This window comes from Melanerpes formicivorus, unplaced genomic scaffold, assembly GCF_026170545.1.
Source record: "Melanerpes formicivorus ecotype bairdi unplaced genomic scaffold, bMelFor1.0.p_v2 SCAF_11, whole genome shotgun sequence".
NCBI lineage: Eukaryota > Metazoa > Chordata > Aves > Piciformes > Picidae > Melanerpes > Melanerpes formicivorus.
Genome location: NW_027142363.1, coordinates 17,788,560 through 17,857,441, shown reverse-complemented (window position 1 = coordinate 17,857,441; position 68,882 = coordinate 17,788,560). Strand labels below are relative to the sequence as shown.

Genomic DNA, 68,882 nt, shown 5'->3' with positions numbered 1-68,882 from the left:
TTGCTTTCCCCTTTCAGCTGTAAAGTGGTAAGTTGTTTTCTGCTAATGAATTGCTTTTATTTCTTGCCCTTTTTTAACCCCCCCCTCCCACCACCCAGCTTCTCTTGCAGATGCCCGGAGCTGTAAAGCTGCTCCTTCAACCGCTCCCGGATGAATAGGTTGGTAAGTGGTTACTTCCTCAGCACTTTACATTCCTGAGGAAGCCAATTATTTTGATTCCAGAAGCTGGGAACCCTAGAAAGCCTCTTTCTTGCCGAGAATGGTAGCTGAAAGCCACAGCGCTCTTAATTAGGAGGGTGATCTAATTGATGAGTTGTGCACCACGAGGGTGCTGGAACACTGCAACAGGTTGCCCAGGGAGGCAGTCGAGGCTGCACAAGGCTCTGAGCAGCCTGCTCTAGTGGAGGATGTCCCTGGAGAGCAGGGGGGATGGGCTGGATGACCTTCAGGGGTCCTTTCCAACCCAAACCAGTCTATGATTCTACAGAGATCTGAGTGCCAAATGTGTCCTGGTTTAGAGCCACAAGCTAGCAGAGGGCAGAAGGATATTCTGCCCCTTTTGGGGGAGCAGAAATAAAAAGGCTGCACAAGTAGAATGGAAGTTTAAATGGCAATGCCATGTACAAATGGACATACAGAAGGCACTCAGGCACACAGCTTAGGCTGAGCCTACCAGGCCAATACCTAATAGAATCACAGAACTGTCAGGGTTGGAAGGGACCTCAAGAAGCAGCCAGTTCCAACCCACCTCCCATGGCCAGGGACACCTGTGGCTCACAGCCACATCCAGCCTGGATGCAAAAACCTCCAGGCAGGAGGCTTCCACCACCTCCCTGGGCAACCTCTGCCAGGCTCTCACCACCCTCATGGGAACAACTTCTTCCTCACATCCAATCTCAGTCTCCCCACTTCTAGTTTTGCTCCGTTTCCCCCAGTCCTATCACTCCCAGACCCCTTCAGAAGTTCCCCCTCAGCTTTCTTGGAGCCCCTTCAGATCCTGGAAGGCCACAAGAAGGTCTCCTGGGAGCCTTCTCTTCTCCAGGATGGACAACCCCAACTCTCTCAGTCTGTGCTCACAGCAGAGCAGCTCCAGTCCATCATCAGTAAATATGCAGATGACAGCAAGCTGGAGGCAGGAGTTGATCTATTAGAGGGTAGGAGAGCTCTGCAGAGAGACCTTGCCAGGCTGGACAGATGGGCAGAGTCCAAGGGCAGGAGACTGAACACATCCAAGTGCCAGGTTCTACACATTGGCCACAACAACCCCAGGCAGTGCTCCAGGCTGGAGTCAGAGTGGCTGAGAGCAGCCAGGCAGAAAGGGACCTGGGGGTAGTGCTTGAGAGTAGGCTGAACATGAGCCAGCAGAGTGCCCAGGGAGGCCAAGAGGGCCAAGGGCATCCTGGCCTGCATCAGGAAGAGTGTGGCCAGCAGGAGCAGGGAAGTCATTCTGCCCTGTGCTCAGCACTGCTGAGGCCACACCTTGAGTCCTGTGTCCAGTTCTGGGCTCCTCAGTTTAGGAAAGATGTTGAGCTGCTGGAAGGTGTCCAGAGAAGGGCAAGAAAGCTGGGGAGGGGTCTGGAGCACAGCCCTGTGAGGAGAGGCTGAGGGAGCTGGGGTTGCTTAGCCTGGAGAAGAGGAGGCTCAGGGGAGACCTTCTTGCTGTCTGCAACTCCCTGAAGGGAGGTTGTAGCCAGGTGGGGGTTGGTCTCTTCTGCCAGGCACCCAGCACCAGAACAAGAGGACAGAGTCTCAAGCTGTGCCAGGGGAGGTTTAGGCTGGATGTTAGGAAGAAGTTCTTCCCAGACAGAGAGATTGGCCATTGGAATGTGCTGCCCAGGGAGGTGGTGGAGTCACCATCCCTGGAGGTGTTTAGGAAGAGCCTGGATGAGGCACTTGGTGCCATGGGTTAGTTGATTAGATGGTGTTGGGTGATAGGTTGGACTTGATGATCTCGAAGGTCTCTTCCAACCTGGTTAATTCTATTCTATTCTATTCTATTCTATTCTATTCTATTCTATTCTATTCTATTCTATTCTATTCTATTCTATTCTATTCTATTCTATTCTATTCCATTCCATTCCATTCCATTCCATTCCATTCCATTCCATTCCATTCTATTTGATCTGATCCAATCCAATTCTATTTATCCTCATGGCCCTTCTCTGGACACCTTCCAGCACCTCCAGATCCTTCCTGGCACAGAGGCTCCAGAACTGGACACACAACTCCACATGTGGTCTCACTGCAGGCTCTGCTGGGGTGTGTGGGGCTGCATGGCTGAGCCAGAGAGCACTGGGACCTGTGTGCTGAACTATGGAGCCCTGAGAGCAGTGGCGGCTGGGCTGCTGCAGGAAGCCTCTGGCAGCAGTGCCTGGGAGCCTGTGCAAATGCTGCTGCAGGGAGCCTCTGGAAGCAGTGCCTGGGAGGCTGTGCAAATGCTGCTGCAGGAAGCCTCTGGCAGCAGTGCCTGGGAGGCTGTGCAAATGCTGCTGCAGGAAGCCTCTGGAAGCAGTGCCTGGGAGCCTGTGCAAATGCTGCTGCAGGAAGCCTCTGGCAGCAGTGCCTGGGAGCCTTTGCCTTCCAGCTCTGTCCATGGAGGATGTAGCCCTGGCCTGGCTCTGCTGGGATGTGCTGTGCAGCCTGGGCACTGTGCATCTCCCCTTGCTTGCCTGAGGCAAGCCTCCCCCCAGCTTTCTTGTAGCCCCCTTCAGATCTTGGGAGGCCACAAGGAGGTCTGCTTGGAGCCTTCTCATCAGGCAGGAGTGTTTCATTTTTACCTTTGCTTCTCAATAAATAGGTTTGGCTTGGTTGGTTTTTTCTTTCATCATGAGTTCCACTGATGCCTTGTGGGTGGCTGTAATTTTATCACCCTAAGCTGAGATACATACATATATATAAATAATTGTTTTTCCCTTTGGTTTACACTGGCTGGACCTTCCAGGCATTTGATCTCCCAGTAAGGTGCTTGCAGAGGCCATCTGACCTAATGGGCTGGCCACTAGATTGGGATGGTGAAAGCCCCAGGTGCTAATCTCTATTCCCTGACCTTGGGCAAACCATTTCATCCTCCTGCTTGCTTCCCCCCCTCCCCAACCTTTTTATCTTTCTTTAAGGCTCTTAATTAAGGCAGAGTGCTCGAGATAATACAGCTAATAAGCAATCCCCTGCCTTTCAGGCATTAGGCATCCTCCCCTTCAAGTGCCACCGAGGCTGGGCTGCGGTGAATGCCTGCAATTACTTCCAGTAAAGGCAGTGGTTGTGGCACACAACGACCCCGGATCCGTGTGAGCATCTGGATTAATTATATCCTGTCTGCAGCAATCCTCCAGAGAATGGAAATAATGAAGGGTAAATACCTTTTATTAATACAATTATGGAGTGTAATGTGAACAGCAAAAAAACCCCACCAAACCAACCCAAGGCAGCAAAGCTGAAGGCATCCACACCGCTTAATGGAACAGGAGGGCACAGCTGGAATGAACACCCTCTGCTCAGGCACAGCCCTGCCTCCAGGCACCCTCCGCAAAAGCCTCTCTGCAGCCTTCCTGCAGGCATGAGATTGAACACATCCAAGTGTCAGGTTCTACACATTGGCCACAACAACCCCAGGCAGTGCTCCAGGCTGGGGTCAGAGTGGCTGAGAGCAGCCAGGCAGAAAGGGACCTGGGGGTACTGGGTGAGAGTAGGCTGAACATGAGCCAGCAGTGTGCCCAGGCAGCCAAGAGGGCCAATGGCATCCTGGCCTGCATCAGGAAGAGTGTGGCCAGCAGGAGCAGGGAAGACCAGTCTGGCATTCCAGCACCCTGAGCCACCCTCCCGCCCCAGGAAAGTTAATGCAGCCTTCATGCAGAGCCATCAGCGGTCAGGGTTGGCCTTCCCCTAGTGCCAGCACTCAGGCAGACAATGCACAGTGCATGGTTATAGCTTGAGAGCAGCTCTAGCAGCACCTTAAGGAGCCACTCATGTAGGACATTATTGTCCAGGAAAGAATTGAAAACAAGAGGAGTGCCTGGAGAAGAGAAGGCTCAGGGGAGACCTTATTGCTCTCTACAGCCACCTCAGAGGAGGCTGCACCCAGGTGGGGGTTGATCTCTTCTCCCAGGCAACCAGGGACAGAATGAGAGGACAGAGTCTCAAGCTGTGCAGGGGGGAAGTTTATGCTTGATCCTAGAAAGAAGTTCTTCACAGACAGAGAGACTGGCCTTTGGAATGGGCTGCCCAGGGAGGTGGTGGGGTCAGCGTCCCTGGAAGTGTTTAAGAAAGGACTGGATGAGGCACTCAGTGCCATGGTCTGGTTGATTAGATAGGGTTGGGTGATTGGTTGGACTTGATGATCTTGGAGATGTCTTCCAACCTGGTTGATTCTGTGAAAGACTCTGGAGCAGAGAGACAGCTCTGCCTCCTGCCCTGAGTGCGGTGCAGCTCTGCTCATTCCTTCACTGAGTGAGGTCTGCTGCACACAGTTCACTAGGAACACCTACAGTCCACAGCAGTTTAAGGAATGGCTGGAATTCCACCCTCAGAGGAGTCTTTAGGACATAATAAGCTTTTCAGATAACAGAAGGGACTCTGTCTGTCTCCCATCCTTCTGGCAGAAAAGAGAAGAATTAATGTGTTTTGCAAATCGGGGGTGGGGGTGGGTGGGGGTGGGTGGGGGTGTCCCTCTTTCCTCCATCTCAGCTCATGTGGTGCTGGGGCTTCAAGCCCTACCAGGTGAGAAACACACAATTAGGACCTAAAAAGCCCTTGGAACAGGAGGGTTGGGCTAGACAAGCTGCAGAGATGCTGTCACACCTCAGCAACCCCAGGATCTGGGGAAGAAGTGCAGAGTGCTGCTGCCAGATAGGTGCCACAGCTTTGGTGTCCTAATGCCACTGTTCACAGGAGAGTCATAGAAGCACAGAACCAGACAACCATAGAGCCACAGAGTCATAGAATTACAGATTCACAGAATGGTTTGGGTTGGAAGGGAGCTCCAAAGGGCATCCAGTCCAACTCCCTGCACTCAGCAGGGACATCCTCCACCACAGCAGGTTGCTCACAGCCTTCTCCAGCCTCACCTTCAACAGCTCCAGCCATGGAGCCTCAGCTCCCTCCCTGGGCAACCTGTTGCAGTCTTGCAGCAGCCTCCTGGGGCAGAACTTGTTCCTCACAGCCAATCTCCATCTGCTCTGCTCTCCTTTCAAACCCTTGCCCCTGGTGCTGTCCCTGCAAGCCTTTGGGCACAGTCCCTCTGCAGCCTTCTTGTAGACCCTTCAGGTCCTGGAAGGTCATTATTAGGTCTCCCACACCACCAAAGCACATCAGACCCCCTGGCCCAGGAGGAAAATGTGATGCATCACTCCCACAGAAGCTGCTGTACCATTCATTGCTTATTGTTTTTTTGTCTCCCTATTCTATAAGTGACAATTAAGGGAGGTGAGGAGAAAGTTCTCCACAGAGAGAGTTGTTGGCCATTGGGATGTGCTGCCCAGGGAGGTGGTGGAGTCCCCATCCCTGGAGGTGTTCAAGAGGGGATTGGATGTGGCACTTGGAGCCATGGTTTAGCTGTCAGGAGGTGTTAGGTATTAGGTAATAGGCTGGACTTGATGATCTCTGAGGTCTTTTCCAAACTGGTTGTTTCTGTGACTGTGAAAAAGCACATCTCCCCCCTCCACTCCCCCATCTGTGTGTATTTATAAACCCTCCAGGTCCAGGGGAGTTTTTATTTTCTGCTCAATTAAGCAAAAATGTAGTCCCCAGCAAAATATTGAGTGTTGGAACTGGTAACTCCTTAGAGAGGCAACCATAGCCTGCTGAAGAGGGTGAGGGGTGGGGGGAAAGTGCCCATGCTTCCTTCCCCTCCCCTCAGCAGCAGAGAGGGCTGTCTGGTGCTAGTCCTCAGCAGTCTGCTTCCCAGCCCACGTCTAGCCAGCCCTTCCAAGCTATCCCTCCTGGTCTCTGTAGCCCTGCAATGTGGAATTCCAGGGATCTCACTCTCTTAAATGCTTCAGATGGCATGAGATTGAACACATCCAAGTGCCAGGTTCTACACATTGGCCCCAGCAACCCCAGGCAGTGCTCCAGGCTGGGGTCAGAGTGGCTGAGAGCAGCCAGGCAGAAAGGGACCTGGGGGGACTGGTTGAGAGTAGGCTGAACATGAGGCAGCAGTGTGCCCAGGGGGACAAGAAGGCCAAGGGCATCCTGGCCTGCATCAGGAAGAGTGTGGCCAGCAGGAGCAGGGAAGTCATTGTGCCCTGTGCTCAGCACTGCTTAGGCCACACCTTGAGTCCTGTGTCCAGTTCTGGGCTCCTCAGTTTAGGAAAGATGTTGAGTTGCTGGAAGGTGTCCAGAGAAGGGCAAGAAAGCTGGGGAGGGGTCTGGAGCACAGCCCTGTGAGGAGAGGCTGGGGGAGCTGGGCTTGCTTAGCCTGGAGAAGAGGAGGCTCAGGGGAGACCTTCTTGCTGTCTGCAACTCCCTGAAGGGAGGTTGTAGCCAGGTGGGAGTTGGTCTCTTCTGCCAGGCAGCCAGCACCAGAACAAGAGGACACAGTCTCAAGCTGTGCCAGGGGAGGTTCAGGCTGGAGGTGAGGAAGAAATTCTACACAGAGAGAGTGATTGCCCATTGAAATGTGCTGCCCAGGGAGGTGGTGGAGTCACCATCCCTGGAGGTGTTCAAGAGGGGATTGGATGGGGTGCTTGGTGCCATGGTTTAGTTGATTAGATGGTGTTGGGTAATAGGTTGGACTTGATGCTCTCAAAGGTCTCTTCCAACCTGGTTAATTCTATTCTATTCTATCCTATCCTATCCTATCCTATCCTATCCTATCCTATCCTATCCTATCCTATCCTATCCACAAGTCACTCCCCCTCCCCAGGGGCAGGTTCTGCTCATTATTGCTTGATTAGGGCACCCCCAGCTCTGTGAAAGGAGCGCTGATGGTCTGCCTCAAGCCTTCAAAAGCAGATAAAGTGCAGGAGTTAAGGGTTGGGAAGGAGGGAACACTCCTGGAAGCGGCAGCAGCACCACTCAGCCACCTGTGTAAGTAGCTTTGGGTTTTGCAGCCTGAGACTGTTAAGAGCCGTAGCTGCACGCAGAGGTATTTATGTGTAGTTAAGCTCATCCGGAGAGGTTTCTGCAAGCCACAAGGACCTGCGTGCAGTCGCTTTTAGTCCCAGATCGTGGTCGATGCCGTTGGGATCGCTGCCAAGCAGCCTTCCCGCGGGAATCAGTGGCATGGGGTTGGGGGGATGGACGGGGAGTGCTCCACGGGGTGTGTGCCAGGAGCACCTCCTTCACTAGGACGAGCTGGCGGGGGGGGGGGGTTGGGTACTCTTTTTTTTCTGATCTGAAATAGGGTTTGGGTTTTTGTATATATATATATATATATATATATCTCATAGGAGCTATTTTATTCATCTAATCAGAATTAAGAACTGAAATCTTAACAGAGGGCTCCTGAAATCCATAGCAGAAGGGCTTAGGTTGGAAGGGGCCTTAAAAGATCATCAGCACAAAGAGTCGTGAGGTAGGAAAGACCTCACAGTTTCATATTCTCCCCCCCCTGCCCCTCCCACCGACCCTTCTCTTCAACCCCCTCCATCCCCCCTTCTGGTCCCCTCCTCCCCCAGCCCCCTCCCTCGACCCCCCTCCAGTCCCCTCCTCCCCCTGCCCCCCATCCTTCCCCCTCCGGTCCCTTCTCGACCCTCCTCCAGTCCCATCCCCTCGACCCGCTCCAGTCCCCCATTCCCCTTTCCACTCAACCCCCTCGGGTCTGACCCTTGCTGTCACACTGCCCCCTGCCCCCACCTTCCTTTTGCCCCATTCTGGTCGCAGACCCCCACCCACCCCGACCATTCCTCTTGCACCCCCCACCCCCAACCCTCCCTCTCCCGACCCTCCCTCTCGACCCCCTCCAGGCCCCCACAACCTACCGACTGTAGTCAATATCCATTGCCCCAGCTCTAAAGGCAGAGCTCTAGATGGCAAACTCCACTGTCAGCCCCCTGCCCACCCTCAGTTTGGATATCCCATCATAACCTCGGGCACAGCTCTCAGCCCATCAATAAAGTTCGCAGCAGATCAGTGGTAAATGATGAACCACTTTATAAGCCAGAAGGGAAAAAAAAAATCACAGGAGGTGAGGGGTTGGGAGGGACCTCTGGAGAGCTTCCAGTCCAACCCCCTGCCAGAGCAGGAGCATAGAATCCAGCACAGGTCACACAGCAACACATCCAGACAGGGATGGAAAGGCTCCAGGGAAGGAGACTCCACAACCTCTCTGGGCAGCCTGCTCCAGGGCTCTGGCAGCCTCACAGGGAAGAAGTTCCTCCTCATGTTGAGCTGGAACCTCCTGTGCTGGAGTTTATCTCCATTGCCCCTTGGCCTATCCCAGGGTGCAGCTGAGCAGAGCCTGTCCCTGTCCCCTCCCTCCTGCCCCCCAGCCCTCAGCTATTGATAGACATTGATCAGATCCCCTCTCAGCCTTCTCCTCCCCAGACTAACCACCCCCAGGGCTCTCAGCCTCTCCTCAGCAGGCAGTCTCCAGTCCCTTCAGCATCCTTGCAGCCCTCCCTTGGACTCTCTCCAGCAGATCCCTGTCCCTCCTGAACTGGGGAGCCCAGACCTGGATGAAGTATTCCAGGTGAGGTCTCAGAGGGGGAGGAGAACCTCAGTGTCCCCTCCCCAGGTCTCAAGGCAGAGCTCTCTGGATGCAAACTTTGCTGCCTGAGTGCTTCCAGGGCTGTGTTTGTGAATATCTACAGCTTCTTCTTTATGGACCAAGCGATCCAAGTGCTAAGCCCAAGTACTCTGCTTCAAAGTGCAGGGCTTGCAATGTGTGTCTGACTGCAGGAGACATTCCCAGACCTGCTCTTGTAAGGCCTCTGTCTGGGTAGAGATTCAAACACATGATTTTGCTTAAGACACTTTGTTCCAGATGCCAGAGAAAGAGTGTTTTGGGGTGGTTTTTTATTGTAGTTCAGCTATTTGTTAGTCTGGATGGACAGCAGAAGCAGTCCAGCAGCGAGCAGGAACGTGGCCCTTTAGAGTCTGACAGAAAAGCAGTGCTCAAACACAACCCAGATTGCTGTCTTGCAATGCATGCATCCAAGCTTTCCCTCCCCAGGATTAGCAGAGAGCTCCAGGTTGAGCCACACTGCACAGGTTCATAGAATGGTTTAGGTTGGAAGGGTCCTTGAAGATAATCACAGAATGCTTGGAAGCATTTGTCTTCAAAACACCACTTGACCACCCAGCCCCTCCTCCCAGGCTCCCACCTGGTTTGCTCAGGACTCCTCCTGCTTTGGTTCCCTCTTTAATGCTTGCACTGAGTTTGCTTTCCCCACATTCCTGACCATGTGTAGACAGAATCACAGAAGTGTCAGGGCTGGAAGGGACCCCAAGGAGCAACCAGTTCCAACCCCCCTGCCATGGCCAGGGACACCTCACACTACAGCAGGTTGCTCACAGCCACAGCCAGCCTGGATGCAAACACCTCCAGGCAGGAGGCTTCCACCACCTCCCTGTGCAACCTCTGCCAGGCTCTCACCACCCTCATGGCCAACAATTTCTCCCTCACATCCAAGCTCAATCTCCCCACTTTTACTTTTACTCCATCCCCCCCAGTCCTATCACTCCCTGACCCCCCTCAAAAGTCCCTCCCCAGCTTTCTTGGAGCCCCCTTCAGATCCAGGAAGACCACAAGAAGGTCTCCTGGGAGCCTTCTCCTCTCCAGACTGCACAACCCCAACTCTCTCAGCCTGTCCTCCCAGCAGAGCAGCTCCAGCCCTCTGCTCATCCTCGTGGCCCTTCTCTGGACACCTTCCAGCACCTCCAGACCCTTCCTGGTACAGAGGCTCCAGACCTGGACACAGAGCTGTGGTCTCACTGCAGTCTCTGTTGGGGTGTTGTGTGGGGCTGCATGGCTGAGCCAGAGGGCTGGATTCTTTGATTCTTCTTCTTCCCCTTTCTTTCCTTCATAATTCTTTTATCCCCCTTCAAACTGATGGTTGGGCTTCCCTGGAGAAAGCTTTGCAGGAGCAGGGCTGCAGATAGGGAAGTCATCAAACCAGGTTAGTGGTAAGAGGGTGGTAGCTTCCCCCAGGAGAGCTGCACCACGTCCAAAGAGTGCAGCAGAAACGCTGCCAGGATGACATCCAGGCAGCTGAGTTGGGACATGACTGCAAGGTGGAGGCCACAGGTGGGCAAGAGAACTCAGAAACACTTCTTGGAGGGGACAGGGCAGGGCTGTGCAGTGCTTCAAAAGCAAGCATAAGGCAAGTCCAGCTGAGAGGAGCCAAGAGAGAATCGGAGAATGGTTTGGGTTGGAAGGGACATCCAAAGGGCATCCAGTCCAAGCTCCTCTGCAGTCAGCAGGGACATCTTCCACTAGAGAAGGCTGCCAAGAGCCTGACCTCGAATAACTCCAGGGATGGGGCTCCAACCACATCCCTGGCAACCTGTTCCAGTGCTCCACCACCCTCCTGGCGCAGAAGTTGTTCCTAACACCCAATCTCAATCTGCTCTGCTCTAGTTTGAAGTCATTGCCTCTCATCCTGTCCCTGCAGGCCTTTGCAAACAGTCCCTCTCCATCCTTCTTGTAGCCCCCTTTGGATACTGTAAGGCTGTTCTTAGGTCTCCCTGGAGCCTCCTTGTAACCCCTTCAGCTACTGGAAGGCTTCTCTTAGGTCTCCCTGGAGCCTCCTTGTAGCCCCTTCAGGTACTGGAAGGCTTCTCTTAGGTCTCCTCAGAGCCTCCCCTTCTCCATGCTGAACAGCCATGGCTGAGGTGCCAAGCAGAGAGGCTGAGCTTGGCTGCAGCCTGGTTGCCAGGGTGGAAGGAGCAATGCCTAAGCTGCCCTGCATGGTTGATGCAGGGACTGGGAAGGCACTGGGCTGAACCAGCACCTCTTGAGCACGGATCTGTGGGTTGCCAAAGCAGCAACCCCCTTCCCACGGGGTCCTTGGCTTCCAGCAGTGCTGCCTGAGAGGTCCACCACACACATGGCTGTGTGCTTTAATGCCTCCCTGCTTGTTTAAGTTCCCTGTGCCCCGAGTGAGTGTTGGGAATGGTGAGCAGCTGTGTGCCCAAGAGCTGAGCAAGGACCTAAGCCTTCCATGAAACAGCAGGGAAAACGATTGCAAACCTCCAGCTTGAAACGACCTGCGCCATAGCAGGGCAGTATTTAATCTCCCCTCTTTTTGTTTTCCCCTTCAGGACACACCTCATTAACTGCTAATCAACTCAAGCTTGAGAAAGTCCTCAGCAGTCTTCTCAGGTTCCAAAAATGCAGGCAAGAAACAAAGTCTTTCCCTCCCCCCTCACTTTTAATCCTCCCTCCCCACTTTGGCAATGGTAAAGGGGTCCCAGAGGTGTCCTCCAGGTGCTGCACACCAACCCATGATGTGCTGGAAGGGCTTGGCCTGGGTTTTATTGGCCTCATCCCAAGCCCCTCCAGGCTGACAAACAGAGCAGCTCCACGGGGCCTGGGGAGCTGAGCTGAGAGCCCTGCAGAGCTCCCCTGCTCCCATGGGGTCTGGGCAAGGGGGATGCAGGCTCAGTGTTGGGGGGCAGAGCACCCTGCAGCTGCTCTGGCTGGGGTGGGGTGTGGAGGAAGGCTGTGAGGGAGCTGACTGTCAGAGACACAAAGAATAGAATAGAATTAACCAGGGTGGAAAAGACCTTCGAGATCATTAAGTCCAACCTATCACCCAGCACCATCTAATCAACTAAACCATGGCACCAAGTGCCTCATCCAGGCTCTTCCTAATCACCTCCAGTGATGGGGACTCCAACACCTCCCTGGGCAGCACATCCCAATGGCCAATCTCTCTGTCTGGGAAGAACTTCTTCCTAACATCCAGCCTAAACCTCCCTGGCACAGCTTGAGACTGTGTCCTCTTGTTCTGGTGCTGGGTGCCTGGCAGAAGAGACCAACCCCCACCTGGCTACAACCTCCCTTCAGGGAGTTGCAGAGAGCAAGAAGGTCTCCCCTGAGCCTCCTCTTCTCCAGGCTAAGCAACCCACAGCTCCCTCAGCCTCTCCTCACAGGGCTGTGCTCCAGACCCCCTCCCCAGCTTTCTTGCCCTTCTCTGGACACCTTCCAGCAGCTCAACATCTTTCCTAAACTGAGGGGCCCAGAACTGGACACAGGACTCAAGGTGTGGCCTCAGCAGTGCTGAGCACAGGGCACAATGACTTCCCTGCTCCTGCTGGCCACACTCTTCCTGATGCAGACCAGGATGCCCTTGGCCTTCTTGGACACCCGTACTCCTGGGTCCCTCACTGTCTGGACTGCTCTCCAGCCACTCTGTCCCCAGCCTGTGGCACTGCCTGGGGTTGGATGACACTGGAACCAACTCTTTGTGGAAATCCCCTCCCCTCCCTTCCCCTCCCCTCCCTTCCCCTCCCCTCCCTTCCCCTCCCCTCCCTTCCCCTCCCCTCCTTTCCCCTCCCCCTCCTTTCCCCTCCCCTCCTTTCCCCTCCCCCTCCTTTCCCCTCCCCTCCTTTCCCCTCCCCTCCTTTCCCCTCCCCTCCTTTCCCCTCCCCTCTTTCCCCTCCCCTCCTTTCCCCTCCCCTCCTTTCCCCCTCCCCTCCTTTCCCCCTCCCCTCCTTTCCCCTCCCTCCTTTCCCCTCCCCTCCTTTCCCCTCCCCTCCTTTCCCCTCCCCTCCTTTCCCCTCCCCTCCTTTCCCCTCCCCTCCTTTCCCCTCCCCTCCTTTCCCCTCCCCTCCTTTCCCCTCCCCTCCTTTCCCCTCCCCTCCTTTCCCCTCCCCTCCTTTCCCCTCCCCTCCTTTCCCCTCCCCTCCTTTCCCCTCCCCTCCTTTCCCCTCCCCTCCAAACACTAAAAGCCAGGAAGGTTCTTTACCCCTGCAGAAGAGGGTGGCAGCCAAGGCTGATTTACACCACAGCCTCTCCAGTCAGAATGAGGATCAGAAGTTTCTTCAGCAGAGAAGGATGAGAGTGGAGCTGAGGCAGAAGTTGTTGAGTGTGAGGCTGGTGAGACTCTGGCCCAGGCTGCCCAGGGAGGCTGTGGCTGCCTCCTGCCTGGGGGTGTTGAAGGCCAGGCTGGATGAGGCTGAGTCCAGCTGAGAGGTGTCCCTGGGCATGGTGGAGGAGGAGCTGAGCTCTGAAGTCCCTTCCAACCTGTGTCACACTGTGATTCCTCCACATCAGTTCTGGCTAAGGCACAGCTCAGGCAGCAGGGGACTGTGTCCAGCCTGCCCTGCTGTGCAGGCTTTGCCTTGGAGCCTGGAGTGGTGTTGGAGCCTGGGGTGGTGGTTTTCCCCAGGCTGCCTGAAAGGAGCTCAGGGCCTGCCCCAGAGCCTGGAGTGTTCTTCCTTTTGAAATATAGGGGTTTTTTTTCCCCCCTTGCTTCTGCAATAAATCAACTCATTTGGCTGTTCTCTCAATTCTTCACCCTTCAACAACTCATTCTGAGCGTGAGGGTTTTTTATGATCAATGGAAGGCTCTTAATCAGAGCTGCCAGCAGTGCTGCTTTGATTTTCAGGCTCCCATTGATTAATGCAAATGGATCTGGGCCTCGGTGGGGCTGGGTTTTGGCTGTGGCCCAGCGCTGCCTGCAGCCTGGGAGGGTGAGCAGCTCCAGTGCACTCCATGCATCACCCTGGCCAGGGTGGGACTGAGCCCCAGGGGAAGGGACATGTTCATGGGCTCATAGAATCCCAGAGGGCTTTGGGTGGAAGGGAGCTCCAAAGGGCATCCAGCCCGACCCCCCTGCACCCAGCAGGGACATCCTCCACCACAGCAGCTTGCTCACCAGCCTTCTCCAGCCTCACCTTCAACAGCTCCAGCCATGGAGCCTCAGCTCCCTCCCTGGGCAACCTGTTGCAGTCATGCAAGCAGCCTCCTGGGGCAGAACTTGTTCCTCACAGCCAATCTCCATCTGCTCTGCTCTCCTTGCAAACCCTTGCCCCTGGTGCTGTCCCTGCAGGCCTTTGGCAACAGCTCCTCTGCAGCTGTCCTGCAGAGCAGAGGGGCAGGATCCTCTCTCTCCAGCTCTGGCCACACTGCTTTGGATGCAGCCCAGCTGCCCTGGCCTTCTGTGCTGCCACTGCCCATTGCTGCTCCATTGCCCACCCAACACTCACTGAACCCCCTGCAGGAGCCCAAACAGTGTACTGAGGCTGAAGGGCTCTAAGTGAGCCTACAGTGAGGTCCTTGTGGAAGTCAACATGACTGAGAAGTCAACAGAAGGGTAGAAGGCAGGGCAGCTGAGTCCTTCTAGCCAGGCCCTGGGATGGGTTGTGTCTGGCCCATTGCCATCTCCCACCACTGCACACAATGTAGCAGCCCTGGCCAGGATTCCTCCCCTTCCCCTCCCCCTACTTTTCCCCTCCCCTTCCCCTCCTTCCTTCATTTTCCTTCCTTTTCCTTCCTTCCTTCCTTCCTTCCTTCCCTCCTCCCTCCCCTTGCTTCCCTTGTCCTCCCCTCCTCCCCTTCCTCCCTTCCTTTCCTCGCTCCCCTTCTCCTCCCCTTCCTCTTCTCCCCTCCCTCCCTCCCTCTGTTGAGGTCTCCCCAGAGCAGAGGGGCAGGATCCCCTCTTTCCAGCTCTGGCCCCACTGCTTCAGATGCAACCCAGGCTCACATTGCTGCCTCCTGTCCAGCTTCTCCCCCACCAGCAGCCCCAGGGCCTTTTCTGCAGGGGCTTGCAGTGGATGATCTCTGGAGGTCCCTTCCAACCCAAACCATTCTGGGCAATGCCCAAAGAGCAGCTGTGGGGCAAGTGACTGTCCCCCCCATCACCCACTGCTCAGGCTCCTCACCCCTGCTGAGCAGAGGCAGCAGGGCAGGCAAGGAAGGAGCCTCCTGCACCTTTTTTTTCCCACCCTGACTCTCCCTGAACCACAGACCCTGGTTGCAAGAAATATTTCAGCCACAGCTCAGGTAGTCCGGAAGCTCTGGGGCAGCTTTCTCTGTAAAATAACTTTATTCCTAATGCCAAAATACTGCACTTCTCTTTGACACCCCCAAGTCCCTTCCCTCAGGGCTCCAGGTGAGGTCTCCTCTCAGCAGAGCAAAGCAGAGTGCCAGCATCACCTCTGTGGCTCTGCTAGCAGTGAGTCTTTGGCTGCTGCCCAGGTGCTTTGCTTCAGTTGATGAGATGGTGTTGGAGGAGAGGTTGGACTCAATCATCTCAAAGGTCTTTTCTAACCTGGTTAATTCTATTCTCTTCTTTCAAAACAGAAGCTTGAAGGTGCTTCCTTTGGCCTTTCCAGAGCTTTTTCCCCCTCTCTCACAGCAAAATTCTGGCCCACAGCTTGTTGGAGGTTGTGTCCTGCTCAGTCTATTTTCAGTCCCAGGCCAATGTGGTGCAGAGGATGAGAAAGGAATGAAAATGTTCCTCCTTAATTCCACCCTTCCCCCCCCCCCCCCCCGCCTTTTATTTTTCACCCCAGAACAATTATTTTGTGTGTGTAGTTCTTCCAGCTCAAAGGCCCTACTAAAGCTCAGCTGAAATCTGTGATCTCAGGCTCAGATCCCCACCAACTGTTCTTGGTTTCATTCAAAACAAAACCCAAGAGCAAACCCCCAAAGAGGCACCAGGGACTCAGCCTCCACTATTGTTCTCCCATCTCTGATGCAAGTCAGGAGGAGCCCCTTGGGCAATACAAACCACCACTCACTCACATGGGTTTGCTTCAACCACAGCTCTCCCAGCTGTCCCTCCCAGCCTGGCAGAAGCAGAAGCAGCCAAAAACTAAACGGGCTCTGTTTTCAACTCCCCCCCAAAGTGCTTCTCTGGAGTCAGGTGTGCTGGGGAGCTGGGAAAGCACAGAAGCTGTCTGGTTTCTCCCACTGATTTGATTCCTACACAGAGATGTCCCTGGTTGCTTCAGGCACTCAAAGTGCTTCACCAGGACATTGTTTTCTGCTGAAAGTTTTCCTCCCCTGATCATGGCTGAGTGCGTTTCCCAGAGGTGTGCTGAGCCCACTTCACAGAATCACCAAATCACCAAGGTTGGAAGAGACCTCAAAGATCATCGAGTCCAACCTGTCACCACAGACCTCGTTACTAAACCATGGCACCAAGTGCCACATCCAAGCCTTTCTTGAACACCTCCAGGGATGGTGACTCCACCACCTCCCTGGGCAGCACATCCCAATGGCCAATCTCTCTTGCTGGGAAGAACTTTCTCCTCACCTCCAGCCTAAACCTCCCCTGGCACAACTTGAGACTGTGTCCTCTTGTTCTGATGCTGGCTGCCTGGGAGAAGAGACCAACCCCCACCTGGCTACAACCTCCAATCCTGTTTTGAAAGCCTTCTGGCCTCCTCTGCCTGCTGCTGGTTCTGGAGTTCTCATCCTCCTCCTCCTCCTCAGTGGGGCTGACAGAGCAGCTGCCACCCTTGGAGCTTCATGCCAAGGAATCTGCTGAGGCTCTAAGAAAAGAGGATGTTGGTCCTGGTGTTCCCTCACCCACACACTTCATTACTCACACAAGGCTGTGCTAAAGGCTTTCAGATGCTGTTCCAGCTCACCAGAAATAGCAGCTCACAAACCCAAACTCAGTGTAGATCATTTTTCAATAGAAAGCCTTAGCTTGAAAGGATAAAGCTCAGCTACACACGAAGCTTGCAGCTCTTGAGAGTCAGATCTGCATGGCTCTGTCAGAACAGTCAGCCAGGGAGGCTTGCAGCTCCTCTGGAAGACTCCTGTCCCTCAGTAGGTGGTGCCAAAGCCCTTCTGTCTCCCCAGGAGTGAACACGAGTCTGATCTGGAGATATTCAAGGTAAGACTCAATCTGGACTAGCTGGAGCTGTCCCTACGGATTGAGGGGAGGTCACACTGGATGAGCTTTGGAGGTCCCTTCTGGGCTGGACCATTACACAGAATCAACCAGGTAGGAATAGACCTTTGAGATCAAGTCCAACCTATCACCCATGGCACCAAGTGCCTCAGCCAGGCTCTTCCTAAACACCTCCAGGCATGGGGACTCCACCACCTCCCTGGGCAGCACATCCCAATGGCCAATCTCTCTTGCTGGCAAGAACTTTCTCCTCACCTCCAGCCTAAACCTCCCCTGGCACAGCTTGAGACTGTGTCCTCTTGTTCTGGTGCTGGCTGCCTGGCAGAAGAGACCAACCCCCACCTGGCTACAACCTCCCTTCAGGGAGTTGGAGACAGCAAGAAGGTCTCCCCTGAGCCTCCTCTTCTCCAGGCTAAGCAAGCCCAGCTCCCTCAGCCTCTCCTCACAGGGCTGTGCTCCAGACCCCTCCCCAGCTTTGTTGCCCTTCTCTGGACACCTTCCAGCAGCTCAACATCTTTCCTAAACTGAGGGGCCCAGAACTGGACACAGGACTCCAGGTGTGGCCTAAGCAGCGCTGAGCACAGGGCACAATGACTTCCCTGCTCCTGCTGGCCACACTCTTCCTGATGCAGGCCAGGATGCCCTTGGCCTCCGCAGCCGCCTTGTAGTCCCTTCAGATCCTGGCAGGCTGCTCTGAGATCTGCCTGGAGCCTTCTCTTCTGCAGGCTGCACACCCCCAGCTCCCTCAGGCTTACCTCAAAGCAAAACTGTTTCATGTGTTCCATGTCCTTCCTATGCTGAAGGCTCCAGAGCTGGCCCCAGCCCTGCAGGTGAGGTCTGCCCAGAGCAGAGGGGCAGGATCCTCTCTCTCCAGCTCTGGCCACACTGCTTTGGATGCAGCCCAGGCTGCCCTTGGCCTTCTGTGCTGCCAGTGCCCATTGCTGCCTCCTGTCCAGCTTCTCCCCCACCAGCAGCCCCAGGGCCTTTTCTGCAGGGGCTTGCAGTGGATGATCTCTGGAGGTCCCTTCCAACCCAAACCATTCTGGGCAATGCCCAAAGAGCAGCTGTGGGGCAAGTGACTGTCCCCCCCATCACCCACTGCTCAGGCTCCTCACCCCTGCTGAGCAGAGGCAGCAGGGCAGGCAAGGAAGGAGCCTCCTGCACCTTTTTTTTCCCACCCTGACTCTCCCTGAACCACAGACCCTGGTTGCAAGAAATATTTCAGCCACAGCTCAGGTAGTCCAGAAGCTCTGAGGCAGCTTTCTCTGTAAAATAACTTTATTCCTAACACCAAAATACTGCACTTCTCTGTTACAAAAGTTAGCCCCCCCCAAAATAATTAACAACAGCAGCAACAGAAAAATGAACAAACCTTGGAAACAGAACCAAGAGAACTCTTTCTACTTTGCCTTCAATTCTTCACTGGTCCATCTGGGAGCTACAGGTGTGCACCACACTAGAATCTTTCAGTGCTTCAATAAATACAGCATCCAAACCTGGGAAGGGCAGGGAAAAGGGTTCATAAAACTGCTGGGAAAACAAATTAATGTAATAAAAGTCAGCGTTTTTGGCTTTCTCTGGGGGTAGGAAGGGGGAAACATCTGCACACAAGGAAGTTCTTGGCATTGGCCAAGAGGGATGGGATTGAAGAGGAGCAGCAGAGCTGGTCAGCAGGAAAGCAGAAACCCCCAAATGCAAAGCAGCAAGGGAGCCTCAGTGTGGAACCCTGGGGAGGATTTCTGCAGGGAAGGGGCAGGGGAGACTTCAATCACTGGTTTATTACCTGCTAAGGCCACTGCATGAGGTGCTGAAGGCCAGCTTGCATCAAGCCTTGAGCAACCTGGCCAGGTGGGAGGTGTCCCTGCCCATGGCAAGGGGGTTGGAACTGGATGATCTTCAAGGTCCCTTCCAACTTAAACCATTCTATGGATCTGAGAATCATGGAACTGTCAGGGCTGGAAGGGACCTCAAGGAGCAGCCAGTTCCAACCCCCCTGCCATGGCCAGGGACACCTCACACTACAGCAGGTTGCTCACAGCCACAGCCAGCCTGGCTGCAAACACCTCCAGGCAGGAGGCTTCCACCACCTCCCTGGGCAACTACTGCCAGGTTCTCACCACCCTCATGGCCAACAACTTCTCCCTCACATCCAATCTCAATCTCCCCACTTCTACTTTTGCTCCATCCGTCCCCAGTCCTATCACTCCCTGACACCCTCAAAAGTCCCTCCCCAGCTTTCTTGGAGCCCCCTTCAGATCCTGGAAGGCCACAAGAAGGTCTCCTGGGAGCCTTCTCCTCTCCAGACTGAACACCCCAACTCTCAGTCTCTTTAAGCTTCCTTACAACCCAAACCATTCTCTGAATCCCTAAATGTAGCCAACACTTCCTCTCATGGAAGCAACCCCCCCCCAGGACACAACTGAACTCCCTCAAGCAACAGGAGTCACACAACCGAAAACCCCAAACATGAACCTGTGATCATCTACTGCTGATGAATTGCAACTGACAAATGAAACTGAGGGCTGTGTGAAGCTCCCTGTGAGGTCAGGGTGAGGCAGCTGGGGCTTGGAGCAGAGGAGCCTGAGGGCTGCCCTCAGTGCTGGGGCTGAAGATGTGCAGGGCAGTGTGGGGAGGAGGGAGCCAGGCTCTGCTGAGGGATGTGCAAGGACAGCCCAAGGGGCACTGGGTGTCAGCTGGAGCAGAGGAGGTGCCAGGGGAAGAGGAGGGAAAGCTTTTTGGCTGTGAGGGTGTGAGAGGGCTGGAGCAGGCTGCCCAGAGAGGCTGTGGAGTGTCCTTGTGTGGAGGCATTGCAAAGCCAGCTGGCTGTGTTGCTGTGTGAGCTGCCCTGGGTGCTCCTGCTCTGGCAGGGGGCTTGGCCTGGCTGCTCTCTGCAGCTCCCTTCCAACCCCCGACACTCTGTGATTGTTCTCTGCCTGTTTCCCTGTGCTACAACAAAGGCTTCTACAGGAGGCCAGAAGTGAGGAAGTGCAGTTGTTACCTAGCTGTGTGCACACCTAGTTCTAGTTAATGTTTTCTGAATTAGGTATTTTTGCTTAAAATATTCAATGGTCAAAGCTAATTTATTTCCTCCAAGGAGGAGCACTCCTTCCTCCCCACGTTTCTATCTGCTTCTGCTGAGCTGATGCACAGTGCACCTTTCTTCATCAGATTTATCTTCCACAGTCAAGCAGCCCTGAGGGGCCAGACCAGGAGCCCTGAGCGGCCAGCCAGGGAGACAAGAGAAGCCAGACCAGGGAGCCATGAGACGCTAGTCAGTGAGGCCCGAAGAGCCAGCCTAGGGAGCCCCGAGCGGCCAGCCAGGGAGCCCCGAGCGAGAAGCCCCGAGCGGCCAGCCAGGGAGCCCCGAGCGAGAAGCCCCGAGCGGCCAGCCAGGGAGCCCCGAGCGAGAAGCCCCGAGCGGCCAGCCAGGGAGCCCCGAGCGAGAAGCCCCGAGCGGCCAGCCAGGGAGCCCTAAGCAAGGAGCCCTGAGCGGCCAGCCAGGATGCCCCGAGCGAGGAGCCCCGAGCGGCCAGCCTAGGGAGCCCCGAGTGGCCAGCCAGGGAGCCCCGAGGAGCCCAGCCTAGGGAGCCCCAAGCAAGAAGCCCCGAGCGGCCAGCCTAGGGAGCCCCGAGCGGCCAGCCAGGGAGCCCCGAGGAGCCCAGCCTAGGGAGCCCCGAGCGAGAAGCCCCGAGCGGCCAGCCTAGGGAGCCCCGAGTGGCCAGCCAGGGAGCCCCGAGGAGCCCAGCCTAGGGAGCCCCAAGCAAGAAGCCCCGAGCGGCCAGCCTAGGGAGCCCCGAGCGGCCAGCCAGGGAGCCCCGAAGAGCCCAGCCTAGGGAGCCCCGAGCGAGAAGCCCCGAAGAGCCCAGCCTAGGGAGCCCCGAGCGAGAAGCCCCGAAGAGCCCAGCCTAGGGAGCCCCGAGCGAGAAGCCCCGAGGAGCCCAGCCTAGGGAGCCCCGAGCGAGAAGCCCCAAAGAGCCCAGCCTAGGGAGCCCCGAGCGAGAAGCCCCGAGGAGCGCAGCCTAGGGAGCCCCGAGTGGCCAGCCAGAGAGCCCCGAGGAGCCCAGCCTAGGGAGCCCCGAGCGAGAAGCCCCGAGCGGCCAGCCAGGGAGCCCCGAGCGAGAAGCCCCGAGCGGCCAGCCAGGGAGCCCTAAGCAAGGAGCCCTGAGCGGCCAGCCAGGATGCCCCGAGCGAGGAGCCCCGAGCGGCCAGCCTAGGGAGCCCCGAGTGGCCAGCCAGGGAGCCCCGAGGAGCCCAGCCTAGGGAGCCCCAAGCAAGAAGCCCCGAGCGGCCAGCCTAGGGAGCCCCGAGCGGCCAGCCAGGGAGCCCCGAGCGAGAAGCCCCGAAGAGCCCAGCCTAGGGAGCCCCGAGCGAGAAGCCCCGAAGAGCCCAGCCTAGGGAGCCCCGAGCGAGAAGCCCCGAGGAGCCCAGCCTAGGGAGCCCCGAGCGAGAAGCCCCGAGGAGCCCAGCCTAGGGAGCCCCGAGCGAGAAGCCCCGAAGAGCCCAGCCTAGGGAGCCCCGAGCGAGAAGCCCCGAGGAGCCCAGCCTAGGGAGCCCCGAGCGAGAAGCCCCAAAGAGCCCAGCCTAGGGAGCCCCGAGCGAGAAGCCCCGAGGAGCGCAGCCTAGGGAGCCCCGAGTGGCCAGCCAGAGAGCCCCGAGGAGCCCAGCCTAGGGAGCCCCGAGCGAGAAGCCCCGAGCGGCCAGCCTAGGGAGACCCGAGCGAGAAGCCCCGAGCGGCCAGCCAGGAGCCCCAAGCAGCCCCAAGCCCAGGGAGCCATGAGAAACAGTCAGGAAGCCCTGAGCAGCCAGACCAGGGAGCCTGGACTGGCTGGCCAGGGAGCCCCCAGGAGCCAGCCAGGGAGCCATGAGGAGCAGTCAAGGAGCCCTGAGCCCCAGCCAGGGAGCCCCGAGTAAGGAGCCCCGAGCGGCCAGCCAGGGAGCCATGAGCAGTAGATACTTCTGGTGGAGGGCTGATAGCAATGCTACAGGAAACAGTGGGAGGTACTTCTGAGGAGCACAAATGCCATTCCTAGGAGGAGTTACCAGCAGACTCAGGGAACCCTGACTTTGGTCTGATGAAAGAATAGCTTAGTGCTGCTTGGAAGCTCAGTGTCAGACACACAAGTCCAGGTCAGAGCCTTGCAGGGAGGACTTGTAACAACCAGCTGAAGGCAGATTGGAGCCAGAGGGCAGAGAGCTTCAGTCTGTGAGGTTGATAGTGTCACTCTGAAATGGTTTCAGCAGTGCAGGGCCCTGGGCAGGACTCCTGAACCTGCTCAGCGGTGGTGCCAGGGCCTTCCAGTGGATGCCAGCTGTAGCCTTCTTGTAGTCGTGCCTGAGGCTGCGGATGGTGCTGTTGATGGCAGCCACGCAGGCCTTCCAGTCATAGCCTGTCTCCTTCAGGTCAAAGGAAGGGAAATTCTCCTGAAGGAAGTCTGAAACCAAACACACAGAGAGCACTCAACCAGCAATCCTTCAGGCAAGCTGCATTCTCTGGGTGTGTGCAAGGAAGCACAAACAAGTGCAGGCCACCATGGCAGGAACAGCCTGTCCCGTGCTAGGACAAGGGGCAGGCTGCTCATTGCCTTCTCCAGCCTCACCTTCAACAGCTCCAGCCATAGAGCCTCAGCTCCCTCCCTGGGCAACCTGTTGCAGTGTTGCAGCAGCCTCCTGGGGCAGAACTTGTTCCTCACAGCCAATCTCTGCTCTCCTTTCAAACCCTTGCCCCTGGTGCTGTCCCTGCAGGCCTTTGGGCACAGTCCCTCTGCAGCCTTTCTGTAGTCCCTTCAGGTCCTGGCAGGCTTCTCTCAGGTCTGCCTGGCACCTCCTCTACCCCAGGCTGAACACCCACAGCTCTCTCAGCCTGCACTCAAAGCAGAGGTTCTCCACTTCTCTTATCATCTCTGTGTCCCTCCTCTGGAGCCTGTCCATCAGGTCCATGTCCTTCCTGTGCTGAGGGCTCCAGAGCTGGCCCCAGCCCTGCAGGTGAGGTCTCCCCAGAGCAGAGCAGAGGGGCAGGATCCTCTCTCTCCAGCTCTGGACACACTGCTTTGGATGCAGCCCAGGCTGCCCTTGGCCTTTTGTGCTGCCAGTGCCCATTGCTGGCTCATACTAGCCAGGTTTATGACCTGTAAACCACCTTTAGCTGCTCAACCACCACTTCCCCTGCTTCCTCTCAGCTTGCTGCAGGCCTGCACCAGACCCCTGCCACAACATCCTGCCAGCCTCAGGCTGCTGCAGCTGCAGGCTCTGCTCGTGGGACGCAAAGTGGATCGCTGCCCCTCACCCCTGCCCCCCCTGCCCAGGTCACACTTTGAGCAGTGGTGTTTTTCCTCCTTACCCCTGAGAGCATTAATCTTGTGGGAGTCCAGAGGGCTCATGCCACGTTCCAGGTTGCCATAGACGTTGCTCCTCACCAGCACCTCCTCGGTGAACATGTGGCGGATCAGGAAGCGAGCGGAGAGCTCCGGCCGCGACTTCCCCTTGGCCACATAGATGACCGAGAAGGGCAACTGCACCTTGCGCCAGGGGCTGCCCAGGAAGTCTGGCAGCATGGCAGGGAGGGAGAGACACACACACTGCACTCATTCAGAGGCTTGGAAGTGGTAAAATCTGCACACAAGGAAGTTCTTGGCATTTGCAAGAGGGATTGGATAGAAGAGGAGGAGCAGAGCTGGTCAGCAGGAAAGCAGAGAACCACAAATGCAAAGCAGCAAGGAAGCGTGAGTCTGGAACCCTAGGGAGGGCTCAGAGAGGGAGAGACAGAGAGAGATTGAATGTATTCAGAGATTCATGTCCTCCTATGAGGACAGATTGAGAGAGTTTGGGCTCCTCAGTCTGGAGAGAAGGCTCCCAGGAGACTCCCTTGTGGCCTTCCAGAATCGGAAAGGGGCTCCAAGAAAGCTGGGGAGGGACTTTTGAGGGGGTCAGGGAGTGATAGGACTGGGGGGAATGGAGCAAAAGTAGAAGTGGGGAGATTGAGCTTGGATGTGAAGAAAAAGTTGTTGCCCATGAGGGTGGTGAGAGCCTGGCAGAGGGTGCCCAGGGAGGTGGTGGAATCCTCCTGCCTGGAGGTTTTTGCATCCAGGCTGGCTGTGGCTGTGAGCAATCTGCTGTAGTGTGAGGTGTCCCTGGCCATGGCAGGGGGGGTTTGGAACTGGCTGCTCCTTGAGGTCCCTTCCAACCCTGACAATTCTGTGATTCTATGATTAAGGCCCTCCCTGGGTGTATTTACTCCTGGGATCAACCAGGAGCAACCTGCTCCAGGGGAGGGTCTAACATTTGCTTTCATTTGCAAAGGAGTCTCCAGGATCCTCTGTAGCAGAATATAGGTCAGGGCTCCCAAAGAATACCAATGATGTACAGCAAATGATGCTATTGATGGCTCAGTGTCAGGCTCCCAGGCATTAGAACTGCATGATTGTGAAGCACTAATCATTTCTGTTCATTTCCATTCTGGTGATCTGTGGTGACTACAGCAGGCAGCAATGGGCACTGGCAGCACAAAAGGCCAAGGGCAGCTTGGGCTGCATCCAAAGCAGTGTGGCCAGAGCTGGAGTGAGGGGATCCTGCCCCTCTGCTCTGCTGAGACCTCACCTGCAGGGCTGTGTCCACTGTGGAGCCTTCAGCACAGGAAGGACAAGGACCTGATGGAGAGGCTCCAGAGGAGGCCACAAAGATGATCAGAGGGTTGGAGAACCTCCTTCCTGGAACAGAGGCTCCAGACCTGGACACAGAGCTGCAGCTGTGGTCTCAGCAGAGTGGAGCAGAGGGGCAGAATCCCCTCCCTGGCCCTGCTGGCCACACTTCTCTTGCTGCAGCCCAGGCTCTGCTTGGCTCTCTGGGCTGCAAGTGCTCACTGCTGGCTCCTGTTGAGCTTCTCCTCCCCCAGCACCCCCAAGGCCTTTTCTTCAGGGCTGCTCTCCAGCCAGTCCCTGCCCAGCCTATATCAGTGCCTGGGATTGCCCTGTTTCAGATGTAGGACCTTGCCCTTGGTCTTGTTGAACATCATGAAGTTGTCATGGGCCCAACTCTGCAGCCTGTCCAGGTCACTCTGGATGGATCCCTTCAGCTGTCAGCTGCACCACACAACTTGGTGCCATCAGCAAACCAGCTGAGGGTGCACTCAATGCCACTGTCCATGGCACCAACAAAGATGTTAACCAAGACTGGAGGAGGAAAAGGATTCCCACAGCTCAGCAAATCCCTTTGCCACACGATTCCACTGACCCCTCAAGCCACCCCTTGGCCATTTCATATGTTAAGACACACATGCAGCAAAAGGGGCAAATGTCTCAGCTTACCCATGGGTTCCAGAGACGTTGGCTTCTGGACTGGAAGGTTGTGGAAAGCTTCTGGAAGCTTCTCCAGCCCTGCATTCTGTGCTGTGTCAGCTGTGATGCTGGAGATAGTCTCAGAGTTCTGAGAAGTGCCTTCCCCATCTGGGGATGTATCTGGGCCATCACCCACTTTTTCCTTCCCTTCAGCTGCCTCCTGAAACATGAAAAGAGGTTAGCAGAGGCACAGGCAGAAGCCTACCCCTCCTCTAATTAGAGGACCAGCTCATCTCTCCCTTCCTAGCAATTAGATCCCAGGTATTTGCAAGAAAGTTACTCCTGAATCCCACTGTGACAACCATGGCTGAAACGGATCACAGAATCATAGAATCATCAACCAGATTGAAAAGGACCTCAGAGATCATCAAGCCCAACCTATCACCTAACACCTCCTGACAACTAAACCATGGCTCCAAGTGCCACATTCAATCCTTTTATGAACACATCCAGGGATGGGCCTGCATTAGGAACAGTGTGGCCAGCAGGAGCAGGGAGGTCACAGTGCCCCTGTACTCTGCTTTGGTTAGGCTGCACCTTGAGTACTGTGTCCAGTTCTGGGCCCCTCAGTTTAAGAAGGACATCGAAACACTTGAGCGTGTCCAGAGAAGGGCAACAAGGCTGGGGAGAGGCCTTGAACACAAGCCCTATGAGGAGAGGCTGAGGGAGCTGGGATTGTTTAGCCTGGAGAAGAGGAGGCTCAGGGGTGACCTCATTGCCCTCTACAACTACCTGAAGGGTGGTTGTAGCCAGGAAGGGGTTGGCCTCTTCTCCCAGGCAACCAGCACCAGAACAAGAGGACACAGTCTCAAGCTGTGCCAGGGGAGGTTCAGACTCGAGGTGAGGAGGAAGTTCTTCACCGAGCGAGTCATTCATCATTGGAACGGGTTGCCCAGGGAGGTGGTTGAGTCATCGACCCTGGAGGCGTTCAAGGGCAGATTGGACGTGGCACCTGGTGCCATGGTCTAGTCATGGGGTCTGTGTTGATAGGTTGGACTCGATGATCCTCAAGGTCCTTTCCAACCTAAGTGATACTGTGATACTGTGACTCCACCACCTGCCTAGGCAGCACATTCCAGTGACTCTTTCTGGGAGGATCCTCAACAGTCACAAAGCCTTTTGGCAGCAGAATACTTCCAGTATTCACAGAAGCATAAAATGGTTTGGGTTGGAAGGGAGCTCCAAAGCTCATCCAGCCCAACCCCCTGCACTCAGCAGGGACATCCTCCACCACAGCAGCTTGCTCACAGCCTTCTCCAGCCTCACCTTCAACAGCTCCAGCCATGGAGCCTCAGCTCCCTCCCTGGGCAACCTGTGGCAGTGTTGCAGCAGCCTCCTGGGGCAGAACTTGTTCCTCACAGCCAATCTCCATCTGCTCTGCCCTCCTTTCAAACCATTGCCCCTGCTGCTGTCCCTGCAGGCCTTTGGGCACAGTCCTTCTGCAGCCTTTCTGTAGTCCCTTCAGGTCCTGGCAGGCAGCTGTGAGGTCTGCCTGGAGCCTTCTCTTCTGCAGGCTGAACACCCCCAGCTCCCTCAGCCTGCACTCAGAGCAGAGCTGTTCCAGCCCCTGATCACCTTCATGGCCTCCTCTGGAGCCTCTCCATGTGGTCCATGTCCTTCCTGTGCTGAGGGCTCTAGAGCTGGACACAGCCCTGCAGGTGAGGTCTCCCCAGAGCAGAGCAGAGGGGCAGGATCCTCTCTCTCCAGCTCTGGCCACACTGCTTTGGATGCAGCCCAGGCTGCCCTTGGCCTTCTGTGATGCCAGTGCCCATTGCTGCCTCCTGCACAGCTTCTCCCTCACCAGCACCCCCAAGTCCTGCAGGGCTGCTCGCTGTCTCCTCATCCCCCAGCCTGGACTGGTATCTAGGATTGCTCTGACCTAAGTGCAGGTCCTTGCACTTTGCCTAATTGAATCCCATGAAACTCCTCAGGCCACCTCTGCAGCCTGTCCAGCTCCCAGTATGGAACTAGTGCTGTGCTCAACAGACCTGTGCTGAGGAATGCAGAGACAGAACCCAAGGAATGTGCAAGTCACAGCTGTTGCATGATGAAGAGTTCAAATACTCCACATGAGAAAGAAGAACAACACAGCCTAGAGTGCTCAATCCCAAGCACTGATACAGGCTGGGTAGGGACTGGCTGGAGAGCAGCCCTGAAGAAAAGGACCTGGGGGTGCTGGGGGAGGAGAAGCTCAACAGGAGCCAGCAGTGAGCACTTGCAGCCCAGAGAGCCAAGCAGAGCCTGGGCTGCAGCAAGAGAAGTGTGGCCAGCAGGCCCAGGGAGGGGATTCTGCACCTCTGCTCCACTCTGCTGAGACCACAGCTGCAGCTCTGTGGCCAGGTCTGGAGCCTCTGTGCCAGGAAGGATCTGGAGGTGCTGGAAGGTGTCCAGAGAAGGGCCATGAGGATGAGCAGAGGGCTGGAGCTGCTCTGCTGTGAGGACAGACTGAGAGAGTTGGGGTTGTGCAGTCTGGAGAGGAGAAGGCTCCCAGGAGACCTTCTTGTGGCCTTGCAGGATCTGAAGGGGGCTCCAAGAAAGCTGGGGAGGGACTTTTGAAGGGGTCAGGGAGTGATAGGACTGGGGGGGATGGAGCAAAAGTAGAAGTGGGGAGATTGAGCTTGGATGTGAGGAAGAAGTTGTTGGCCATGAGGGTGGTGAGAGCCTGGCAGAGGTTGCCCAGGGAGGTGGTGGAAGCCTCCTGCCTGGAGGTGTTTGCAGCCAGGCTGGCTGTGGCTGTGAGCAACCTGCTGTAGTGTGAGGTGTCCCTGGCCATGACAGGGGGTTTGGAACTGGCTGCTCCTTGAAATGCCTTCCATCCCTGCCAGTTCCATGGGGCTATGATCCCTGCAGGCCCTCAGGCAGCTTACCAGGGTCAGTTTGGGCTGGGAGCGCAAGCAGCGGATCATGGCGTTGATGTTTGTCACGCAGGTGTTCCAGTCCCTCCCATGCACACTCAAATCATAGCTTGGAAAGGTAGCTGCAAGAAATTCTGCATATGAAACACAGGAAAAATAAACAAATGTGAGCCTCCTGACAAAAAAAAAAAAGCAAGCAGTAGTTAAAAGAGTATCCTGGTTGGGAAAGCGAGAGAGGAAGGTAAGAGATGCTTCACATTTTACTGCTCCCCACGTAGCAGCTCTGCATTTCCAGCTGTAATTAGGGAGAAAAAGTAAACTGATGGTTTGAAGGCAAACAGCACAGCTGAGATGTGCACTGATGCTTCTATGAGCTGTTGGGAGTCATGGTTTGGTTATTAAGGAACATCCCCCTGTAAGGACAGAGAGAACAGACTTAGCTTTATTTCCCCATAAGCATTGTGAGAGAACCTCTGCTCCACCCTGGGGAGGCCACAGCTGCAATCTTGGGTCCAGTTCTGGGGATCCTCAGTTCATAGAAGAACCTCGGGGAACTGTTTGGGAGAGTCGATGGCAGAGCCCCAGGCTGCTGCAGGCAGTGGAAGATCTCCCTGTGAGGCCAGGCTGAGGCAGCTGGGGCTTGGAGCTTGGAGCAGAGGAGCCTGAGGGCTGCCCTCAGTGCTGGGCTGAAGATGTGCAGGGCAGTGTGGGGAGGAGGCAGCCAGGCTCTGCTGAGGGATGTGCAAGGACAGCCCAAGGGCACTGGGTGTCAGCTGGAGCAGAGGAGGTGCCAGGGGAAGAGGAGGGAAAGCTTTTTGGCTGTGAGGGTGTGAGAGGGCTGGAGCAGGCTGCCCAGAGAGGTTGTGGAGTGTCCTTGTGTGGAGGCATTGCAAAGCCAGCTGGCTGTGTTGCTGTGTGAGCTGCCCTGGGTGCTCCTGCTGTGGCAGGGGGCTTGGCCTGGCTGCTCTCTGCAGCTCCCTTCCAACCCCTCACATTCTGTGATTCCTGCCAGAATTAGGGGGGAGCTGTGACTTATCATGCAAACCCTTTACAGCAACAACAATAATCTCCTACAAAGAGAGGCAGAGCAGTGCTGATGCTGCAAGAGCTACAACATACACATAGGAAGGCAAGGAAGGGAATCTGGAGGCTCACACTCACGTGCTATGGCATCTGTGCCAATGGCCTAACATATTAAGGAGAATGTCCTTCCCATCTTCACTGTGTTACAGAATCACAGAATGGGAGGGGGTTGGAAGGGAGCTCCAGGCCAAGTCCCCTGCCACAGCAGGAACATCCAGGGCAGCTCACACAGGAACACATCCAGGTGACTCTGGAATTGCTCCAGTGAAGGAGACTCCACCACCTCCCTGGGCAGCCTGTTCCAACCCCTTACCACTCTCTCAAGTTTTTCCTCATGCCCAACCTGACCCTCCCCTGGCACAGCTTCACCTCATTGCCTCTCCTCCTGTCCCTGGGTGCTTGGGAGAAGAGACCAACCCCAGCCTCACTCCAGCCTCCTTTCAGGGAGCTGCAGAGAGCAATAAGCTCTGCCCTCAGCCTTCTCTTCTCCACACTGAACACCCCCAGCTCCCTCAGCTGCTCCTTGTATGATGCCCCCAAGCCCCTCCCCAGCCTGGTCACCCTTCTCGGGACACTCTCCAGCCCCTCAATGTCTTTCCTATGCTGAGGTGCCCAGAACTGAACTCAGTGCTCAAGCTGTGGCCTCACCAGGGCTGAGTCCAGAGGCACCATCACTGTCCTGCTCCTGCTACCCACACCAGCTCTGAGCCAGGCCAGGATGCCCTTGGCCCACTTTGACCCTTTGCTCACAATGAGCAGCAGGAACACCCCCAACAAAGAGCTCCTCACCAGCCAGGAGCGCTGGCAGGCAGCAAAGCAGCCCAGCTGTGCATCTGGCAGGCTCCCATACCTCTCACTGCAGCGATTTTGTTGGGATCCAGTGTCCTGTGGCCTCGGGCACCCACCCCCAGCGTGGTGCTCATCAGGGCCTCCTTGGGGAAGAGCACTCGCACCAGGTAGCGCGCGGCGTACTTGGGCTTCGTCTTCTGCCGAGCCTTCATCAGGTAGGTCCCAGGCACTTTCACATTCCTTCCTGGGTCACCAACAAACTCTTTGGTACAACAAAAACAACCCCAGGAAAGAAAGAAAAAACAAACATTAATTGAAAAGGCCAAGCAAGCAGTGAAGAAAAAGGAACGCTCTGTCAAAACTCTGTGGGACTCTCAGTGTTGGTTCTCTGCCACAGCAAATCCTCCTGGCTGTGATTTGTCAGAGAATGGTTTGGGTTGGAAGGGACCACAAAGATCATCCAGTTCCAACCCCCCTGCCATGGGCAGGGACACCTTCCACCAGCCCAAGTTGCTCATGGCTTTGAACACCCCCCAAGGAGGTCCATGACCTCCATCCACAGCCTCCCTGGGCAACCTGTGCCAGAGTCTCCCCAGCCTCACTGGAAAGAATTTCTTCCTCCTCTCCAGTCTCAATCTGCCCTCCTCAAGCTTCAATCCATTCCCTCTCCCCCAATCACTCCCAGCCCCTGACAAATATCCCTTCCCAGATTTCTTGTAGCACCTTTCAGGTACTGGCAGGCTGCTCTTAGGTCTCCCAGGCTGAACAACCTCAGCCCTCTCAGCCTGTCCTTACAGCAGAGCTGTTCCAGCCCCTGATCATCTTCATGGCCTCCTCTGGAGCCTCTCCATCAGGTCCATGTCCTTCCTGTGCTGAGGGCTCCAGAGCTGGCCCCAGCCCTGCAGCTGAGGTCTCCCCAGAGCAGAGCAGAGCAGAGGGGCAGGATCCTCTCTCTCCAGCTCTGGCCACACTGCTTTGGATGCAGCCCAGGCTGCCCTTGGCCTTCTGTGCTGCCAGTGCCCATTGCTGCCTCCTGCTCAGCTTCTCCCCCACCAGCACCCCCAGGTCCTGCTCTGCAAGGGCTGCTCTCAATCTCCTTGTCCCCCCAGCCTGGATTGGCACAGGGCTGCCCAGACCCAGCTGCACTTTGCCTTAATGAAGCTAATCAGTGTCTCCTCAGCCTGCCAGGGTCCCTCTCTCTGACACCCACCCTTCAGGGCAGGGACAGATATCATTCCACACTGGAAATGCTTCCAAGGCAGCCAAGCTCTGCTCTCTTAGCCTTGCTAAAGAGTGCCAAAGGAGCTTCCCTGAGGCACAACTCCTTCCACCAGCAGCAGCTCCTTCAGCCTTCACTTCAGAGTGTTTCCTGCGAAGGGACTCACCGAGGCTGGAGTCGAGGGGCACTGCAGCAGGCGCTGCTTCCTTACTGCTGCTTCCACCCCCAGCTGCACTTCTGTAGTTCACCACCACACGGTTGTCCCCCAGGCTGCTCTCAGGTGGTGCTGGCATCGATGAGGAGGAGGCCACTGGTGAGGATGCAACGGTGGCAGCACCTTCCCCAAAGCTCTCCACCAGATTTGGTGGTGGAAGGAGGTCTGGGATCTCGCTGGCTGCTGCCAGGGAGGAGTGCAGGGAGCGAGTAGAGACGATGGTGGGGAGGGGAGGGCTCTGCCTCTGCACAGGCTGCTGCACTTCCACCTGAGGGCTCTGCGGGACTTGGTTTATGGGGGGATTGACCTGCACACTGCCATTTGGCAAGCCAGCCCCCAGGCCTGGGCTGTGCCTTGCCTGGCCTGCTGAAGGGAGCTGAAGATTTGATTTCCTTTCCATGGAGTTCTGTACTCTTATTTTCCCTGGGGGCAGATGGCTGGAGCTTCTGTAGGGGAATCCAAGGGGCTTCTGCAAATGGGATCCAGAAAACAATTGAAAGGTTAAGTCAGACATAGTTGGTCACTCCTTTAAAGTTTGCAAACCTGGAAGACTATATTTGAGCACTTGCAACAAGTAATCATTGCCATGGAACCACAGAAGTGCCAGGGTTGGAAGGGACCTCAAGGAGCAGCCAGTCCCAACCCCCCTGCCATGGCCAGGGACACCTCACACTACAGCAGGTTGCTCACAGCCACAGCCAGCCTGGCTGCAAACACCTCCAGGCAGGAGGCTTCCACCACCTCCCTGGGCAACCTCTGCCAGGCTCTCACCACCCTCATGGCCAACAACTTCTTCCTCACATCCAAGCTCAATCTCCCCACTTCTACTTTTGCTCCATCCCCCCCATCCTATCACTCCCAGACCCCTTCAAAAGTCCCTCCCCAGCTTTCCTGGAGCCCCCTTCACATCCTGGAAGGCCACAATTAAGTCTCTTGGGAGCCTTCTCCTCTCCAGCCTGCACAACCCCAGCTCCCTCAGTCTCTCCTCACAGCAGAGCAGCTCCAGCCCTCTGCTCATCCTCCTGGCCCTTCTCTGGACACCTTCCAGCACCTCCAGACCCTTCCTGGTACAGAGGCTCCAGACCTGGACACAGAGCTGCAGCTGTGGTCTCAGCAGAGTAGAGCAGAGGGGCAGAATGCCCTCCCTGGCCCTGCTGGCCACACTTCATGAAGCCACAGAGTGATTGAAAGGCTTAGATTGGAAGGGACCTCAGAACTCCCCATCATGCCCAGGGACACCTCTCAACTAAGACTCAGCTGCCCAAGGCCTCATCCAGCCTGGCCTATGACAGTGGGGGTTGGATCTAGATGACCTTTAAGGTCCCTTCCAACCATTCTATGAATGAATGTTTGAATCTTTACCATCCACCTTTCCTTCTTGATATCCTAAGCCCACCAATAGCAGAGCTGTGAACTTCTGTTCATAGCTCTGCAGCATTCCTGAGGACTTTCAAGACAGAGATGCCAGAGCTGCTCAAAGAAATGATTGGCAGGCTGCTGGGTTCCTCCTTCAATAGGTATAAAAGCCTTCTTCAATCAATAGAAGACCCCAAACCCAATCCAGTGTAGGTCACTTTTAATCTGAGCCTTTCTTAAGCAGCTTCCATCCCACACAATCAGAGGGGAGGGTAGGAGCAGAGAGGCTTGCAAGGTCCAACTGTAGCTGAAAAGAGCAGTTATTGTTGCCTGAGCCTTCTATTCCTGGATGTGTGGACAGCACCAGCTTGGAGCTGTCAACAGAAATGCACTTCCCACTCAAAGCCAACTATGCAGCTGGTAACTGGTGTGCACAGGAAGCTCATTGCTCCTAACACCCTTAAAGTAAAAGGCCTCAACTGAAGTCCTGACATCTCCTGACAGCAGGAAACCCTTTGCCCTGTTCAAAGCTCAGCAGCACTGGTGGCAGAGAAAGGTCACCATGGGGTTTATGAGCTTCTTCCAAATCACAAATGGTTGTGTTTTCCCTTTCAAGAGCATTTTTACAAGCAGCAATATTCTGTCTCCTTAGTTTACAGAGGACTGACCACACAGGAACAAAATGGAAAGGGGATTCTCTCCCTCTGCTCTGCTGAGACCCCACCTGGAGCACTGTGTCCAGCTCTGGAGCCCTTAACACATGAAGCACATGGACCTGATGGAGCAGGGCCAGAAGACCCCAGGAAGATGATCAGAGGGATGGAGAACCTCTGCTATGAGGGCAGGCTGAGGGAGCTGAGGGTGTTCAGCCTGGAGAAGAGAAGGCTCCAGGGGGACCTTAGAGCAGCCTGCCAGTACCTGAAAGGGACTGCAAGGAAGCCAGGAAATGACTTCTGCTAAGGGCTGGGAGTGATAGGATGAGAGGGAATGGACTGAAGCTTGAGGAGGGCAGATTAAGACTGGAGATTAGTAAGACATTCTTTAGAGTGAGGGAGAGTCTGTTTGCAAAGGCCTGCAGGGACAGCACCAGGGGCAATGGGTTGAAAGGAGAGCAGAGCAGATGGAGATTGGCTGTGAGGAACAAGTTCTGCCCCAGGAGGCTGCTGCAACTCTGCCGCAGGTTGCCCAGGGAGGGAGCTGAGGCTCCATGGCTGGAGCTGTTGAAGGTGAGGCTGGAGAAGGCTGTGAGCAAGCTGCTGTGGTGGAGGATGTCCCTGCTGAGTGCAGGGGGTTGGACTGGATGCCCTTTGGAGCTCCCTTCCAAGCCAAGCCATTCCATGATTCTATACAGGTCACATTCCACAGCCGCTGTCAAGAACAACAGAGGAGACCGAAACTGGCATGGAGTAAGAAGCTGAGAATGATGCAACTGAAATACATTTTAAGGCTGCTCCTTTGCTGCTTTCACTGAGATTAAAATGAGGAGAGGGTCTTTACTTTTTAAAGAAGCATCAGAGGAAGTGGGAGGAATACTCACAGGCTTCAGCAGCAGTGGCTTGACACGAGTGTGCTGCAGCTCGGAGACCTTCCGATGCAGCAGGTCGAATTTCCTATCCAGTTTCTGTATGGCTTCATACATGGCCTGACAAGAAAAGGGAGAGTGAAAACAGCACAAGAAACCAGCTGAAGAAAGGACACAGAGCTGCTGGAGTGAGGCCAGAGGAAAGCCACCAAGATGCTCCAAGGGCTGGAGCAGCTCTGCTGTGAGCACAGGCTGAGGGAGCTGGGGGTGTTCAGCCTGCAGAAGAGAAGGCTCCAGGGGCACCTCAGAGCTGCCTGCCAGGAGCTGAAGGCATCCTGCAGGAAGGCTGCAGAGAGACTTTTGCTGAGGGGGTCTGGAGCCAGGCCAAAGGGGAATGGTTTGAATCACAGAATCATAGAATCACAGAATGGTCAGGGTTTGAAGGGACTTCAAGGAGCAGCCAGTTCCAACCCCCCTGCCATGGCCAGGGACACCTCACACTACAGCAGGTTGCTCACACCCAGGATGCAGGTTGCAGCCACATCCAGCCTGGCTGCAAACACCTCCAGGCAGGAGGCTTCCACCACCTCCCTGGGCAACCTCTGCCAGGCTCTCACCACCCTCATGGCCAACAACTTCTTCCTCACATCCAAGCTCAATCTCCCCACTTCTAGTTTTTCCTCATGCCCAATCTATCCCTCCCCTGGCACAGCTTCACCTCATTGCCTCTCCTCCTGTGCCCAGGTATTTGGGAGAAATGACCAACCCCAGCCTCACTCCAGCCTCCTTTCAGGGAGCTCTAGAGAGCAATAAGCTCTGCCCTCAGCCTTCTCTTTCCCAGACTAAACAACCCATAGGTTGTCAAAGTCCCAGGTTATCAAACGTAGCAAGTCATAGATTATAGAATCATAGAATCAATAAGATTGGAATAGACCTCAAAGATCATCAAATCCAACCTGTCACCCAACACCTCAGGACTACAAAACCATGGCTCCAAGTGCCACATCCAATCCCCTCTTGAACACCTCCAGGCATGGGGACTCCACCACCTCCCTGGGCAGCACATTCCAATGGCTAACAGCTTGCTCTGTGAAGAATCTTCTCCTCACCTCCAGCCTAAACCTCCCCTGGCACAGCTTGAGACTGTGTCCTCTTGTGCTGGTGCTGGCTGCCTGGCAGAAGAGACCAACCCCCACCTGGCTACAACCTCCCTTCAGGGAGTTGGAGAGAGCAAGAAGGTCTCCCCTGAGCCTCCTCCTCTCCGGGCTAAGCAAGCCCAGCTCCCTCAGCCTCTCCTCACAGGGCTGTGCTCCAGACCCCTCCCCAGCTTTGTTGCCCTTCTCTGGACACCTTCCAGCAGCTCAACATCTTTCCTAAACTGAGGGGCCCAGAACTGGACACAGGACTCAAGGTGTGGCCTCAGCAGTGCTGAGCACAGGGCACAATGACTTCCCTGCTCCTGCTGGCCACACTCTTCCTGATGCAGGCCAGGATGCCCTTGGCCTTCTTGGCCCCCTGGGCACACTGCTGCCTTATGTTCAGCCTACTCTCAAGCACTACCCCCAGGTCCCTCTCTGCCTGGCTGCTCTCCAGCCACTCTGACCCCAGCCTGGAGCACTGCCTGGGGTTGTTGTGGCCAATGTGTAGAACCTGGCACTTGGATGTGTTCAGTCTCCTGCCCTTGGACTCTGCCCATCTGTCCAGCCTGGCAAGGTCCCTCTGCAGAGCTCTTCTGCCCTCTAACAGATCAACTCCTGCCTCCAGCTTGCTGTCCTGTGCAAACTTACTGCTGATGGACTCAATGCCCTCCTCCAGATCATCAATGAAGTTATTGAACAGGCTGGGGCCCAGCACTGATCCCTGGGGGACACCACTAGTGCCTGGCTGCCATCCAGGCAAAGCTTCCTGAGAAATCAACTGTTTAAATTCCATTTCAGAGAGAAAGCAAACAAAACCATACCTGGCAGTAAGCAAGGACCTCCATGAGAGTTTTCTGCTGATCTCCAGTGTCAGAGACCTCAGTGTAGGAAGCTTCAGATACAATACTTCCCTTTTCCATGAAAATAAGAAGGGGAAAACAAAGAAGGTGTAAGGCAGTGATATAAACCCAGGCTCAGTGCATCACATTAAGCCAAGAAGTCCCAAATTCAGGTTATTTTAGTCTCCCCTGAAACAGGCATGCCCAGAGCAGCTTGCCAAGGCTTGCCAAGGCCTGCCAAGCAGAAGAGAAGGAACTTCACTTACACATTCATAGTCAGGCTCATACTCATACAGGATATTGTCACTGTCTTCATATTCTCCTTCCCTGCTTCTCATCTGGGAAACAAACAAAAGGAACTTTCAGTGTTTGGAATACTGAAACAAGTCAAAACCTGTGATGGGTTGAAATCTCCCCCCCAACATTAACACAAAAACTAATGCAGGGATTCACAGAATGGGTTGGATTGGAAGGGACCTTGAAGATCATCCAGTTCCAACTCCCCTGCCATGGGCAGGGACACCTCCCACCAGCCCAGTTTGCTCAGGGCCTCATCCATCCTGGTGCTAGACACCTCCAGGCAGAAGGCAGCCACAGCCTCCCTGGGCAACCTGTGCCAGAGCCTCACCAGCCTCAATGGGAAGAATTTCTTCCTCCTCTGCAGTCTCAATCTGCCCTCCTCAAGCTTCAATCCATTCCCTCTCATCCTATCACTCCCAGCCCTTGGCAGAAGTCCCTTCCTGGCTTTCTTGTAGCTCCCTTCAGGTACTGGAAGGCTGCTCTGAGGCCTCCCTTTTCTCCAGGCTGAACAGACCCAACTCTCAGCCTGTTCCCACAGCAGAGGTTCTGCAGCCCTCTGATCACCTTTGTGGCCTCCTCTGGACCCTCTCCAGCAGCTCCAGGTCCCTCTTGTGCTGGGGGCCCCAGAACTGGAGGCAGTGCTGCAGGTGGGGTCTGAGCAGAGCAGAGGGGCAGAATCCCCTCCCTGTGCTGCTGCTCTCCCTGCTCTGGATGCAGCTCAGCACACAGCTGCCTGCTGGGCTGCCAGGGACCACTGCTGGCTCCTGGGGAGTTTGTCACCAACTGACACCCCCAAGGCTTTCTCCTCCAGGCTGCTCTCCAGCCTCTCCTCACCCAGCCTGGGTCTGTGCTTGAGATTGCCCCAGCCCAGGTGTCTTGGCCCTGTTGCACTTCATGAGGTTGGCTTGGGCTCACCTCTCCAGCCTGTCCCAGTCCCTCTGGATGGATCCCTGCCCTCCAGCCTGTCCTAGACCACACAGCTTGGTGTCATCTGCAAAACTGCTGAGGGTACAATCAAAGAACAAAGATAACCTGCTAGGAATCCTACTGGGACACTCCAGTTGTAGTTCTGTTCCCATCCCTGGCTACAAACCAACCCAAGGCAGTGAGGCTTACCCCAAGCATCTCACCTCTGTGCCTGTGGGTCAGGTGCTCTGAACATTCAGCTCTTGTTTCAGGAGGATCTTATTTAGGTGTAGCAGAAACCTCTTGCATATCAGTAGATTAAAACCTAATTTCCTTTGCTTATTCTAAGGCCAGAACCTTCCCAGTAACCTCTGCCCTACAGAGCCAGGCTTGGGTAACTCTGACCCTCTGTCCAGGTTTTGACACTACAGGAATTGATTTGAAATGAGGGAAGTGTTGGTTTCAGTGGGAAGAACTCTGCACAGGGAAGCTGTGGGAACCTCTCACTGCTTGCAAGCTGCTTTTAGAGAGGAACCAGCAGTGCCCCCACATGGACAACTCTGACCAGGTTCTGTTCAATGTTCTTATCACTGCCACAGACAGTGGGATTGAGGGCACCATCAGCAAGCATGCAGGTCCCACCAGGCTGAGTGGTGCTGTTGGTACGCCAGAGGGATGGGATGGCATCCAGAGGGTCCTGGACAAGCTGGAGAGGTGGCACAGGTGGCCCTCATGAGGTTCAAGAGGACCAGGTGCAGAGACCCTGGGTCAGGACAATCCTCACTGTCAATCCAGGCTGGGGGATGAGGAGATTGAGAGCAGCCCTGAGGGAAAGGCCCTGGGGGTGCTGGTGGGGGAGAAGCTGGACAGGAGGCAGCAATGGGCAGTGGCAGCACAGAAGGCCAAGGGCAGCCTGGGCTGCATCCAAAGCAGTGTGGCCAGAGCTGGAGAGAGAGGATCCTGCCCCTCTGCTCTGCTCTGGGGAGACCTCACCTGCAGGGCTGGGGCCACCTCTGGAGCCCTCAGCACAGGAAGGACATGGACCACATGGAGAGGCTCCAGGGGAGGGGGACAAAGATGCTCCAAGGGCTGGAGCAGCTCTGCCGTGAGCACAGGCTGAGAGAGTTGGGGCTGTTCAGCTTGGAGAAGGGAAGGCTCCAGGGAGACCTCAGAGCAGCCTGCCAGGAGCTGAAGAGGGCTACAGAAAACCTGGGGAGGGACATTTTGCAAGGGCTGGGAGTGATAGGATGAGAGGGAATGGATTGATGCTTGAAGTGGGCAGATTGAGACTGGAGATGAGGGAGAAATTCTTTGCAGTGCGGCTGGTGAGACTCTGGCTCAGGTTGCCCAGGGAGGCTGTGGCTGCCTCCTGCCTGGAGGTGTTCAAGGCCAGGCTGGATGAGGCCCTGAGCAACCTGGGCTGGTGGGAGGTGTCCCTGCCCATGGCAGGGGGGTTGGAGCTGGATGATCTTTTAAGGCCTCTTCCAATCCAAACCATTCTGTGAATCAACTGCTGGAAGAGAAGATTTCAATACAGTGACAAGAGCCAAGCTTCAGACTGCCTCACCTTTAAAACAGATGCACTCTGTCTTCAGACAGAGCTGTTCCTGGAAGCAAATCCTCATTCACCATCAAGTTTAAACTGTCTATGATCCCAAATTACACAAACAGACTTCTAGTGAAAAGAACAGCAATTAATGAATCTACCTGAGGAGTTAGTTGAAGCCACTGTCAGCTGCACACCAGCTGAAGCATAATGTGGCCAGCAGGAGCAGGGAGGTCAACAAGTCCAAGTGCCAGGTGCTGCACATTGGCCACAACAACCCCAGGCAGTGCTCCAGGCTGGGGTCAGAGTGGCTGAGAGCAGCCAGGCAGAAAGGGACCTGGGGGGACTGGTTGACAGCAGCTGAACATGAGGCAGCAGTGTGCCCAGGTGGCCAAGAAGGCCAATGGCATCCTGGCCTGCATCAGGAAGAGTGTGGCCTGCAGGAGCAGGGAAGTCATTGTGCCCTGTGCTCAGCACTGGTTAGGCCACACCTGTGCTGCCCAGGGAGGTGGTGGAGTCCCCATCCCTGCAGGTGTTCAAGAGGGGACTGGATGTGGCACTTGGTGCCATGGTTTAGTCATGAGGTCTGTGGTGCCAGGTTGATGATCTTTGAGGTCTCTTCCAACCTTGGTGACGTTGTGATGCGCACAGCACCAGAAGGTTTGCCTCCTGCTGGAACCTTTCAGGCACCACTGGACTGAAGAACCCATGGGCAGGGCATCCCTCGAGGGGGCAAGAGAGGTGGGCAGGCAAAATGGACATCCCCAGGGGGCTCAGAACAGAGGGCTGCTGTTTGGTGCCACCTACCACATCGTGCCCCAGCAGAGGAGGGCCCAGGCGCTTCCTTTTGCTGCGGGCAAACACCACATCCATCCTCTCCGGGCTGTAACCATTCCCCCTCTGCGTGCCTGCAGGCTGGCTCAGCTCTGATGCCCCTCCATCAGCCAGCACTGCTAAGCCTTCACTTCCTGGGAAAAGTGGAAAGGAACATCAGCAGGCTGCCCATCACAGCACTGCACCACCAAAACCACCAAGGCCAACCACCCGTCTGACTTTTGCCTTTCAGGTTGCTGGGTCGTTTGGAATTGGGCTGCTTGCCTGCTGTGAAACACTCATCCTGTCACTCCCAGCCCTGATCCAAAGGCCCTGCCCAGCTCTCCTGGAGCCCCCTTCAGGTACTGGAAGGCTGCTCTAAGGTCTCCCTGCAGCCTTCTTTTCTCCAGGCTCAACAGCGCCTGTTCTCCCAGCCTGTCCCCATAGGAAGGTTCTGCAGCCCTCTGAGCATCTTTGTGGCCTCCTCTGGACCCTCAGCTCCAGGTCCCTCTTGTGCTGGGGGGCCCAGAACTGGAGGCAGTGCTGCAGGTGGGGTCTGAGCAGAGCAGAGAGGCAGAATCCCCTCCCTGTGCTGCTGCTCTCCCTGCTCTGGATGCAGCTCAGCACACAGCTGCCTGCTGGGCTGCCAGGGACCACTGCTGGCTCCTGGGGAGTTTGTCACCACCTGACACCTCCACATGCAGCTGGGGGGGGCTGAGCCTCCCACATGCAATTTAGATCTGAAATTATAAATGCACATAGAATCACAGAGCTGTCAGGGTTGGAAGGGACCTCAAGGAGCAGCCAGTCCCAACCCTTTGCCATGGCCAGGGACACCTCACACTACAACAGGTTGCTCACAGCCACAGCCAGCCTGGCTGCAAACACCTCCAGGCAGGAGGCTTCCACCACCTCCCTGGGCAACCTCTGCCAGGCTCTCACCACCCTCATGGCCAACAATTTCTTCCTCACATCCAAGCTCAATCTCCCCACTTCTACTTTTGCTCCATCCCCCCCAGTCCTATCACTCCCGGGCACCCTCAGAAGTCCCTTCCCAGCTTTCTTGGAGCCCCCTTCAGATCCTCGAAGGCCACAAGAAGGTCTCCTGGGAGCCTTCTCCTCTCCAGCTTGCACAACCCCAACTCCCTCAGTCTGTCCTCACAGCAGTGCAGCTCCAGCCCTCTGCTCATCCTCGTGGCCCTTCTCTGGACACCTTCCAGCACCTCCCCACTCCTAGTTTTGCTCCACTCCCCCCAGCCCTATCACCCCGCTGACACCCCGAAGAGTCCATTTCCTATTTTTGCTCCATTATTCCTACTTTTGCTGCATTTTTCAGCCACCAACCACTAGATCCCAATAAAAAAATGAGCACTGATTACCATAGGCAAGTGGTACCATTTGGGGAGTCCCACTATTGCCTTCAGAGCTCTGGTCCACTGACATGCAGCTCTGGGTGGCCAGCCCATTTTCTCCCTGGTCAGCCATCAAGCCATCAACATCCTCCTCTACTTTTGGAGACACATAACCTGTTAGAACAATCAGAGCGAGAGAGAAAGAGGTAAGAGCAGGCACCATTCTGCCCAGCAGATCACAGCTGTAGTGCTTGGATCACATCTAACATTACCTGAATGGTTGATTTCAAACCAGCCTCACTTCAGCAGCTCAGCATGAAGGGGATTCTAACCACAGGCAATGAGGCTTTCACAGGCACTAGAAGGGAAGCAGTTTACTAGTGCTCAGTTGGAGGGACAGCAGAAACTACTCAGTAACAAACTCTTCTGGCAGTGCCCAGCTTCAACAGGTATAAGCCACAAACAAGGTGACAAAAAGCAGCCCTGCAGAGAAAGGACTTGGGGTGCTGGGGGGGAGAAGCTGGGCAGGAGGCAGCAATGGGCACTGGCAGCACAGAAGGCCAAGGGCAGCCTGGGCTGCATCCAAAGCAGTGTGGCCAGAGCTGGAGAGAGAGGATCCTGCCCCTCTGCTCTGCTCTGGGGAGACCTCAGCTGCAGGGCTGGGGCCAGCTCTGGAGCCCTCAGCACAGGAAGGACATGGACCTGGTGGAGAGGCTCCAGAGGAGGGACATGAAAGTGATCCAAGGGCTGGAGAACCTCTGCTGTGAGGACAGGCTGAGGGAGCTGGGGGTGTTCAGCCTGCAGAAGAGAAGGATGCAGGCAGACCTCACAGCAGACTGCCAGCACCTGAAGGGGCTACAAGAAGGCTGCAGAGGGACTGTGCCCAAAGGCCTGCAGGGACAGCACCAGGGGCAATGGGTTGAAAGGAGAGCAGAGCAGCTGGAGATTGGCTGTGAGGAACAAGTTCTGCCCCAGGAGGCTGCTGCAACACTGCAACAGGTTGCTCAGGGAGGGAGCTGAGGCTCCATGGCTGGAGCTGTTGAAGGTGAGGCTGGAGAAGGCTGTGAGCAACCTGCTCAGGTGGAAGATGTCCCTGCTGGGTGCAGGGGGTTGGACTGGATGCCCTTTGGAGCTCCCTTCCAACCGAGACAATTCTGTGATTCTATGAGCAAGGCCTTCTGAGACCTCCACTATTTATCTTGAAGCATATGAGAAGATATCCTAATGCTTAATACACTTGAAACAAATCAGTCTGCAACTCCTAACTGCATATTTGCTATTCAGATCAAATGAATCATCAAGGAAATGCTGAGCACAAGCACTGAATGGCAAATCTCCAGTACCCATTTTTCCCCCACTCCAATTAAAACAGACTACATCCAGGAAAAAAATGTCCCAGTTCAGGAATAACTGTGCTAGAGCGACATTCCAGTTCTGCTGCCCCCCAGCACAAGCGGGGACGTGAAGCTGCTGGAACAGGTCCAGAAGAGGCCACCAAGACAATCAGAGGGCTGGAGAACCTCCCCTGTGAGGACAGATTGAGAGAGCTGGGGTTGTGCAGTCTGGAGAAGGCTATAGGGAGACCTCAGAGCAGCCTTTGAGTACCTGAAGGGGGCTCCAAGAAAGCTGGGGAGGGACTTTTGAGGGTGTCACGGAGTGATACGACTGGAGGGGATAGAGCAAAAGTACAAGTGGGGAGATTGAGCTTGGATGTGAGGAAGAAGTTGTTGGCCATGAGGGTGGTGAGAGCCTGGCAGAGGTTGCCCAGGGAGGTGGTGGAAGCCTCCTGCCTGGAGGTTTTTGCAGCCAGGCTGGCTGTGAGCAACCTGCTGTAGTGTGAGGTGTCCCTGCCCATGGCAGGGGGCATTGGAACTTGAGGTCCCTTCCAACCCTGACAATTCCATGATTCTAAGTTCACAGCGATTTGATTTTGGTACAGGCCTCATTCCTGGAGGTTTTTGCAACCAGGCTGCATGTGGCTGTGAGCAACCTGTGTGAGGTGTCCCTGGCCATGGCAGGGGCGCTGGAACTGGATGAGCCTTGAGGTCCCTTCCAACCCTGACAATTCTATGGTTCTGTGCTAATATTGGGGTCTAGGTGGAAAAGCTCCAGCAGCCCTGAAGTCACACAAGGAGAGCAGGCTTCTGAGCAAGAGGCAACTGGAACCTGCTGAGGACAGAGGTGTGTGCCAGCAGTGACAAAAGCTAAATGAGCTTGAACTGATGTGACACCGCATAGACATCACTCCTTGAAGGGGCAGGGGGAAACACCAGACAGCTACACACCTGCTGGACTGCAAGGAAATGCAGGCCACAGTCCTCTAAGCCACAACAGCTGCCCTGTGCACTATGTCTTCAGATGGAAAAAGCTCATCAGGTCACACATCTCTCTTTGGGAGCATTCATCTCCATGGGCACACACATTCCCTATCCTAGCAACTGTGGCACTCCAGGACCTGCCAAGACCAAGACACTGCTGTTTCACAGCAAGCCCTCCCCAGCATTTCACTTGGGACCATTTGAAGAGGAGCTTCCTCCACCAACAACCACTGCACTGTGGCTGTGACCCTCCGGCGTTGCACCTCGATGTAAGGCAGCTGTGGCGGCCTCACCTTGCTTCTCCCGAGCAGTAACCAGGCTGGGAGAGTCCTGCCTCCAGCGCACCCACGGCTGCCCTTCACAGCATCACAGAACGTTAAGGGATGGAAGGGAGCTGCAGAGAGCAGCCAGGCCAAGCCCCCTGCCACAGCAGGAGCACCCAGGGCAGCTCACACAGCAACACAGCCAGCTGGCTTTGCAATGCCTCCACACAAGGAGACTCCACAACCTCTCTGGGCAGCCTGCTCCAGCCCTCTAGCCCTCTCACACTCTCACAGCCAAAAAGCTCTCCCTGGCACCTGCTCTGCTCCAGCTGGCACCCAGTGCCCCTTGTGCTGTCCTTGCACATCCCTGAGCAGAGCCTGGCTCCGTCCAAGCGGGTTTTGAGTATCTCCAGAGAGGGGCCGCCCTTGGCTTCGCTGCCGAAGCGGTGACGCCGCAGGGACGCTTCGGGAACTGCGCATTGCCGGGGAGAAGCCGAGAGCCTGCCCGAGCAGAGCACCGCAGCCGCCTCTCAGCCCGAGCGCCCCCCCCGGCACCGGCCGCAGCCCCGAGGGCCTCGTCCCTGCCAGCCAGCGCCGCGCTGCGCCCGGACCCGCTGCGCCCGGACCCGCTCCGCTCGCCGACCCCTCCGCCCCTATCCCGCACGGCGCCTCCGTCGTGGAGCAGCCAACCAAGAGGCCGGATCCGCGTCTCCGGCCCCCGGCGGCACTGACGCGGCGGCGACGGGCGGCGGCCAAAGCCAATGGCTGCGGCTGGCCGCGCCGCAGCCGGCGAATAGCGGCGGCGGGCCTGGCTCGGCAGGCTCCGCGCTCGCCGTTCCGAACGCGGCGGCGCCGTTCTGCGCGCTCCCTGCGCTCCCTCTGCCTTCCCCCGCAGGAGCGGGGTGAGGATGCCCTTACCCTCGGCGGCCATGGCTCGCTGGGGCGCTTCAGGCGCAGGTAAGGGTCGGCGGAGCTAGCCGCGGGGCTCCGGCGCGGGCAGGCGTGGCCAGCAGGGCGACGTTGGGAACGGAAGCGACTTTGTCCGACGTGAACAACAAACTGTTGGGGAGCAGTGCGGCTGCGCGCCGGGCGAGGCGGCGTGCCCCGGCAAACGGGAGCGGAGCGGAGGGGGCGGGCGGGGGCAGGGCTAAGGCTAGGGCTTGGGCTCAGGCTTGTCGCAGTTCGTCCGTATCCCCGGCTGCCGCTTCCAGCCTGGCGGCGGAGGGGCGCGCTGTTCAGCGCCGCCTCTTGTGCCCTGGAAAGCGAAATGGGTGATTTCTGCGCTCAGCTTGGTGCCCTGGTGCGGCCATGCTGCCTGCTGACGAGGGCTGGCAGACGGCAGGGAGTTCAGGTTACGGAATACCAAATTAACCAGGTTGGAAAAGATCCTTGGAGATCACTAAGTCCAACCTATCACCCAGCACCATCTAACTAACTAACCCAAGGCATTGAGTGCCTCATCCAGGCTCTTTTTAAACACTTCCAGGGGTGGTGTCTCCACCACCTCCCTGGGCAGCACATTGCAGTGGCCAATCTCTCTGTGAAGAATTTCTTCCTCACATCCAGCCCATACCTCTTGTAAGAAACGAGCTCACTGCTGAATTTTAAATGGAATCACAGAATCGATAAGGTTGGAAGAGACCTCAAAGATCATCAAGTCCAACCTGTCACCCAACACCTCATGACTACTAAACATGGCTCCAAATGCCACATCCAATCCCCTCTTGAACACCTCCAGGGATGGGGACTCCACCACCTCCCTGGGCAGCACATCCCAATGGCTAACAGCTAGCTCTGTGAAGAACTTCCTTCTCACCTCCAGCCTAAACTTCCCCTGGCACAGCTTGAGACTGTGTCCTCTTGTTCTGGTGCTGGGTGCCTGGCAGAAGAGACCAACCCCCACCTGGCTACAACCTCCCTTCAGGGAGTTGTACACAGCAAGAAGGTCTCCCCTGAGCCTCCTCTTCTCCAGGCTAAGCAACCCCAGCTCCCTCAGCCTCTCCTCACAGGGCTGTGCTCCAGACCCCTCCCCAGCTTTGTTGCCCTTCTCTGGACACCTTCCAGCAGCTCAACATCTTTCCAAAACTGAGGAGCCCAGAACTGGACACTACCCAATGTGTGACCTGACCAGTGCTGTCCCCGGGGCAGTTCAGGTTCATGCAGGCTGCCCTGTCCCCAGCGCTGTCAAGCTGCCCAGGCTGTGAGGGAGGGCAAAGCATTGGGTGACTTCAGGTCCAGCCTCCACACTCCTTCCGACTGCAGAGCCTCTTGTTCAAGCCATCCACAGCCCCAGGCTTCAGCATGCAATAAGCCTCTGGGTATCTTACCACACCATTCCATTTGGGGTTGGCTCTTCACAAACCACTCATTGGAGTGGGAGGAATGCAGTTCCAAGAGGGTACAACTGGGTTCAAAAGTTTGCCCTCAGCATTTCTGGCTCTACAAAATCAAATATCAGGGCTGCAGCTGATACAGGAATGCTGTGAGTCATAGGGAGCATGTACAGCTTTCAGCCTCAGCTGCTCTGTGTGTATTAACAGCTGCTTGCTTTTTGCCAAGCCCTGCCTCCTTCTCTGTATCATACAATCATAGAATGGTTTAGGTTGGAAAGGACCTTAAAGATCATCTCATTCCAAAGCCCTGAGCCATGGTCAGGGTCACCTTCCACCAGCCCAGATTGTTCAAGGTCTCATCCAGTCTGGCCTTGAACACCTTCAGGGAGGGGGCAGCCACAACCTCCCTTTGTTTTGTTCTTCACTTCAGAATCGGGGACTGGAGGATCAGCAGGGCCAGGATGCCCTGCCCAGACATTGCTGAGTGTGCTCTTGCAGGATGAGGCTGTTGGTGTTGTCAGTATGAGGGATATGTGTGTGTGTGTGTGTGAGCTGTGTGACTGCTTGCCTTTAGAAGCTGTATTTTATAGTTATATTTATGTTTCTATCTAATGTGGTCTATATGTGTACCCTTGCATGCCCTGAAGGAAGTATACCCTCAGCCTCACTGTTGGTTGAACCTCAGGGCATGCAGCTCTGAGGTGTTAGATCTGCCACAATATATTTCCCCCCAAGAGATAATAATCTGCTTTTTAAAGTTTGAAGCTTCTATCTGAAAGACTCAAGGCAGACAGAACTACTAATGATTGACAAGCTGACACTTGGAATGGTGAGGAAGGCACAGTGCCTACATAGTGTGCAGGTAATGGCTTGTGTAAGAATTACACAGATATTTAAGGACTATTTAGAGACTTAGCTTTATTTCCTCATAAGCATTCTGAGAGAACCTCTGCTCTGTCCTGCTGAGGCCACAGCTGGAATCTTATGTCCAGTTCTGCGCCCCTCAGCTCAAGGAGCTCAGAGAACTGCTTGAGAGAGTCCATGGCAGAGCCTGAGGGAGCTGCTGCAGGCAGTGGAAGATCTCCCTGTGAGGCCAGGCTGAGGCAGCTGGGGCTTGGAGCAGAGGAGCCTGAGGGCTGCCCTCAGTGCTGGGGCTCAAGGTGTGCAGGGCAGTGTGGGGAGGAGGGAGCCAGGCTGTGCTCAGGGATGTGCAAGGACAGCCCAAGGGGCACTGGGTGTCAGCTGGAGCAGAGGAGGTGCCAGGGGAAGAGGAGGGAAAGCTTTTTGGCTGTGAGGGTGTGAGAGGGCTGGAGCAGGCTGCCCAGAGAGGTTGTGGAGTCTCCTTGTGTGGAGGCATTGCAAAGCCAGCTGGATGTGTTGCTGTGTGAGCTGCCCTGGGTGCTCCTGCTGTGGCAGGGGGCTTGGCCTGGATGCTCTCTGGAGCTCCCTTCCAACCCCCCACATCCTGTGATGCTGTGACACTGGAAAGGTTACACATAGAGTAAATGTGATCTAACTTTTAATCCCATGTTCACATGGGAGTTGATTACTGACTCCTCCTGTAGGCCCTGGGTGAAACCTCCCTTTCTCTGTCTGTGTAATGGGGAGCCTGCTGCTGCAGGACCTCACAGGAGTTCAGGAAGATGCTTTTGCTTTACCTGCTGGAAAAATGGAAGGCCTGGTAAAAGGAGAAGAAACAGTCACAAAAGGTGGTGCTGTGCATGCACTGAGGCTTAACTTTGGGACCTAGCTTTGGGACAGAGCCCAGCTGCGCGTCAGACCTCACCGCCGAGCGCAAGAAAGCCAAGAGCGGGAGAGCTTGAATTGCAGTCACGTTTATTTGCAGGTTCTATACACACTTTCTAGGTCACCCACCTCTTCTGACACCTTTTTTTTTATTGGTTTGGTTTGTTTTATTTGCTGTTTTGTTGTCTGGTGGGTGGGTGGGTGGAGGGTTTGTTTTATTTGAGAGGGGGCTTCACAAGGAAACTGGCACCGCTTTTTACTAAAAAATAAATACAAGACTTAAAGTGTGGCACAGCTCTAAAATATACAAAGGCTTGGATTCAATGTAAACTTTGAAAACCTTTTTTTTTTTTTTGTTGCTGTTGGGTTTTTATTTTTAACTTTATTTTTTTTTCTCCTTTTTTTGGTGTTTTTTTTGTTTGTTTTTGTTTTTTTTTTTTATACAAAAGAAACCATCTCTGCAACAAGTTAAAAACTTCCCTTATTTACACAAATATTACAAAAATACAAAAATGGATGCAAGTCCACAAACCATTGTCTCTTCTGCCAGCATGAACTGGTGCTAGTACCAAAATAGTTACACTGTAACCTTCTTAATTGGGTTTATTTATTTAGTTAGTTAGTTAGATATCTTTATTTTATTCGTTTCTTGTGAAGTCTTTAAGTCGTCACCTACAGTGTTTCTTGTATCTGCCACCGTTGCAGCAAAACACACTCAACCACAAAAATAGATCCCTGACCCTTTGGTAAAAAGCAAACCTCTGCTTTACTTGCTGCAGCTACTCCCTTAGTCCTCTGCGCCTGCCACAAGGAAACAAAACAACAAAGGAAGAAGGGAAAGGCAGAGGGAGAAAGGAAAAGGGTGAAAAGGAAAGGGAAAGGGGGCAAAAAGGAAAGGAGGAAAGGGGGGCAAAAAGGAAAGGGGAAAAGGGGGGCAAAAAGGAAAGGGGAAAAGGGGGGCAAAAAGGAAAGGGGAAAAGGGGGGGGCAAAAGGAAAGGGGAAAAGGGGGGCAAAAAGGAAAGTGGGATAAAAAGGAAAGGGGGGCAAAAAGGAAAGGGGAAAGGGGGGGGCAAAAAGGAAAGGGGAAAGGGGGGGCAAAAAGGAAAGGGGAAAGGGGGGGCAAGAAAGGGGAAAGGGGGGGCAAGAAAGGGGAAAGGGGGGGCAAGAAAGGGGAAAGGGGGGAAAGAGAAAGGGGAAAGGGGGGAAAGAGAAAGGGGAAAGGGGGGAAAGAGAAAGGGGAAAGGGGGGAAAGAGAAAGGGGAAAGGGGGGGAAAGAGAAAGGGGGGGAAGGGGGGGAAAGAGAAAGGGGGGGAAGGGGGGGAAAGAGAAAGGGGGGGGAAGGGTGAAAGAAACGGGGGGGAAACCTGAAACAGGAAAGGGGGGAAAGGGGAAAGGCAAAAAAAGGGGAAAGAAAACAAAAAGGAAAGAAAAAAAAAGGAAAGGGGAAAAAAAAGGGTGGCAAAGATATGTTTATTTTCTTCAGAACACGCAGCTGTATACCTTCAGAAATCACTTCCACAGCATCAGTGCAAAGAGTGGAGCAGCAGGTTTGAAAGGGTGGTTTGGTGGTCACCTGATGCAAGCAGTGTCCCCTGGCTCAGGATTTTCTCTTGGCCCTACAGCTTCTGCTCTGGGGTCTTAATGCAATGCCTTTAACACTTTAGAAGTCATAGAATCACAGAATGGCTCAGGCTGGAAGAGATCTCAGACCTCATCTCCTCCAACCTCCCCACCATAGGCAGGGACACCTCTCAGCTAGACTCTGCTGCTCAAGGTCTCATACAACTTGGCCTTGGAACACCCCCAGGCAGGAGGCAGCCACAGCCTCCCTGGGCAGCCTGGGCCAGACTCTCACCACCCTCACACTCAACAACTTCTTCCTCAGCTCCACTCTGACCCTGCTCTGCCTCAGCTCCAAACCATTCCCCCTTGGCCTGGCTCCAGACCCCCTCAGCAAAAGTCTCTCTGCAGCCTTCCTGCAGGATGCCTTCAGCTATTGGAATGCAACTCTAAGGTCCCCCTGGATTCCCTGCCATTCATCTTCCTTTGCCTCCCACATTTATTACTAATCTTTTCACAGTGGCTTCAGAATCTCTCTTTTTGTGAGTTTCAGTCTAAGAAGAAAGTAGGAAATGAAACAAAAGATGTAAGACTGTTGGAATGGGATTGTTCTGTGGCTATCTTGTACAGGAAATACTGCCTCATCAGTCCAGGCTAGAAGATTTCTTTAGTGTTTGTTTGTTTAAGGTCTTGATGAACTTATTGATTGGTAATAAAAAGTGATCTCACTCAAAGTCAACCCAGCTGTATTCTCTTTGCACTTTCAAATGGATCTTTTAACTCAGGGCCATTAAACATGCTCCTGGTAAAATGTGTTTAAGGGAAATATGATTGAAGATGACAAACTAAGGATTTTCTGCCCAACATAGAATCACAAAGTTGTCAGGGCTGGGAGGGACCTCAAGGCTCATCCAGTCCCAACCCCCCTGCCATGGCCAGGGACACCTCACACTACAGCAGGTTGCTCACAGCCACATCCAGCCTGGCTGCAAAAACCTCCAGGCAGGAGGCTTCCACCACCTGTGCCAGGCTCTCACCACCCTCATGGGCAACAACTTCTTCCTCACATCCAATCTGCATCTCCCCACTTCTAGTGTTGCTCCATTCCCCCATCAACATCTAAACTTCCATTGCTCACCTCCTCCAGAAAGTGGTTTTGTTATGTGCTAAACATTTCCTCTTAAACCATTAAACATTTCCTCTTACCACATTCTCCCTCATGGATGTTCAGACCCATTTCCATAACTAAGCTACTAATGAGATCAGCCTTTTGTTTGCAAACCCTTGCTCCCACTACCTTTCTAAACTCTACCTCAGACTTTCAGCTGATTTAGACTTTGCAGCCCTGGACCACCCCTTTTCCACACCACACACACACACAGACTCTACCTCACACATCAAACACCTCCAAGCCAGGCAGGAGAATGGCTGGAAACCCTGACTGATGTATTTGCTGTGGCCAGTCCCAGACAAAAGCTTTGTGGGGAATAACATTTGGGATCTGTTAAATCATCCTGACTTGCTCAGGCTCTTTACAATTGTGACAGTTTTAGGTAGAACTTTGCTCTTCAGAGCAAGCTCTGCTCGCTGTTACAAACTCCCAGCTCCTTGGTGATTAAAAGCAAGACAAAATTGGCCCAACACTGATTTCACACATACCACTGCCCTAGCATTTACTTATAGAATCACAGAGTTGTCAGGGCTGGAAGGGACCTCAAGGAGCAGCCAGTTCCAGCCCCCTGCCATGGCCAGGGACACCTCACACTACAGCAGGTTGCTCACAGCCACATCCAGCCTGGCTGCAAACACCTCCAGGCAGGAGGCTTCCACCACCTCCCTGGGCACCCTCTGCCAGGCTCTCACCACCCTCATGGCCAACAACTTCTTCCTGACATCCAAGCTCAATCTCCCCACTTCTAGTTTTGCTCCATCCCCCCAAGTCCTATCACTCCCTGACCCCCTCAAAAGTCCCTCCCCAGCTTTCTTGGAGCCCCCTTCAGATCCTGGAAGGCCACAATTAGGTCTCCTCAGAGCCTTCTCTTCTCCAGACTGAACAACCCCAACTCTCTCAGTCTGTCCTCATAGGAGACAGACTTCTGCTTCAAGTCAGCTTGCAGTGGATTTCTCTAGTACCAAAGCACACTCTTCCTGCCATGCTACTTGACCTGCCCTACTGAACACCACATCTCCTCCTCACGCTATTTTCTCTGCACTAACCTCTCCTCTATTCCAAACCATATCCTATGGCAACCAACACCAGCTGCATCAGTTTGGGACACAGAGAGCCCTTGGTCTCCATGTGGCATGGATGGGGCTATGGAGATGGGAACTCTGGTGGCCCAAAGAGACAATCAGGCCTGGTGGGTTTGATTCTGTTTAAAAACTAAAAGTATGAAGCGACTCACGGGTTCACTGTTAAAAGTACAGGTTGTTGCAGTTCTAAGACCAGGAAACTCTCTATTTGTTTTTAACTTCAAGTAATTCAGCTTTTATTTCCCTGCCTTCATTTGGATCAAAGCAGCTGCTTTGATTTATCTCCGTTCCTAGATTCATAGGAATGGTTTGGGTTGGAAGCAGACCCTTCAAGATCGACTAGTTCCAACCCCCCCCTGCCAAGGGCAGGGGCATCCCCCTCCCCCTCACATCCCCTACTAAACCAGGTTGCTCAAGGCCTCATCCAACCTGGTCTAAGGTTCCCACCCTACCCCAGTTCCCCGACGCTGTTTCTGGTAAAGCCAGACAAGATCCATGGCTAGCACAAGGAACCAGAGCTTTCCCCTTTCCTAGCCCTCTACTGGCTCTAAACAATGCCTTCCACATACCTACTTCTCAGCTGCTTTGTTCACAGTGTTAAGTATTCAGGTAGCATCAATCTCATCAGCACAGGGAGGAAGAAGCTTCACTGAAAACCTCACCACAAGTTAGCTACCGAGAAATCCAAAGCATGCTCCGAATCCATTTGTGTCCTTCCACCGACCAGCAGCTAATCACACGGTGAAAGGTGATCCTTACCAGGTTATGGATCCCAACAGCCTCACAGCAACATGAAAGCTAAGTGCTAGTTCTCCTCTCTGAAGTGGTCCCTGCAAGAAGAAAGGCTGTGGGCCTTTAGAGGCTTTGCATCAGACAGGACTTTGTTCTGGTCTAAGCACTTTTGCCTTCCCCCACTGACCCTCACAGTAACCTCCCCACCCCCCCACCCTCTCAGCTGCTCCTTCCAGTTAGCTTCTTCCAAGCTGCCCTAGAAAGACAAATGCTTGCTTCAATCCCACTGCTGTCAGCCTTTCCATTTCCTTAGCTAAAGGGAGGAGAATCCCTCCTTTCCACTGCCCGGTGTTGCCCCTGGGGCCGGTGGCACTGAACTGTGGCTGTCAGTGGCCGTGTGGATTGTTGTGTGTGTGTGTGTGTGAGAGAGATATGAAAATGGTATTCACAGAATACACTTCCTTACATTTGCCTTCATTTTGGCTTCTATAAACAAAGTCCTTATGCAGTTAGATTGTTTGCTACGTCCGCTTCTGGATAGTTCTATTTACACATTGCTATCAAAAATAGGCTATTTACATAGGCTTAGTTTAATTCATTTCCTCTGCATTTGTGTTTCAGCTCCTTGCAGTGTAGAAAAATACCAATCCTGGAGAGCTTTGTTTGTATTGTTTGGTGGTTTGTAGTTTTCTTTCACCCTTGGGAAGCACTACAGGGAAGGATTCGTTTCTAGATGGGCAGCTTCTGGAAATTCAAACCAACCCCAAAGTCACTTTGTAACTCCTTGTGGAAAGGGAAATCTACAGAGACAACAGAAAATGAGGAGTGGAGAGAAGCCAAATGATTCCAAAATCTCCTTGTGGAAAGGGAAATCTGCAGCCACAGTAAAAAATGAGGAGTGGAGATAAGCCAAATGATTCCAGAATCTCCTTGTGGAAAGGGAACTCTACAGCCACAACGAAAAATAAGGAGTGGAGACAAACCAAATGATTCCAAAACCTCCTTGCGGAAAGGGAACTCTACAGCCACAACAAGAAAATGAGGAATGAAGATAAACCAAATGATTCCAAAATTCCTTGTGGAAAGGGAAATCTACTGAGACAACAAAAATGAGGAGTGGAGAGAAGCCAAATGATTCCAAAATTCCTTGTGGAAAGGGAACTCTACAGCCACAATAAAAATGAGGAGTGAGATAAGCCAAATGATGCCAGAAAAAGAAAAACAGAGTGGATCTTCCTCCTGGTAGAAAACAACACAAAGTAAGAAATAGCTCCAGCTGCAGTCTTCTGTTTCCCCAGCCTCTTCCAAGCACATTTAAGCATCAATATTGCCCTGCATTTTTTTTCCTTTCCTGTTTTATTTCGTTTGTTTGGTTTTTTTTTGTTTTGACTGCTACCGCATTGGCCTCTTCTGTTCACCCCCTCATCCTTCCAGAGCTCAGGGGGGTGCTGGCAAGCTGGCCTCGGCGCCTACGTGGAGCTCTGAGACGAGCGATCGTCGTGGGGGCTGCCGTCGGAGTTCTCCGTCTCGCCCTCGGAGATGGCCTGCATGGGGGTGTTGTAGAGCCTGCAGCGCACGCTGTAGCGACTGCTGCTGGCCGCTGGGGGCGCCCGCGAGCGCCCCACCCGCGACGAAGCCGACATGGGGAAGCTCTTGGAGGAGAATCCTTCCGCGTTGACCCTGGGGGAGCAGGGGGAGAGCGGGGACGACGCGTCGGGGCTGGCCGCCGGGGGAGGCTCCTCCAGGCCCTGCGGGGGTTCCGCCGCCAGCTCCCCGGGAGACTTGGGCAGGATAGGGCTCTTGAGAATTTCGGTGGCAGACATCCTGTAGCTGGAATCGGAGCGGCTGCCCTTCTTGAGCAGCAGGAGCTTGAACTCCTCGTTGGAGGTGTTGGACTTCTTGGCGTTCCTGTATATGAGCCCAGGGGACCTCTGACTGCTGAGGGGAGCGCCCACGCCGCCGGCCGGTGGCACGTTGCTGGCAGGCTGGGTGTTGCTGGCAGGGGGCTGGCTGCTGGTTGCAGATGAGGTTCTCAACCTGTTCCTTACAGAGAGGTCTCCAGAATCCTTTCTCCCGAGAACTTTCCTTTTGGACCTGTAAAAACCACAAAGGAACACTCTGTTATAGGTGACTCCAGGCTGGTCTAGGGTTTGACAGCCTGACTGTGCTTTCACATTAGCTAGAGCCCTCAGAATCCTCCTGTCAGGGTCTGGAGGCTAGCAGAGACAGACTGATGGCACAGAATCACCAAGGTTGGAAGAGACCTCAAAGATCATTAAGTCCAACCTGTCCACAGACCTCGTGACTAAACCATGGCACCAAGTGCCACATCTAATCCCCTCGTGAACACCTCCAGGGACGGTGACTCCGCCAGGATAGGTGTTGTGTACTGAATGAAGCACCAAGCCACAGAGTCCCTCCCAACACCCCCCAGCTCTTCCAAAACAACATATGTCAAATCCTAGAATGGCTCAGGTTGGAAGGGAGCTCAGAGCTCATCTTCTCCAAGCTCCCCACCATGCCCAGGGACACCTCTCAGCTCCACTCAGCTGCTCAAGGCCTCATCCAGCCTGGCCTTCAACACCCCCACCAAGGAGGCAGCCACAGCCTCCCTGGGCAGCCTGTGCCACACTCTCACCACCCTCACACTCAACAACTTCTTCCTCAGCTCCACTCTGACCCTGCTCTGCCTCAGCTCCAAACCATTGCCCCTTGGCCTGGCTCCAGACCCCCTCAGCAAAAGTCCCTCTGCAGCCTTCCTGCAGGATCCCTTCAGGTACTGGAAGGCACCTAGAAAGTCCCCTCAGAGTCTTCTCTTCTCTAGACTGAACAACCCCAGCTGCCTCAGCCTGTGCTCACAGCAGAGGTCTTACAGAGGTGTACAACCAGCTCTCTGTACAGACAACCACCCATGAAGAGTCTTACATAACAATACTACTACTCTGTGCAACCTGTTCCGCATCAGAAATCTGCTCATTTCAGTTGTGAGCACAAATTGCAGCTGAATACAAAAACAGTCCAAAGCTGAAGAGCTGCCTTCTCATCATCCTCACTGAAACACTAAAGCTCAGCTCAGAGCTGGTGGGCAGAAGGCAGGAAGCACTGCAGGTGGTTTTGCCTTGGAGATGTGTATGTTTGTAGAGACAAGAGCCTGAGGGAATCATAGAATGGTCCAGGCTGGAAGGAACCTCCAAAGATCATGCAGTCCAACCCCCCACCAGTCAGCAGGGACATCCCCAACTAGATCAGGCTGCCCAGGGCCTTGCCAAGCCTCACCTTGAATACCTCCACAGAATCAACCAGGTTGGAAGAGACCTCCAAAATCATCAAGTCCAACCTATCACCCAACCCTATCTAATCAACCACACCATGGCACTGAGTGCCTCATCCAGGCTCTTCTTAAACACCTCCAGGGACACTGACTCCACCACCTCCCTGTCAGCACATCCCAATGGCCAATCTCTCTTTCTATGAGGAACTTCTTCCTAACATCCAGCCTAAATTTCCCCTGGCACAGCTTGAGACTGTGTCCTCTTGTTCTGGTGCTGGGTGCCTGGCAGAAGAGACCAACCCCCACTTGGCTACGACCTCCCTTCAGGTAGAGGGTCCAGGGAATGGGCCTCAACCAGCTCCCTGGACAACTTCTTGCAGTGTTCCACCACCAGAGTGAAGAACTTCTTCCTGATATCCAATCTCAATCTGCCCTTCTCTAGTTTGAAGCCAGTGCCCCTCGTCCTGTCACCTCAGGCCCTTGTAAACAGTCTCTTCCCATCCTTCTTGTAGCCCCTTCAGGAACTGGAAGGCTGCTCTTGGGTCCCCCTGAAGCCTCCTCTTCTCCAGGCTGAAGACCCCCAGCTCCCTCAGCCTGTTGCTATCTGCAAAGCATCCTACACACGCCACAGAGACAGAGTTGCCCACCAGCCTGTAACAGAGCTGCCTTTTTTGCCACCTGAACTCGATGAACTGCAGATGAACAGCTTCAGGAAGGAGCCTTAACCATTAAACACCCATCCCTGCAGCTACCCTTAGCGTGTGGCTGTGCAGAGCTCCCCCTTCCCACCTGTGAATGACTGCAAAGAGGTCCTCGGTGGTGCGCGGTTTGTTGGGTGACACGAAGGCCTCCTCAGCCTCAGCCTGGGACTCCTCACTCAGTGGGGACAGGATGGACTCATCACTTGGAGAAGACTCTTAAAGAAGGAAAGAGACCTTGATGTCAGTCAGAGCCTTGCAGAATTAACCAGGTTGGAAAAGACCTTGGAGATCATGAAGTCCAACCTATCACCCAACACCATCTCATCAACTAAACCATGGCACCGAGTGCCTCATCCAGGCTCTTTTTAAACACCTCCAGTGATGGTGACTCCACCACCTCCCTGGGCAGCTCATCCCAATGGCCAATCTCTCTTGCTGGGAAGAATTTCTTCCTAACATTCAGCCCAAACCTCCCCTGCTGCAGCTTGAGACTGTGCTTTGCAGTGGCGCTGCCAACAGGAGGCACCAGCCCTGCTCACAGCTGAGCAGCCAGGACCACTCTGCAGAGTTTATCCTCTGATCTAAACATCATGGATGGTGCAGGATGTAGTCCATGAAGGGGGCACTGCCAGGGAGCAGAGCAGGGATCTCCTGTCTACTGTACAGCTCTGATAAAAAGGCTCCTCTGTACCCAGGGCTACTGCTGCTCCCTTTTCAGCTGAAACACAACCCAAGGGTCGAGGTAAGTGTTAAAGAAATATGGGTGAAATAGAAGCATAGAATCATGGAAACATGGAATCAGAATCATAGAATCATGGAAACATATAATGGTCTGGATTGGAAGGGACCTCCAAAGGTCATCCAGTCCAACTAACCCTGCAATTAGCAGGGACATCCTCCACTAGATCAGGTTGCCCAGAGCCCTGTCAAGCCTCACCGTGAACAGCTCCAGCCATGGAGCCTCAGCTCCCTCCCTGGGCAACCTGTTGTAGTGTTGCAGCAGCCTCCTGGGGCAGAACTTGTTCCTCACATCCAAGCTCAATCTGCTCTGCTCTCATTTCAAACCATTGCCCCTGGTCCTGTCCCTGCAGACATTTGGGCACAGTCCCTCTGCAGCCCTCCTGTAGCCCTTTCAGGTCCTGGCAGGCTGCTGTGAGGTCTGCCTGGAGCCTTCTCTTCTGCAGGATGAACAACCCCAGCTCCCTCAGCCTGTCTTTATAGCCCAAAAAACTGTGTTTTTGACTTTCCTCCCATTTAACACATCAGGGAGGGCTCTGAACTGAACCACCCCCAGAGGCAAGCTTATTTGCAATTCCAGCCTGCATTCTGACTCCTCTCCCAGTCATATCTAAAGCTGCCTGATCTGGCATTGCACAGCATGGGTTCACCACTGACCTTTCAGCGAGGGCTCGCTGGGGCCATCTGTAGCCTCGTCCACCCCGCCGTCCTCGGAGGCACTTTTGGTTGGGGTTCCTGATGTGAGGTCATTTTCCTGCTGGCAACTCCCTTCGCCAGGTGAACTCCCTGCTGCCATCTCTGCCTCATAGCTGATGCTCCCAGGCACGTGGTGGCCTCCATCGGGCTGCTGCTTAAGCTGCTGACCGACGGCCACTCCCTCAGCCTGAGCTGGGCTTTCATCCACAGGCTCGGCTTCCAGCCTCCCCTCACCACCCGCCAAGAGCTTCTGCTGAGCCTGTGCTGGCGGAAGGTCGTGCTCTGTTTCTGCTCCCTGGCCAGGTTTCTTATCTTCCTCATCACCTGTGAGGACAGCTGAGCCCTTCTGCAACCCATCCGTGGAGGCAGCACAGCTCTGATTCAGGGTGCTCCCCGGCAAGTGCTGCTCGGTGACCTGCTGCCTTTGGTCCTTCCCGGGTTTGATTTCCACCAGGCTCACGCTCGCCGCAGCTACAGCGTCCTGCTCACAGCTGTTTTGCCCACTGAAGGAGGAGCTTTTCTCTAAAGGTGGCTTTCCAGGGCCTGCTTCTGCTGGGGGAGCATCAGTGTAGGACATGATGGCCTCCTCCGTGGAGTACTGGCGTGATACAGGCTTCTTAGCTAGGAGCGGCCTCATTTTGCCCGGAGAAACATCAGCGGCCATCAAGGTGCTCTCCTGGATGCAGAGCAGGTCTGGGGCACCGCATTTCTGTTTGCCCCCTTCAGGCTTGTTGACTGCCCGGAGGTGGACGGACTTGAGGACAGAGGGGGTGATGGCAAGGGCGGAAGGAGGGCTGGGGTTGAGGGCTTCCCCGACCGCGCTCTGCTTGCCGTGGCCAAAGGCATGCAGCTGGTGCCGGTGAGCGAAGGGCTTGCTCAGGACGTTGTGAAGAGCACTTAGGTCGAGGTGCGTGGGAGGTATTATTGGGAGTTCGAGGTCTTTGCCCACCGAGGTGGTGCCCTCTTTCGAGAGTGGCTGCTGCAGTGATGACTTCCTCTCCGGGACCTTTGGCTTCCTCTTGCTGCCCCCGGGAGACAAGGGGCCCGCGAAGAAAGCGGTGGGGAAAGATGAGGTGGGTGTCTCCGACTGGCTGGAGTAGCCGCTGGAGGGTGAGGCCAAGCCTGCCAGCTTCTCGGGGGAGGCCAGTTTGAACTCATTGTCGACAGAGGGGAGGGATGGGGTGGTGGCTCGTGACCCGGACTGGGAGGTCTGGGACTCGGAGCTCTCTGGGGACTTGATGCACTCTACAACCGTCGTGCCCGTCGCCGTGCTGGAGTTGGACAAGGACCGGTAAGGATCGCTGGATTTCAAGTCGTTCAGAAGCCAGAGGTCTGCATAGTGAGGTTGTTCAGCACCTTCATCTTTAAAGGAGGGGATGTCTGCGGTCTCGAACGGAGGGTCCTTCAAGCCACCATCGCCCTGGCTCACCCAAGGGAGCTCCTGCTTGGCTGGCAGGCTGGGACCTTCCACTCGGGAAGGAGTGTTCGAGAACTCGAGGGGCAGCTTCATCTCCCTGGCGGTGTGAGAGCCATGCTGGCCACCGCTGATCTTTGGTTCTTTCTTGTCAGGAAGGTTGGCGCTGCTCTCCGATTTCCTCAGGGATGAGCTGCGCTTCGGTGGGGCTGGCTTTGCCTTTGGTTTCTTCAGGGAGATGCTCTGCCGTCCCTGCCTCCCGTGGCCGACGCACTCCTGCCAGGTGCAGTCGGCCAGGCTGGAGGTCACGCCCCCAGGCTGGCCGTTCTCGGAGCCTGGAGCTGCATAGTTGCAAATGTAGCTTTTGTTACTGCCCTTGAGGCCGCAGTCAAAGTGCATGGAGGTATAGTAGCCTTCGGTATCCACGGAAAAGTGGGAGCTAGTGTCTGCCTTGTCGGAGGGGGACTTCTCGAGGAAGCTGTCGTAGGTGGCCATGCTGGCGAAGCTGGGGCACCCCAGGCTGTCAGCCTTCGGGCGCTCGGGGCTGAAGTCCTGGCGGCAGGAGGCGTCGTGGTGGTGGTGCAGGTAGTTCCACTCGCTGTCGCTGGTGTTGCTGTTGTTGGGGTCATCCAGCAAGTCCGCCACGGTGGAGGTGAAGGAGCTCGCCCTATGGCCCCTCACCTTGTCGGCGTGGTCGCCGAAGGGCTCCGTCAGGAAGACGCTGGAGTCCTCATTGGGGTTGGGAGCGGTGTTGAGCGAGAGCTCAGAGTCACAGTGCGAGGAACCAGTCAGTGGGGGGGAGGCGGCAGGAGGAATGGTTTCAGACGTCTGGGAGGGACACGTGGAGCTGCTCCCGCTCCAGTTGCCACTGGAGGACTGGTGGTCGTCTTTCTGGTCCATGTGGCTGCTGAGCAGTACTCCCGCCGCAGAGATCGAGTGAATGGGGCTGCCGAAGGTGTCAGAGTTGGACGAAATCTCGCAGCTGCCCGAATCTGCCATCCGTGACAGCCGCGACCTGCCCCGCTCACCGGCACCGTGCTCGGGGCTGTGCAGGTGCTGAGGGCAAGTCAAACCGATGGGTTGGCGCTCCTGGGAACTCTGCTTGCTCAAGCCCTCCTTGCCCTTGGTTTGGATCCTTTCCTGGAAGCGCTCCGCTTCGTACCCCGCGTTCTTGGCGGGGGCATCCTGGTGGCCCTCACCAGCCCGGGCGCCCTCCCGGGGCAGGCTGCGGGATCGGATGCGGTTGCCGACGGCGGCAGCGAAGACGGCATCACCGTTGTCCGCCAGCACCAAGATGTTACCGGCGGAGTGGGAGAGGGAAGCGACGACGCTCTGCCCCCTCTGGGCGCGGATCCGGCGCCGGGAGGGAGCGGCGATCAGGATTTCTTCCGTCTGGCACTCGGAGTCCCGGGTGCCCGACCTCCTGCCGCCGGAGCTGGGCAGCTCCGGGTTGGTGTGCACAATCACCGTGCGCTCTCTCGCCACCGGCGACTCGTCCGAATCTAGGACACACGGAGAGCCGGGTGAGCGGCAGCCAGCCCCGGGTTTGCCGGCACCAGGCGACCCCACCGAGCGACCCCCAGGGGCGTCCTCTGCTGCGTTCTCTCTTTTGGGCTCTCGCTGAGCACTGGGCCGAATTGAACTTGGCTATCAAAGAGCACGGAAGGCAGAGCTCAGCCTGCTGAGGTGGGGGAGGACTTCTCTTAGTCCTGCAACGGGAGCTTGGTTCTCCCATTCCTGCAACGCGATCTCAGCTGGAGCTGATCTTGCCGTGGTAAATACTGAGATCGTGATTAAGTTTTCAGGTCGTATCACTCTGTTTCAACCAGTTAAAGCCAGTTCCTTAGAGTGGCTGCTGGGCAAAGCACTCCCTGAGCTTCTAAAAACTCCCTTTTTTGATTAGCTGTCTGCTCAGAATTTCCATCCCCTGCTTCTCTACTACCAAGAACATTTGCGAGGCCACAGGAGCATCCTTTCACAGGTTCCCTGGTTGCTTTTTCCCTGGGATAAACATCCCTTGTGCTTTCCCCTCGAGCTTCACGGCGAGGGACCAGGCCACCAGAGCCACCCTGCAGCTGTGGGTTGTGTGTTACGAAGTGAACTACCCTGTTAACTTTTGGGGCTGGATCAACAGCAAGCTTACAACTAGGATTTGCAACAGGGAGTTGCTCCTTCATTTAGCTGGGTCAAAAGAATTAAGGTAAATATTCTTGGTAGTAAAGAATGGAAGGAATTAAAGTGTTTAGCAAAGCTTCCCATAGAGTACCAGCGGCTTCCTCTGAGGCAGCTCCCCAGCTGCTCATCCGAGGCTGCTGCCACAGCTCATCACCACTGTCAGTTCTGTCCCCCTTTAGCTCCCCTCAACACAAGAAAAAACTTTCACTTCATCTAGTTACTTTTTATGCACATGAGTTCATAACAGAAATAAAATGGGGGGGAGGGGGAGGGGAAAGGAAAAATAAAGAACTGATCAACATTTACATGGTAAGAGCTGAACACATACATCTATATTACTCAGTAAGGCCTCCAAAGTCCATCAAGGCCACGTGGGGTAATATAGCTTTGCTCACTGTAGTAAATCAAACAACAACAAAGAAACAACAAAAGAATAATAAAACAACCAAAAAACCAACCACCAGCCAAACACCAAAACCACAACCAAACCAAACCACGTCGTTCCCAAGCTCCCCCAAGCATTTAACACTTCCCCCCAGGCTTCATGTCTCGGGCAGGCTGGGCTACCAGCTCAGTCTCCCCCCCACCCCCTGCAATTTAAGTGGGGTTAGGAAAGCTGCCTGTGGAAGAGTTGTATTTATATACTACACCTATTTCTTGTTGCACTCTTCTGGGGATGCCAGAGATGGTTTTCCTCCTCCTCAACTTTCGTCTCCGTTGTAGGACAGATTGGGAATGAACAAGGGAGCAGCGTATGCTGGCCTCCCTGTCAAAACCAACTCCTGCAACCCACAAAGAGGTCTCATTAGCCTTTAGAAAGAGCAAACAACTTCTCAATGGCTGGAACACAGTGGAGGTGTGGAGAGCTCGGATTTAAAGCCTGTGAATAAACATAAGGCAGCCCTTATGGAGCTCTGATGTAGATGGCAGCGCAGTGTGTATCAACAGTTGTGTTACGGCCAAGCTCCAGCTCCCCCTCAGCAGCCTGGGCTGCCAAAAACCAACAGAAGGCAATAAGAAAATAGCATTAAAATAAAGAAGGAAAAAAAAAAGAAAGAAAGAGAAAAAGAGAGAGAAAAAAAAAAAGAAAGAAAGGAAAGAAAGAAAAGCAAAGCAAAGCAGGAAGGAAAATAAGAGTTGAGAGGGCATCTTTCTTACAGCTATTTATGCATCTGCCATGGGGGACAATGGCAGTAACTCATCTGCAATGAGTAATCTGTTGAGCAGCAAGGCCCTGACTTATTTTTAGCAGCTAAGGGTTAAGGAAACAATTGAAGGGTTGAAGGCTTCTTAGGAGGCCAACATGCCACGGAGGGGGGTGAACATTTCAGTAAGGAAGGGGACAGCTAAACTGGGGCCAAGTCCTGGTGCAAGTCTGGGGAGCATTCTTTGTGCAGGTGACACAGGGCCAAGGGTGACATAAAAGGGCAGCTGCTGTTTATTTGCCTCCATCAGTAAGTGGCTTGATTCTCCCCAGTGCTCAGCAAATGGCAAGTTTCATGGAGTCCACCCTGGGATTCTACATCCTCAGCTTGGTTGGAAGGGAGCTCCAAAGGGCATCCAGTCCAACCCTCCCTGCAGTCAGCAGTCATCCTCAACTAGATCAGGTTTGGGTTGGAAGGGAGCTTCAAAGGGCATCCAGTCCAAGCTCCCTGCAGTCAGCAGGGACATCCTCAACTAGATGAGGTTTGGGTTGGAAGGGAGCTCCAAAGGGCATCCAGTCCAACCTCCCTGCAGTCAAGCAGGGACATCCTCAAGTAGATCAGGTTGCCCAGGGCCTCACTGAGCCTCACCTTGAATATCTCCAAGAAAGAGGACCCAACCACCTCCTTGGGCAACCTGTTGCAGTGTTCCATCACCCTCCTGGTGCAGAACTTGTTCCTCACATCCAATCTCAATCTGCTCTCCTTTCAAACCATTGCCCCTAGTCCTGTCCCTGCAGGCCTTTGGGAACAGTCTCTCTCCATCCTTCATGCAGGCCCCATTAAGATATTGGAAGGCTGCTCTTAGGTCTCCCCAGACCCTCTTCTCCAGGCTGATTTCAGAGCCCAGGTTCACAGGCACGTGGATTTATGACCAGAGTCACAGAGAGCAGGCAAGAAAGTCAGGTTTTCTTTATGTTTCCTTGGCATTAGCACGAGGAATTGTCTTTGACTTTGTGGTTTGGGGTTTTTTTTTGGACACTGTGTTGTCCAAGCCAAGTCAAAAGGAGGCCTGCCAGCAGCAGTGCCCACATGCACTGGTCTTTTGCAGAGCTGTGTGCTCCTGCTCTCTAAAGCTGGCATGGGACAGGTCTGGAAGCATCATCAAACCACAGAACGGTCTGGGGTTTGAAAGGACCTTTAAAGGGTCACCTAGTCCAAATCCCCTGTGGTCAGCAGGGCCATCCCCAACTACATCAGATTGCTCAGAGCCCCTTCCAACATGACTCTGGATGTTTCCTGAGATGAGGCTTCCACCACAAGCAACTTGTGCCAGGGTTTCACCACCCTCAGCTGCAGAAACGTTTCTTCCTTACATCTAGTCCAAACCTCCCACCTTTTAGCTTAAAGCCACCACTCCTTGTCCTTCCCCAAACACTGCCCACACCTTTCTTTTAGGCCCCTCTTTTTAAAGTCTGGACAAAGCTGCAAGAAGGTCTCCCTGAAGCCCTCTCTCCTCCAAGGCCAAACAACCTTGACCCCGTTCCCCCCCCCCCCGCCAGCCTTCTACCCCAGAGAAACCAATCACAGAAGGATCTCTGCTGCAGTGGTTTGCGATCTTAAGGAATAAAATAAAGATATGAACAAGCTAAATGAAGAAACCAAACCAAAAGGGGGGGGGGGGGGGGGGGGGAAGAGAGGGGAGAGGAAAATAAACCCCAAAGCAAAGGAAAGGTCCTGCTAAGAGGCTGTGTTTCACCAGCATGTATAATTATAGAGCCCATAATTATACACAGACATACAAGGCACAGGTCAACACTACAGAACAATGTCAAACAGTGAAAAAGTAACTTGGTCTTGTAAAAGTTCTTCTTGGCATCTACTACAACAGGGGAAACAGAGGCTTCACATCCTGCAAGCACCAATGCCCCTGGAACGAGCAAAGAGGAAGAACCTGCTTTAAATGAGGGAATCAAAGCACCGTCAAGCTCCCAGCAACCGTTGTCTGCCTCCCTCTCCCCTCCCCCAAACAAAACCACCCCCAACAAACCACAACAAGAGCAACCAAACCAACGAAACAATAAAAGGGAGAAATGAAAAGCAAAGTCTTTGAAACAAACAAATCAGTTAGCATCCGGGCTGGGTCCTCAGCCGCCGGGAGCGAGCTGAACACGCTCTGTGCGCCAGGGGCACCCAGAGGGAGGTGGCAGAGGGCAGCTCCTCCCCCTGTGAGGCATACCAAGCCATGCTCATTAGTGCCAACGAGAAAGAGCCACAGACATCCAGGACAGATTCCATACCGGTCTCACTCTGGAACAGTGAGCAGTGGGAATTTGCCTCCAACTGTGGCAGGTGGAGTCTAGGTAAAAATGGCTACTGCTGGGGAAAAACATTTGGCCCAGTCCTAACTCTCCTCTGAGCTGCCTCAGGGGGATAGTAGCCAGGAGAGGAAGCCTACACCAGTTAGGTGTCCAGAGGGAGCATCACAGAATCATAGAATCAACCAGGTTGGAAAGGACCTCAGAAATCATCAAGTCCAATCTCTTACCTCTCACCCAACACCTCCTGAAAACAAAACCATGGCTCCAAGTGCCACATCCTCTTGAACACCTCCAGGGATGGTGACTCCACCACCTCCCTGGGCAGCACATCCCAATGGCCAATTACTCTTTCTGGGAAGGACTTTCTCCTCACCTCCAGCCTAAACCTGCCCTGGCACAGCTTGAGACTGTGTCCTCTTGTTCTGGTGCTGGGTGCTGGGGCCCAGCACTGATCCCTGGGGCCCAGCACTAGTGCCTGGCTGCCAGCTGGAGGTTTCACCCCAGCATGGAAACCTGCCACTCTATATCTGCCTTCCTGCAGGGATTTCGAAGGGTAGCAGACAACCTGTAGCCTCAAGAAGCCAGCTCCCAGCCTCCAGGCAGGGTGGTCTGGGAGGGTCTGGCTGGCTGCCTTTCCTCAAGTGGGAGCCCAGCTGGCCAGAAGCACCACCCTGGTGCTGGTGACCCCTGCCAGAATCAATCTGGCCAAGGTAACAGGAATCAGTGCAAAGAATCAAATCTAGCCAAGGGGATGGAAATCAGTGCAAAGAATCAAATCTAGCCAAGGGGGTGGACACCAGTGCAGAGAATCCATCTGGCCAAGGGGGTGGACACCAGTGCAGAGAATCCATCTGGCCAAGGGGGTGGACACCAGTGCAGAGAATCCAATCTGGCCAAGGGGGTGGACACCAGTGCAGAGAATCCATCTGGCCAAGGGGATAGACACCAGTGCAAAGAATCCATCTGGCCAAGGGGATGGACACCAGTGCAAAGAATCCATCTGGCCAAGGGGATGGACACCAGTGCAAAGAATCCATCTGGCCAAGGGGGTGGAAATCAGTGCAAAGAATCCATCTGGCCAAGGGGGTGGAAATCAGTGCAAAGAATCCATCTGGCCAAGGGGATGGACACCAGTGCAAAGAATCCATCTGGCCAAGGGGATGGAAATCAGTGCAAAGAATCCATTTGGCCAAGGGGATGGAAATCAGTGCAAAGAATCCATCTGGCCAAGGGGGTGGAAATCAGTGCAAAGAATCCATCTGGCCAAGGGGGTGGAAATCAGTGCAAAGAATCCATCTGGCCAAGGGGGTGGAAATCAGTGCAAAGAATCCAATCTGGCCAAGGGGGTGGAAATCAGTGCAAAGAATCCAATCTGGCCAAGGGGGTGGAAATCAGTGCAAAGAATCCAATCTGGCCAAGGGGGTGGAAATCAGTGCAAAGAATCCAATCTGGCCAAGGGGGTGGAAATCAGTGCAAAGAATCCAATCTGGCCAAGGGGGTGGAAATCAGTGCAAAGAATCCAATCTGGCCAAGGGGGTGGAAATCAGTGCAAAGAATCCAATCTGGCCAAGGGGGTGGAAATCAGTGCAAAGAATCCAATCTGGCCAAGGGGGTGGAAATCAGTGCAAAGAATCCAATCTGGCCAAGGGGGTGGAAATCAGTGCAAAGAATCCAATCTGGCCAAGGGGGTGGAAATCAAAGAATCCAATCTGGCCAAGGGGGTGGAAATCAGTGCAAAGAATCCAATCTGGCCAAGGGGGTGGAAATCAGTGCAAAGAATCCAATCTGGCCAAGGGGGTGGAAATCAAAGAATCCATCTGGCCAGGGGGGTGGAAATCAGTGCAAAGAATCCATCTGGCCAAGGGGGTGGAAATCAGTGCAAAGAATCCAATCTGGCCAAGGGGGTGGAAATCAGTGCAAAGAATCCAATCTGGCCAAGGGGGTGGAAATCAGTGCAAAGAATCCAATCTGGCCAAGGGGGTGGAAATCAAAGAATCCAATCTGGCCAAGGGGGTGGAAATCAAAGAATCCATCTGGCCAAGGGGATGGAAATCTGTGCAAAGCATCAATCTGATCAAGGAGATATAAGTCAAAGACAATGCCATTACTGTACCTTCAAGCATAGCTGCATGTAAACAGATGTCAGAGCCATGGTTTGCATGCTACAGAGTCATGTTTAAAGCACTGCAACTAGCAGCCTATATATTCTCCAGTTTCTCTCCTCCTGCTACACATGACAATCATATGATTAATTTCCCTGCCTTTCTGTATCACTTCAGGCAGCCACAGTCAAGGAAAGAGGGGAAAAAAAGGCTCTCTGAGGTCTTTTTAAATGCAGCCTGTAGGTCATGCACAGCACAAAAGGACATTGTTTAGGCAGGGAAAGTTCTGTTGCACTCCCATCACACCACTCCCAAAACGATGGGGCCAAATTCATCCTAGATGCAAGCTTCCTGGACTGCAGCACCAGGGATGAATTTAGCCCCATTGCCATCCAGAAACTAAATCTTCAGGTTGGAGGGGGAGGGGAGGGAGAATCTTTGCCCCTGGGCTGCACAATCCCTCAACTTCATAGAATCAACCAGGTTGGAAAAGACCTCAGAGATCATCAAGTCCAACCTCTTACCTAACACCCAACACCTCCTGACAACTAAACCATGGCTCCAAGTGCCACATCCAAGCCTTTCTTGAACACCTCCATGGATGGGGACTCCACCACCTCCCTGGGCAGCACATTCCAGGGGCCAATTACTGTCACCAGTTCAACAAAACAAGTAGTTGACCTCCCTTGTGGACCATGCAATAAACAAACAAATAGTAGAAAGAGAAAGGAATAGAAGAGAGTTGTACCAGTGACATTGATGGGGATAATGCAAGAAGAAATCACTTGGGCATCTTGTTTCATTTTCTCCTCTGGAGTTGGGAGAGGTAGTGCTTTGCTCCAGTTGGTTTGCTTGTCCAGTGTAGAAGGGATGTTATGGATTGGGTTTTTCGGCCTCTGCCCTAACATGACATCTGTGTCTTCCTCCTCTGGCAGGTGGGACTGCAAAGGAAGACATCCACAGGTCAGTGGCTCCCCACTCCCCACCCCCATCAGGCTGATCTGGGGAAATCCAGAGCAGACACACCACAGAGAGAGCAGAAATCAGTGAGAGGGAGGCAAGGAGGAATCGTTCTGGCTCACCTTCAGACGGCACAAGCTGTTCTCCCCACAGGAGAAAAACTGCACCCTGCCCCCAGGAGGGAAATACCTTGGTCTGGTGGAGAGCAGCATCTTGGCAGGGAGGGTCCCAGCAGCACATCTCTGCCCCCAGAAGGGGCACATCCTGCACTCCCAGGTGCCCTCCATTCCCATCAGCCTCAGACACGGGGGCCCTCGTTTGCATCTGCAAGCTTCTGAACCACCCCCCAGCTGGCTGATTACCAGCAATGATTGGACCCACACAACCATTCCCTTAAAGACAAGCATCAGAAGATGTCACTCAACGACAAGGCCCAGAGTTTTAAAGAAGACCTCTACACTGCAGCAAACCCTTTTGCATTTCAGTTTCACAAACACAGGCCAGAAAGCTGCAGCCAGCCAGCAGCTATGGGGTAGGGAAGCAGCAGTGCTGAGGCAGGGGAAGGGGACAGTGGCCAAAGAGAAGAGAAGCCCCCAGCAGAAGAAATTCCAAAGGTTATTTAGAAACCACACATGCTTGGACAGCATGAAACAAGAAGAGATATATGGGACAGAAGAGCTGGAGAGGAAAGAAGAGTCTGGGAGAGTAAAAGATGGAGAGGAAAGAGGAGTCTGGGAGAGAAAAGGATGGAGAGGAAAGAGGAGGCTGGGAGAGAAAAGGATGGAGAGAAAAAAGGAGGCTGGGAGAGAAAAGGATGGAGAGGAAAGAAGAGTCTGGGAGAAGGAGGTGGAGAGGAAAGAAGAGTTTGGGAGAGAAAGAAATGAAGAGAAGAGAAGAGTATGGGAGAGAAAGAAATGAAGAGAAGAGAAGAGTATGGGAGAGAAAGAAAAGGAGAGGAAAGAGTCTGGGAGAGAAGAAGGTAGAGAGGAAAGAAGAGTATAGGAGATAAATAAAAGGAGAGGAAAGAGTCTGGGAGAGAAGAAGATAGAGAGGAAAGAAGAGTCTGGGAGAGAAGGAGGTGGAGAGGGGAAAAAAGGGAAAAAAAGGTTGTTTTGCTTGGAAGGGATGGAGAGGGGAAGCACTT

General features: G+C 54.5%; 2 protein-coding genes across 6 annotated transcripts in view; both read right to left on the bottom strand.

Moving 5' to 3' along the window:
- Nucleotides 1-17,397: 17,397 nt before the first annotated feature.
- On the bottom strand, nucleotides 17,398-44,642 carry BEND2 (BEN domain containing 2). 5 transcript variants are annotated; one of them, XM_068144714.1, is made up of 12 exons: nucleotides 44,512-44,642; nucleotides 41,040-41,186; nucleotides 39,655-39,815; nucleotides 36,362-36,433; nucleotides 36,078-36,167; nucleotides 34,133-34,237; nucleotides 31,192-31,708; nucleotides 29,868-30,068; nucleotides 27,947-28,068; nucleotides 25,050-25,239; nucleotides 23,087-23,290; nucleotides 21,531-22,181 (listed from the first exon to the last, which is right to left on the bottom strand). In XM_068144714.1, exons 1-12 carry the CDS (start codon nucleotides 44,522-44,524, stop codon nucleotides 21,946-21,948), a joined length of 2,058 nt encoding a protein of 685 aa, XP_068000815.1. In that variant the 5' UTR covers nucleotides 44,525-44,642; the 3' UTR covers nucleotides 21,531-21,945. The 5 variants fall into 5 exon arrangements, with proteins under 5 accessions (XP_068000821.1, XP_068000815.1, XP_068000817.1 ...); XM_068144720.1 differs by lacking the exons at nucleotides 21,531-22,181; nucleotides 23,087-23,290 and adding an exon at nucleotides 17,398-18,245; XM_068144716.1 differs by lacking the exon at nucleotides 23,087-23,290.
- Nucleotides 44,643-52,440: 7,798 nt separating this feature from the next.
- The window catches only part of NHS (NHS actin remodeling regulator), a 44,983-nt gene continuing 28,541 nt past the window's right edge, over nucleotides 52,441-68,882 (bottom strand). Inside the window, exons 6-10 of the mRNA XM_068144823.1 lie at nucleotides 67,527-67,719; nucleotides 61,864-61,995; nucleotides 57,586-60,540; nucleotides 56,279-56,405; nucleotides 52,441-54,312 (exon numbers count right to left, since the gene is read on the bottom strand). Of these exons, the coding sequence (XP_068000924.1) occupies nucleotides 53,688-54,312; nucleotides 56,279-56,405; nucleotides 57,586-60,540; nucleotides 61,864-61,995; nucleotides 67,527-67,719 (4,032 nt within the window). The 3' untranslated portion in view covers nucleotides 52,441-53,687. The remainder of the gene's footprint in view (nucleotides 54,313-56,278; nucleotides 56,406-57,585; nucleotides 60,541-61,863; nucleotides 61,996-67,526; nucleotides 67,720-68,882) is intronic.

Coding starts and splice junctions, on each gene's coding strand:
- BEND2 (XM_068144714.1), bottom strand. Junction 30,069..31,191: donor GCCCCTCGACTCCAGCCTCG/GTGAGTCCCTTC, acceptor GTTGTACCAAAG/AGTTTGTTGGTGACCCAGGA. Junction 23,291..25,049: donor AACGTCTCTGGAACCCATGG/GTAAGCTGAGAC, acceptor CCATGCTGCCAG/ACTTCCTGGGCAGCCCCTGG.